Below are 60,948 nucleotides of genomic sequence, written 5' to 3' on the forward strand. Positions count from 1 at the left end.
CATTCAAATATATATACTATGTATTCATCACACATTTTCTCTATACTAAAGGGCTGTGGAATTTTTGCATTCCAAGAACTTACATTCTAACTGGGAGAGAGACACTCTAAATGAAAGAAAATAAGTAAAGTAATTTCAGAATGCAAAATTTAAAAAAAAGTAAAGAAGAAATAAGGGGGAGAGGTATAGAGTGAGGAAGTTTTCATGGCTACTTTAGAGGTAGCGTTCTGAATGGCTTCTCTTAGGGAGTTACAGTTCAAGCTGGGGTGTGACAAATGGACACTCAGCCACAACAGGATATTGGGAGAAGAGAGGGTCAGTCTTAATTTCCAAAGAGGATAGTGGCTTGAGGTTTCCAAAGAATTGAAGAAGAAAAGGAAGGAAGGAAGAGGGAGAGAGAGAGAGAAAGAGAGAAAAAGAGGAGAAAATGTTAGTGGGATTGAAGAAAACAATGACAAGTTTTATGGGGTGGATGTGAAGGAATAATATGGGCTCAATTTGGCCATGAAAAAGTCTTAGGTTTTCTTCTAATTGCAATTGACCTTCAGTGGAGCATTTTCTCTAAGGCAGTGATATTATCTATTAGATAATTTCCAAAAAATTTACACACATATACAAACACACACGCACACACACACACACACACACACACACACACACTACTCCAACATCTTGTGTCTTATGAAAAAGTTGTCTAGACACAGAGATAGGACACCAGGTACTTAAAGAAGTCAGAGAAAGGTGTCCAAAGGAATCAATGTGAGAACTGAATTGTGAAAGCTTTGAGTTCCAGTCCAGATGAACAAGAGGAAAAAAGCACTTTTTATGTATTTAAGTACTGGTGAATCAACTTTACACTAACATTTTTTAAACTCTTGATTTTGTCAAAAACAAATATCAGCAAGATGCAACTGAAATTTTTTGACATCCCTGAAGTTTTAAACAATCTAGACATATTTGCTTAAAGTTTGAGTAAAGGTTGGGAGGTTGACTTCTCAAGTATCTGCATATATTTTAATTACTACAAATATAAAAATTTATTCTATACCAGAAACAGAATAGAAAGTGTTTCCTCAAAAATAAGTTGGTGTATATTTGTAAAATATCTACCATTTATTGGACTATTACACTGTTCTGTACATATTTTAATTTTTCAAGAATTCAGATTTGAGGGGGAGGGTAGAGTTCAGTGGTAGAGTGCATGCCTAGCATGCACGAGGTCCTATGTTCAATCCCGGACTTCCATTAAACAAACAAACCAAAAAAAACAGACCAAATTACCTTGGCCCCTACTCACCTCAAGAAAAGATTGCATTAAAAAAAAGAAATTCAAAATTTACATTGACACTAACAGGGAACTATTATCATGTTCAATTTCCTGTTGAAGAAAATGAGTTTCAGGCAGGCTTCCCCAGCTCATTTTAGATGGCAAATGTCGGGGTAGGACTAGACCTGAGCTCAAGTCCACCAAATTATTCTGCTGTCCCACACAGTTTAAACCATGGCTACTTTCAAAGCATGCTTGAGTATTCAGCAATAGAATGTGGGTTTTCCTTTACTGTGTGGCTTACTCTGAAAACAATAAGAGCACACAAAATTATGAAAAAGAGGAAAGAAAACATATACATTGTTTTTTTGCTATTTTTTTAAACTACTCTATATCATTCTCCTCCTCATTCTCTTTTCTACTGTCCTTTCTTACTTAATGGCTTCAATCTTTCTTATATCCCTTCTTCATGTCCTTTTTCCTACTGTGCTGTATTTCTTTGTGGCATAAGCCTTTATTCTTAGATCTACAGTCTTATAGTATATTTGTAAATATATCTTATCTTTTTAAGAGTAAAATATGTAATATATATATGATCATAGAATAGCAAACATTATAGGGCTCCTAAATCTATAATTTTATATGAATATTTTGGTCATTTTTAAGCTTATAAGCAAAATCTCCATGTGAAGAGTATGTTTGCAAATACACAAACACCAAATATAAAATGATATAATTTAGAATTTTTATATATTAAAACCTACAGAAATAAGCCATAAGCAAAGTGTTTATAATTGTTGGCATGGCAGAGAGAAATTTATGTACTTTACATAGCCTCAGAGCATCTGTTATCTGAATAAGAACCAAAAACACTCTTTAAAAGATCCTGGGCACATTAATGGAAACATGATTTCCCCTAAAAGTGAATAAACATATAGATTAATATTACAGGAAACTGTGTAAATGGATATAGTAAAATATTTATTCAATGTTATTTTACAAAATTACTACTTCTCTTCTACCACCTGAAGACATTCATGTATCAAGAATTTGACTGGAAAGAACAAAGGAAGATAAAGAAATAAATAGGAAAAAGGCTTGCAGTCAATTTCCCTAGAAGCAGTACCTTTTTCCTGGGCTTGGTACTTTATAAAATACAATTGTCTATGCCTGCTCTTCAAATAGAATCATTTATAAACGTTGTGCAAATCCATATTATAAATTTCATAGCTCCTGCCAAAATTAAGGATATTTTCTTACTTTGAAAAACACCTCATTTAATTGTTTTAACTGCAAAATTAATGAAATTCAGAACATCTAAGAAAAATTACAATACAAATGACTAACATATTTTACAGCACCTCCTATTTGAGAGATGGAATCTGCATCTCAATTCTGTGAATCTGGGCTTGTCTATGACTTGCTTTGACCTAGAGAACCTGACAGAAGTAGTGGTTATCTTTTTAAGTTGTTAAGTTTCCTGGTGTTTCTTTTATTCAACACAAAATAACTGATACAACACTGACCAACAGGAATTGGGCAAAATTATTTCGATACATTTTCCTTGACAAGTTAAATATCAAGTGATATCTAGATATTAAGTTCATTATTCATGTCTTCTGCCAGAATGTGGCTTTCTTCACCTGTCTAGAAATTCTAGAGACCCTGAGCTGCGGTTGCTTCTTTCTTAGAGAGGATGGATGAGAGTGGACTAGCCTGCTTTTTGACCTTGTCCTCTGTCAGCCACCTCTGAAGGTAGCTGCTCATCTAAAGGTGGGATTCTGCACTGTTCCTATTTATTATTTTCTCCAGAGCAGAAACTGTGGACCTATGGTTACATGTGATCACAATCCATGGAAGGACACATCACCATGGTCTTTTAAATAGATATAAAATGTCAACAGGCCTGGCTTATTAACACATACAGGTCCTTAATAAAAGCTTAGGTAAAGATTGATCTTTGAGCTTCAAAAAAGAAACAAAGAGCTATTGGAGGTCATCAATGAGAGGATGTGACTTCAGCTGACTCATGAGCTGGACCCACCAATCAGAGGCTCCTCACCCTCTCCTCTGTCCTTGCCATGTACCTTCTGACCACCTCTCCCACAGCTGGAGCTGTTTTCAAGGACACAGCCTTGAGAAAGCAATGTATGATGGAGACCATCAGGAAAGTACATGTGACTGAATCCATTAAAGGCCTCCAAATAAACTTTTAAGGTTCTGGTGGGCAGGTTCAGAAGTCCATTTGTCCCATAGTCACCCAAGACAAACCTCATATGTAACTTCCCATGCTTATTACACCTGCCACATACCAGTCTGGAGTGGTTTGCCTCTTTCTTCAGTCTCTCTTTGGACTCTATGTATGGGGATCAGTTTTTAAGCCAACAAGAGCAGCTTCATTTCTCTAATGTGGCTTCTAGCAGAAACCATAGATTGAATAAAGCACATCTGGTTATTACCTACATCTACCTTAGAGGGTGGAGGAAGAGGGCAAAGGATAAAGGGCTCCTGACTTGAGTCCATGATGTTTGTAGAGAGGAGATTTCTCACTGCTTGGTAGTGAGCTCTTGAGTGCAGTATCTCAGCTTTACTACTTGAGACAAAGGCAGTGATTTTCGTAGGGAATGGGTGACAGCTGCAGCACTGATTCCACCAGGTTTCCAAGGAAGAGAGGCTGAAGGATTATGCTTTTAAGTGGCTATGTGGGTTACTCAGAGTTTGTTTATTTGTTTGTTTTTTTTAAGCAGTAGGTCTCCATCTGGAGTAATTCTCCCCTGGGACATTTGGTAAGATCTGGAAAATTTTTGTCATACTGGGAGTGCAATGCTATTGCGATCTCGTAAAAGATGCTGCTAAATGTCATAAAATGTACAAGTCAGCATCACTCCTCACTCCCCCCACCACAGACACACACACAAGCACAATCCCATCCAAAATGGCAATAATGCCAAAGTCCAGAGACCCTGGTCTAGAGGAGCCAGGCCTTCCATACCAGATCAGGAACATGCAGGTGGTTTTTGTTCTCAGTCTTTCAAATTGTGTAATTAAATCCCAATGACACTTCTATAATTGAAACAGAATGGTTGTGCTTAAATTTACACTATTCTATTATAACAAAATAATGTTATCCTTTTTAAAATTTACAGGGAACTGATTTCAAATGATTTAGGGAAGAATCTGTTATTCAAAAGGAAACAATAGGCCCAGGTCCCCAGTGTGGGATTCCATGAAAAAATTTACATTATACATTTACCATTTACTATAATAAACCCTCCCTTATTATACAATTTTAGTTTTATAAAGAAGCTTTCATGTACCTTGTTATTAACAATAGCCCCAAATCACTGCTTAAAAAACTCGTGTGTTACCCAAGTTGTAAATGAATCATTTCCTTGTGATGTCAGGAATCTTGGGGGCCCATAAAAGAAAATTTTTTAGTGTCTATCAGAGTACACTGCAAAACAAATATCATTAAGCATATGGAAAGCAATATAATGTTCCTGCTTTTTGAGAAGACTTAGAAAAAAACACTTATTTAATAAGATCCTCACACTGAACTTTATACTAAGGTATGTGCAGCTTAATTGGATTAAATTTAAGCCTTTTTTAAGTTGTAATTTAAATTATGCTTTTATGTTAACTTTTTAAAAAATCTATTTATGTATATTTCTGAAATTTATTTGGATGGGCATTTAATTATATCATATGTACATCTCTCATTCTTTCTAAAATAGAATCTAAAATAGATTGAGGGTTGTTTATCATCGGAAAGTTAAAACTCAAACTATAGATGATTTTTAGCTCCTTATGCTGTTCATTTTTTCCTCCATTGTGAACTGGGCAAATGCTGTAGTTTTTTAGAAATCTTTTCCATTGTCTCCTGGAAAGAGCGAAAAGAAGCAGAAATGGGATAGGAGAAATTAGCCTAAAGCATAGACTTTAAGAAGAAATAAATGTGAAAGCTGTTATTGCAGTTTTGCAGTTGGATAATTATTATATGAAGTGACAGAAAACCAATTTTTATAGAAGTTTTATACCATTAAATGTATACTTAATTTTTTTCTTGAAATTCTTGTTTTTGCTTTTATTACTTACAGATCAAAATTTAAAATGAGTGCTTTTTTTAATTTTTTCTTCTCCATGAAAGTCAATTTGATAATTAGTCCGTTTATTACTGTGTTCCTTGATTTTAAGTTATTTCTGCTTCTTCATTATCTTGATTACATTATCTTATACAGTGACACAATAAAACTGCTGTTACCCCTTTTATTCACTGATTGATAAGGCAGTGAATATAGTTAGCAGAAATTTTGTAAGAACTGAAGTGTCTCAAGTATGTGGAAGAATTTAATTTTATTTTTCTTGAATCTATATCCTGACATTGATGCTATCATTCAAAACTGCTTTAAGCATTGCTTTCTAAATTCTTACATTTATTCAACAAATATTGAATACATATAACACATCAGAATATCCTTAGACAAAGGGATATAATGTTTAAAACAAAATATGCTTCCCTCCATGAAGCTTGTATTATAGCATCCTCTATCCTTCTGATTATGGTCTTCTCTTGATTCTTCTCAATCTATGCATTCATCTTTTTAACAAATATTTATGGTGTTCTTATGTGCTTGGCTTTGTTCTACATGTTTGGTACATAATGGTGAGATGATTACTATCTTCGTGTTTTTTAAATTCGATTGGGGAAATGAATATTATATAATAAAGGCAGACATGAATACAAAATAATGAGATTTTGAGCACTAAGAAAGAGAAAAATTCTCTGTAAGAAAACAATCTGGGTAGCAGATTCTTGTATAGAATATGTAGCCCAGTATTGTCCTTAAAAGAAGTAAATCAACCTGAGAGCTGAGTGAAGAGAAGGAAATAGCCATGCCAAGAATTCAAATTCATGTTTTTCTGATAGAGTATCATCACATTTAAGTACTGAGATGGGTAAAGTCACAGTCTTCAGTACACCAGAGTCCAGTGCAACTGAAATTCAGTGAATAAAAGGAGAGAAAGATATTAGAAGATGCTGGGTTGTGGCCATGATGTTGAAGATCAAGAAGGTGTTTTTTGGAAATATAATTATCAGGAATTGTTGATATTTTTTATGTGAGGACTAAGGAATACAGAAGTATCAAGGATGACCCCTAAATCTGAGCTTAAGCAGCAAAACAGGGGACATAGTTTATGGAACGAATGAGATGAGTTTGCAAAATGTGTTAGAGACACCTTTTCTGGTACTAAAGCAGAGATGTCAGGTGGAAAGCTGAGTATAGGTCAAACTTCAGAGGAGGTGATCAGATTGAAGTTAGAGGTATAATGAGAGATGTCTTGGGCTGATATTATAAGTCATAATACCAGGTTCCCCAAAGAGTGTCTAGAGAAGATACTTCCAGTATAGATTCAATAATAAGGTTTGAGTAGAGGAATAAAATCTGGGAGCACGCACTAGGAAATGGAGATACAGAAAAAATAGAATAAAGCTTTGACTTCTAGGGGATTAAGGTCAAGCTGAAGAGATAAACAAGTATCTGAATAGTTATATGATAAAGATATGTACTAGCTACTAATGGAGCACAGTGGAAGAAACATTTAATTCTACTGGGGGTAGTTCAGAGGAGAGTTACTGTAGGATAATATGGAGCAATTCTGAAAAATTTTCAAAATAAATAACAATCTAATAGGACACAGGGAAGAACATTCTGAGCAAAGATTTGAGATTAAAAAAATTCAAAGCATTTGAACAATTGTAAATAGTTCAGCTTAATTACATGATTATAGCTTGTTTCACAATTCAAGATTTAGGTTAACCTTCACTGATGTACCTTTTCACCTTTATTTTAAATTCCTGTAGTAATTAAAAAATCATATTGCTTTTGCCCTCTCATTGTCTGTATTAATATTTTCTCTCCTGACTTGTCTGTAATCTGCACACTAAAAAGAGGAGCATAATTCTTTCTTATAAGCAAATGCTCATGCAGTTCTATGGAAACATCAGATGGTCTACAAATGTATCATTTTCTAAACAACTGTATTCTTGTCCCTTTGTCCTTGGTGGAGATGGAGGTAAAACTTTTAATTAGTGTGAAAGCCAAAATAACTGTATCCAAAATATTACAACGTATCATTCTAGTCTATCTGTGATGCCCTTATGTAAGTAAAACAATTCAGTGATCTGAAATTAACCTGTAATTAAAGTGTTGAGAATTAATCAGTACAATTTAGGTTTCATTAAATTCAAACACACTCAAAATTGAATCAATTTATTAAGCTTATTTATTTCCCAGTCCCCAACAGACACAATGATACCAACATATAACAAGTTCAGATATATAAACAGCTTCACTATTCCACTTACAGAAGTGAGACTACAACTTCCCAACTAGAATAAGGTACACTCTAAATGCAAATTAAAAGCAAGACAAGACACTCTAAATTGGAGATCTGCTTGCTGTTGGTGAGAATGCCTTGAAATATTGTTCTTGATCTATATGCAAATGTATAGGGACACACTTGTCAAAAGAGAATACAAAGTTCAATCTAACCAATCCATCTTGTGCAGATTTTCCCTTCATTCAGTGAAAGTTTAAAATGTATAAATTATTTTGATCAGAATTCATCAATAAAATCTTAACTCAAAAACAAAAACAACAGAACTGTCTTGTTCACACAATGCCTGTGTGTCTTTGAAAAAAGAAAACTACCTGGAAGCAATCCTCTCTGTACCTCTCTGCCAATTTTGATTAACAGATTCCCTCATCTTGACTTGGAGCAACTCTCTTAGAACCATAAATTGTGAAAATGAATTGCACATTAAAGGTTCTGGCTCCCGAGGACCTTGAGTTTTCCAAATAATGTTTTTCAAGACATTTAACTAAATGCAACTATTGTGTAAGGAGATGGCAGTTGTCAATATGAACACTTCAATAGAGTAGAAGTAGTCATGTTGAATATTTTGTATTCAATTATTCATTCTATGTTATATGATAACACATAATCTATTAATTATTTGTTAACTATCACAATTAAATTTGTCAGAATTTTTGGTAAAGCCACTACCAAAAACAGCAATGACTAAACATGCTTTTATAAGGATCAAGCAACCAATGCAGTTTAACACATGATCCATTAGAACCTCTCTTTTCAAATCCTGGAGGTTTGGTGGAAAAAGATGGAAAAAATGTAAATACTGTATACATTACAGAAGAGATCTTACAAAATTCTATCAATAAATATCCACAAAACTATTGCATGTCACTGTTAAAATTCAATTTCACTATTCTGTTGAAAAAATTCCATTGGTTACATATCTCATTTAAGTGTTGGAAAGAATACTCAGTGACTACTAAGAAATGATAGACAATCTGAATTACATAGCCAATTAACTTAAAATCAAAACTATAAGTTACATATTTGATAAAAGTAATCTATATGTGTGCTTATCACATTAATATAATGTAGGATAAGATGGCTATAATTGTGGATGACTGGATCTACAGAGGTAGTAAAATGGTCCTGCTAGCTAGTAAATATGATTATTAAATTCAGGAAGGAATAAGAAGAAAGTAGGGAAGAGTGGGAGAGAGGAAGATGAGAGGGAGTGAAAGAGAAAAAGGAGGGAAGGAAGGAACGATTTGTAGTCAAAATGTTACATGTCAGGCCCTAAAATAAATTCTTTTCTTAATTTTCCAACACTGGTTCTATTGTCCCCAGAATTTATTTTAGCTTTTTTTTCCCAAGGTGAAAACATCAAGGTATAAGAAGATTAAATAAATTTTCTGTGAACACATAAATAATGAAGGAAGAAACAGGACTTTAAACTATTGACTTTTTATTATATCTGGACAGCAAAAGTTACTTAAACATAGACTGATTAAATAAATATTTACTACTATTTATTTTTATCATTTACCCACTTTCCTGTAACTATGATAATCACCAGCAAAAACTCAGGATGTAATGTCTCTTTATTTCACCATTGTAACAGGAGAAATAGAAAAAATATTTCCTATACAAAACATTTGATTTTAAGATATTTTTTACTCAGCATGCTGAAGATAAATTCAATTAGTGGTAGTTAAAATTAATCAGCAAGAAATTGAATGGGACAAAGGGCCTAAGTGTTCCTTAAAATGTTTATTTCACAGTCTGTTCTAGATGTCATTTTTTATGACGTCTTGATGGGATATCTCTTAATAATAAAAAGTTACTTTTTTAAGATACACTTTTGAAAGGTTGTGATAATATAATACAAATAGAATTATTGCTGTTTTACTAAACTTGCATAAATGCAAATTCTGAAACACAAGCATAAGGTCAGCTTTGTTTCTCAGTACAAAATTAAACTATACTAAATTAAACTATGCTAAAGGGAAGTGTTTGGCTAAGGGAGTCTGGACATCTCAATAAATGACCATCATTTATGCAGTTTGCTCATTCCCCTGCAATGCTTTCGCATGTTAAATAAAAATTGATATGAGTGAAAGGATATGAAATCTCTACCAACAAATTAGAAAGAAAAAATAACACACTAACTTAAAATATACTTCAGCTACCTGTCATGAGCAAATTTTAAAAAGCCTTAATGGAAAGAAGTGCAGTACTTGGCAATATCAGTACTTGCTTCTATAGATGATTCAGCTTATTTGAGTCTTAAAAAGGACTTAGACATATTTGTATCTTCATATCTGAATGTTATGCGGTTTTCCTGTGGGATAAGGTGAATTATTTCCATTTAATAAATTTAGAAACAAAAGATAGGATATTTCCATATTAAATTTTAGATGTTGGTATTTAAAATAGCACCTTTGGCCATAGCTTGACCTCATATTTTGTTTCTCTTTATTTTATATTAATCTTAAATCATCATTTGCAAAATTTTGTGCATGGTACTTCTTGTGAATAATTAAAATGGGTCAAATCAAGGAATTGTATTTGACTTCTTTAGGGCAGAATACTGGGAGAAAAAGTTAAGAAATTCTACCGTTTTACCAGAGATTGTTCTGCAAGGCTGACTGCAGGGGACTTTCAACTGCTTACCCATGCAAGGGTTTATCAGTAAACTGACAATTTCAACTGTTTGTATTTACAAGTTCCTGCTGTTCAACGTCAATAAACTCACTGACTGAATTCATGCAATTCAGCCACACAGCCAAGCACTGACTGCAACTGCAAGGAATGCCTTTGAAAATTTGAGATCAAAGATTGAAAACTTGCACTTTTAAGTGTAGATCCATTCAAATTCTTTATGACTCTTCAGGGAAGCACAGCAGTGGACAGTCATATAACTGCTATGCACTTACATTTGGTGTTATTTGTTAAGAAAATGTATGGCAATTAGAAGCCAGAAAAGGGATTGACAAGATGACAGAGTAGAAGGACACATGGCCCACCCTGTCTCATGAACACACCAAAAATTATATACAAATACAGAACAATTCACACAGAATAACTCCTGAAATTTGACATAATTTCTCTTACTTTGGAAATACAAGGAAAGCCCCACAAAAGCAGGTAGAGGAAAAAAAAGAAAGAAAAAGGAAATTGGTGCATGATATGCTTCACAGAAAGAGAGCAGCATAGAAAGAAAAGTGCCCTCACCCTGGGAAGCTCCCTCTCCAGCAAGGAGATCCACAGGGACAGAACAGGAGCTTCAGAGGTTCAGAGGAGGCAGCAACAGCAGCTTAGCAGAAAGAACTAAGAGAAACCAGCAGTGAGAGTCACTTTGAATCCTAGCCTAAGATGCATGCCAGTGGGGACAGGCTGGGCTGGGCTGCTGGAACTCAGGCTTCCACGGATGAGCCTGGGGAGAGGACTGGGGTTGACTGCACACAGGCAGCCTCAGGAGCCTGGAGTGTGGTGCGGGCTGTGGCTAGAAGAGAGTGCAAATCAATCTGGATCCCTCCATAGAAAGCACTATTGCATGTGGGATGAGGGGTGCATTGCAACCTTCATAGATGCCATCTCTACTAGTGCACAGGGTGTTGCTGTGCACCAATGTTGATGAGCATTCTTGTGAGAAGAGAGGCGGGGTTCAGTCACAGCCATCTTCTCAGCTTGCTCTGGAGTGGTACAACTGCTGGTGCTCGTCTTCTGGGCAGAGGAGGGGCTGAAACATGAACTGTTACTCAGGGGCCATCCAACATCACAGGCAAGACTGTCATTCTAGTCCCAGGAAGAGGTGGTGGATTTGCTCTCCTGGTGCCTTTGTAGACCTGTGCCTCTAAGACAAATGAGTGGAGATTTGGTGCACATTTGGGATGGGTTTGGCATCAACCGTATGTCTGTGTACCCTGTTTTGATTTGTGGTTACCCTGTTTTTAATTATGTTAGCCCATTATTATATCTATTTGCTTTAGAGTGGTAGTCATAAAGGCTCTAACACATCCTATGTAGAATGCAAAGAAAATTTACATTTGGTTTCACTGGGGAATTCTACCAAACATACAAAGAAGAACTCATATTGATCCTTCTCAAACTCTTCCAAAAGATTGAAGAGGAGGGAATACTACCAAACTCATTCTACAAAGACACCATCACCCTAATATCAAAACCACGTAAATATACTACCAAAAACAGAAAATTATAGGCCAATATCATTGATGAACATAGATGCAAAAATCCCTCACAAAATATTAGCAAACAGACTCCAATGACACATAAAAAGATCACACACAATGATCAAGTTGGATTCATCACAGGGATGGTTCAATATACACAAATTAAACAATGTGATACACCACATCAACAAAAGAAAGGACAAAAATCACATGATCATCTCAATAGATGCAGAAAAAGCATTTGATAAAATTCAAAAATCATTTAAGATAAAAATTCTTACCTAAGTGGGCATAGAAGGAACATATCTCAACATAATGAAAGCTATTTATAACAAACCCACAGCCAGCATAATACTCAACAGTGAAAAGGTGAAAACCTTCCCTCTAAAATCTGGAACAAGACAAAGATGCCCATTCTCATCACTTCTATTCAACAGAGTAGTGGAAGTACTGGCCACAGCAATTAGACAAGAAAAAGAAATAAAAGGAATCTAAATTCAAAGAGAAGAAGTAAAATTGTCACTAAATGTGGATTACATGATACAGTATATAGAAAACCTTAAAGGCTCTACACTAAAACTAATAAAGCTGATAAAAAATTTGGCAAGGTAGCAGGATACAAGATTAACATAGACAAGTCATTTGCATTTCTTCACACTAACAATGAAATATCAGAAAAGGAAAATAAAGAAACAATCTCTTTTAAAATCTCATCCAATTAAAAAAAATTCTTAGGAATAAATCTGACTAAGGAGGGGAAAGATTTGTATCAGGAGAACTACAAAACATTAATTAAGGGAATTAAAGATAACTCAAAGAAATAGAAAGATATCCCATGGTCTTGGATTGGAGAAATTAATATTGTTAAAATGGTCACACTACCAAAAGCAATCATTAAAAAGTCCATGAATGATAAACGCAAGAGAGAGTGTGGAGAAAAGGGAGCCCTCACACACTGCTGGTGAGAATGTATTTTGGTACAGCTATTATGGAAAACAGTATGGAGATTCCTTAACAAAAAATAAAAATAAAGTTACAATATGATCCAGCAATCCCACTCCTGGGCATATATCTGGAGATAACTCTAATTCAAAAAGATACATGCACCCCAGTGTTCATAGCAGCACTATATACAGGTAGCCAAGACATGGAAGCAGCCTAAGTGTCCATTGACTGATGGCTGGATAAAGAAACTGTGGAATATTTATACAGTGGAAAACTACTCAGCCATAAAAAGAATAAAAGAATGTCATTTGCAGCAATATTGATGGACCTGGAGGTTATCATTCTAAGTGAAGTAAGCCAGAAAGAAAAAAAATTATATGTGATATCACTCATATGTGGAATCTAAAACAAATTAAAAATAAAGACACAAATGAACTTCTTTAGAAAGCAGAAATAGACTCACAGGCATAGAAAGTAAACTTATGGTTACTAGGGTGAAAGCAGGTGGGAATGAATAAATTAGGAGTTTGTAGATATATGTACTATTATATATATAATAGATAAGCAACAAGCTTCTTCTCTATAGCACAGGGAAGTACATTCAGTATTTTGTAGTAACCTAAAATGAAAAATAATATGAAAACAAATATATGTATGAATACATATATGATAGAAACATTATGCTGTGCACCAGAAATTGACACAACTTTGTAAACTGACTTTACTTCAATTGAAAGAAAGAAAGAAAGAAAGAAAGAAAGAAAGAAAGAAAGAAAGAAAGAAAGAAAGAAAGAAAGAAAGAAAGAAAGAAAGAAAAGAAAGAAAGAAAGAAAGAAAGAAAGAAAGAAAGAAAGGAAGAAAGGAAGAAAGAAAGAAAGAAAGAAAGAAAGAAAGAAAGAAAGAAAGAAAGAAAGAAAGAAAGAAAGAAAGGAAGAAAGGAAGAAAGAAAGAAAGAAAGAAAGAAAGAAAGGAAGAAAGGAAGAAAGAAAGAAAGAAAGAAAGAAAGAAAGAAAGAAAGAAAGAAAGAAAGAAAGAAAGAAAGAAAGGAAGAAAGAAAGATAGAAACTAAAAAATTTAAAAAGGAAAAAGAAGGCCAACAAAAATAATAAACAAAAAAGAGAAAAATTGGATTGGATTGTTTCAAAGTACCCATTCATCTTATTATTTATAATTTAGTCAGTCCTCTATTCAACCATATATCAGTTGGTTATTGCCCCTGACCGTCACGGACATACTTTCTCTCTCTATCGTCCTAATTATTCCAAACATTTCATATAAATGTAATCCAATATGTGGCTTTTTTGTGTATGACTCCTTTCACTTAGCATAATCAGAACTTCATTCTTTTTATGGCCAAATAATATTGTATTGTATGGATATACCATATTTTATTTACCCAATTACTTATTGATAGACTTTTGCTTGTTTTCATTTTGGGGCTATCATGCATATTGATGCTGTGAATATTTGTGTACAAATTTTTGAACGTATTTTTAAAATTTTCTTGGACATAACAGTGGAGTTGCTGGATCATATGATAATTCTTTCTTTAACTTTTTGAAGAATCAGCTCCCTTACAAATTGGCTTCACTATTTTACATCCCCCCGACTCTAAGCAATGTATGATGTTTCCAATGTCTTCACATTCTTTCCTGTTATTGCTTGTCTTTTTTTTTTAATGATAGCCATCCTGGTAGGTGTGAAGTGGTACCTAAAATTGTATTAACATTCTTAGCATTTACAAACTAAGTGATATATGGGTAGATATGAAACTACATTCATAGGGACATAATTAGATACATGATAGAAGAAGGTATACAGGAATATCTCAAAGATATTGCATGTTCAATTCCAGACAATTACAATAAAGCACATATCACAGTAAAATGAGCCACATAATTTTTTTGGTTTCCAAGTGCATATAAAATGTATGTTATACTACACTGTAGTCTATTTAGCTTGCAATAGTATTATATCTAAAAAGCAATATACATATCTTAATTAAAAATACTTTAAAATCTGTTAGCCATCATCTGAGACTTCAGTGAGTCATAATTTTTTTACTGGTGCAGGGTCTTGCCTCGATGCTGACAGATCAGGCTAGCAGTTGCTGAAAGTTGAGATGTCTGGCAATTTCTTAAAATAACAATAAATAATAATTGATAGTGAAATATTGATTGATTCCTCTTTCACTTGAACACTTAGAGGCCACTGTAGGTTTATCAACTCATCTAATTTAAATATTGTGTCTCAGGGAATAGTGAGGCCCAAGAAAAGAAAGAGAGGGGGGAACAGTCAAGTCAATGGAGCACTCAGAACACACACAGCATCTGTGAATCTGGTTTTCATCTCATGTGGGTGGGATTCATGGCACCCTGAAACAATTACAATAGTAACATCAAAGATCACAGGTCACCATAACAAATATAATAATAATGAAATAGTTTGAAATACTGGTAAAATTACCAAAGTGTGACAGAGAGATACAATGTGGAAAAATGACAGTGATAGACTTGCCAGAGACCAGGTTGTCACAAACTTCCAACTTGTAAGGAAAAAACTCAATATCTGCAAAGTACAGTTAAGTGAAACACAATAAAATAAGATGTACCTGCATATAGAAATTTCCAAACAAACTACGCAAATTCATGTTTTTTTCTGAGAAAAAGCATAGTCACAAGGTCAGATACTCTTTTGTGAGAGGAAGGACCCTTTTGAAGTCACCGGCATTGACTGCTTTTTGAAGGATGAACACTATTCACAGAGAGTGAGAAGAGAGAGAGAACTCTTCAAATAGAATATTTAAAGTAACATTTTGGGAAGGCAAAGTGTACAGGGTATCATTGCTTGAGCAGATAGTTTTACAATTGAAGAAAATAAACCTGGTATAACATATAACCATTACAACTAAAATAAGGCAACATAAATAATTAATTACATACATTCAATATTTTGAAACAATGCAAGATGATGATATGTTCAAGTGGCATCATGAGTGAAACATCATAATTAACATGACTGTGCACTGAAATTTTCATAAGAGTTTCAGATAGGGATAGCATTTGGATGGACATAGACGCATCCCAAGTTGGTCCAATAGCAGAAGGAAGTATTGAGAATTAGATAAGAGATGAACAAAGCTGTGCCTGCTATTCATTTCTCCCACAAGCCTTGTGATGTACCATGATATCCCACTGAATCTGTGCTTTCTGAGGACCCTAGAGCTAAGGTTGCTTCTGATCTCCATGTATTTCTATTCTTTTGAACCCAATTTGTCTACTAGTTACATTATGTTTATATAAACAAAGTGTTTTATGTGAGGGTATTAATTAGCTATGTCAGCACTGGACTGCATCCTGCAGGTCTACAATCCCTGTACTTGCCCAGCTTCAAGACCCGAGAAAAAGCCCAGAGTCAGCAACAGAGATAATCAATAGTTTAATGATTAGGGTGATCTTGCACATCTGAAGAAAAGTCCTGGAGCAACATCCTGCCATGTGTGGGAGCTGGAGGGCAGGACATGATAGCAGTGTTTGCTCCTGGTGGGGAAGAAGAGGTTACCAGTTATAGGGGAGTTGATGTCAGGTTGGCTCATTGGTTACCAGGGTAATCAGCAGAGGGTCATGCCTCTTACCACCCCTATGATAAGCATAGTGGTGAGTTCTGATCTAAATCTAGAACAGTCATTAGCTCGGGCCTGGGGCAAATATGAAGGAAGATCAGTCATGTGAGTTGTGTGTAGGTGAAGCAGGCACCAGTCACGCAGGAGATGTATAGAGAGCAGCCATGTTGAGTTGCCTGACCATACAGCCATCATCAGAGGTACATGTTATTTATTGACTGAAAATAAAAAATCACGGAGTAGTGACATCAGAATTCCCATACTCTCTTAAGGTTATAATTGCTTGTTCTCACTGTATGGTCAGAACCCTTGCCCCCAAGATTCTGTTGAAACTCATGTTTCAGGGAAGTGTCTTCCAGAATAATGTTCCTTGTATACAGGAAATGGAACTGGAAATTAGGAGAATGGTTAGGATATTAGAAAACTAGACAAAATGATGACAAAGGGATGGCTATCCATTCAGAGGAGAACATGAGAAAAGAGAGGGGAAAATGGCAATCTGTTAGTGGACACTTAAAATAACCAACGTCAGAAAACAACCTTTGGGAGGACATTTTACTTTTCAATAGTAGGAGATCACCAATAAGGAAATCATAAAATTGGCTTGGAATGTGTGCCATCATCCTAAATAGTCTTAAGACATGTGATGTGATATGTCGAGTTCTCTGGTGAGTGGAGTGAATAAGCTGTAATGACAGCTCCACAGGGCACAATGTCAGGAACCAGTCCTGTTGTTTTTCTGTTGAGGAGGGCAGTAGGGTGGAGGTGGGATTCCATTTTCAAGTTCTTTCAATATGCTGGTCCTCAAGCCAGCGCATATGTATCCGGGGCAGCTGAAAAGAAGAAGGATGAAGAAGGGCATTGAAACCCTTTAAAATTGTACTCAAAGAACAAGTAATACTTACTTTTATATGTGGCTGACTACAATATAGTCACTAAATCTAGCTACAAGTCATGCTGGGAAATGTTCCCAGATAAGAACTATCATTTCTACCCAGGAAAGGAGCAGCGGACATTGAATGATAGATAACTGGCAGTCTGGCCCACGTCTCCTTTAACAAAGAATCAGTGTAAATCCTCTTATAAACCTGTAGTTTTATGACTCTCAACCCTTGTCTCACAGAAAAGAAAAGTGAGTTTCAGAATCAAGAGTAAGCATTTGTGTCCTGCCTTCCTCTGCTCTAACGTCACTTGCTCTCAGTAAGTCAGCTGCTCATTCAGAGGAGAAACTATCAGATGCCAAAAGCAAAATTGATCTATTGTGAAAGAGATGAAGTGTGTTCTAAAGAAACTTTAGACACTTCTCAGTCCTTGACACAGAAGGCCTTCAGGATGTTATGTGATTGTTATAATTATTTTTGATTCCTTTAAGTCTGTGCTTAGAGCATGGGACAGGTAGTTGTATTTTATTTTAAATATATTTGGATGATGCTATTCATTGAGTAAATTTTGATCGGACTTAATGCGTATGAAGATCTGTGTTAGTCCTGATAATTACTTTAGGAGGGAACGAAATATACATAAAATTGTGATGTGTTACAGACCCCCAGACACCCATAGTACAATGGGAAGATGACAAGTATTTCAACAATCAGCATGAACAGCTTTACCACACATACACATGCCACATATAGAATATGTTATGTTATACATGCTATAACATATATGCTACATATTATATTATACTATAGTGTATTATACTACACACTTTACTGTAGAGGTGAGTAATACATTCTTCCCATTTTCCAGGAGATAAATCCTTACTAATTTGCATTCAAAGGGAAAGTAGAAGAAGAAATGCTTCCACTTGTTTCGGGAAAGAGACAACATGTAAATATACTCAATCAATAAGACAAATGAGTTGAGGGTACTTCTTTTTTTATGTGTTCCTCAATACATGTACTTTCTTGTAGAAGTGTACTTGAGAATTTTGATCACTAACATGTACACATCATGAAGATGCTGGGTGAAGATGAGTGTTTCAATAGGAAACTCCATAGCATACTCAACTGGAGAATTCTGCCACTGGCTAGAATGACAGATTCAGTGTAAATGTCTAAGTACAGCACTAAGAAGATTTAAGTTTCCCTTTTGTATGTGAAACACTGAGGTCATGCTCCTTACATGCAGCTTGCTTGCGGGGTAATTGGAGTAGGTGATCAGGGCAATCACACTACCTGTGGATGGCTGGAGGGGATGGTGGGCACAGAATGCTCTGGAATATGACACGATAGATTTCTACTCCTCTTACAATGTGCACCCCCCAAAAAATAAGCTACTTTTTAGTATTTTTATATACATATACATATATATATATAATACTATTATATATAGATATATATATAATATTTCTCCTTAGATATTTAGTTTAATTCAATTAAACTTTTGGATAAATTATGCAGTCTTATAGTCTGTCAGACAACCTGATGTTACAGGTAAATAGAATATAAATTTAACACATTTTAATTCACTGTATAGAAAAGAGCACTTTAAGATGAGAAAATTCACAATTTCAAAATTTTCATATCAATCTTTAAAGGGCACTATCTGCTTTTAGTTTGGGGAAGCACAAACCGAGGGCTTTTGTGATTGAAACAACATTGTGGTTTCCCATTTTCTCTATGGCATCATTGTCATTACTCACATCAAATTTAATCAATCCATCTTATTAGTGTTTTATGATTTTAAAAAGTATATAAAATTACATTTTATTGAATCATAAATGTGAGTATAATAGCTATTAATATTTCCTGTGGGTTGATGTCCATGCACCAGAATGCAATTGTACTATTTTTTTAAATTCAAAAATGTTTCTGTTTTGCTGCCCATTCAGTTTGCACATTCTGTGTCTTGAGTGATGTTCACAAAGTTTTCTTAAGATTTGTTTCTGCCATTGCCACAATACAACACATTTTTATAGTAATACATTCCTTTAGTATTTTAAGACAAAAATTTGTACTATATTGGAAAGATAGTTATGTTTCTAACAATCCTTCCTATGCTCTGGCAATCAGAGGAAGTCAAATTCTGCATTTTCTAAATGTTTATAAAAGCTTTATAGCTAGACAGAATAAAATGATACTGACAATATAAAAAATAATATACACATATAATATTTTGATAAAAAGTGCATTTAGACAACATTATAATATTTAATTTTCATAACATTCTGGTACAGGAATGCTATTATCTACAATTGAAGAGAAGTGAGTCCGAGAGAGGTCAGTAAACATGTTCAAATTTGCACAGTTTAGATTTCAGATCCAGAACCACACAGTGAATCTTGTGACTCCAAATCTCTTACTCATTCTGCTAGACAATGCTACTTCCAGAAATAGATCCAGGCAGCACAGGTATATCTCCACAGGATACTTTCTCAAAAGAAATTTCATGGTAGGCTAAATTAAATAAAAAAATGAACATCTATCTTTTTCTCATATTTAATTCAAGATTAATCTCCCTCTTCTAACTGTGTCTTTATATTTGACCTTCACTTCAAATCCAAGTGCCTTTTTAAATGAGTTTAAATTTATTGTATCTAGTTTATCTTTTAAACTATGTAAATGAATTTCAACATCAGCCTCTACCACCAATTGAAACTGGTTAGTAAAAATGACTTTCCTTGTGACCATATTTTTTAAATTTTGTTTTGATAGAGGAGGAATTTATTTATTTGTTTATCTATCTATTTATGATTTGTTTGTTTGTTTGTTTCTTTAAATGAAGATACTGGGGATTGAACCCAGGATCCTGTGTATACTAAACATGTACTCTACCACTGAGCTAGAATTTTGTTATAGAATGAACTGTGTCCCTGTATAATTTGTATGCTGAAGTCTAAAACTTGGCTGCCTCAGAATGTGACCTTATATGGAATAGAGCTGTTGAAGGTGTGATTAGTGAAGATGAAATCATGCTGGACTAGTGTGGGCCTCTGACATAATATGACAGGAGTCCCTGTGAAAAGGGAATATTAGAGCATGGATACACATGGACACAGGGACAATGCCATGTGAAAATGAAGGTAGAGATTGGGGCAATGCTTCTTCACACCAAGGAATGCTAAGGACTGCCAGAAAACCACCAGAAACTAGGGGAGAAGCCCAAGAAGGAATCAGCCCCACTAAAACCTAGATCTCAGACTTTTAGCATCCTAATCAATAAATTGCTGCTTAAGCTACTTAGTTTGTGGTATTTTGCAGGCCTCATCGGTATATATATAGCCTTTTCTTTTCTTTATCAAATCCACTATTCTTTCCAGGCTCTTTCATCTTTATTATGATTCTTTAAGAGTCTCTAAAAAATTTGGATTTAACACCCCCTATAATGCCTAAAATGCTGGTCTTCTTGAGGATCGTCCTTTATATACAGTTTTAGAATAATATCAAAATCTGTGGTTTAAACTAATACTCATTTATATGCCGAAATTGCATATGTCTTCTAAAATCAGGCACAGATTACCCAACATATCTAAAACTGAATTCAATACACTTGGTGCATTTCCCTATCTTCTTATCTCTTCCCCACTCTCTCTATTGCTGTAAGTCACTCCTTTGACTCAGTTACTCCAGCAAGAATCTTGAATGAAAGTCAATCTATACTTGTCAACTTCATGTCCTACTTTTAAATAGTACATAAGCCCATCAATTCTATCTCCTTAATAATTCTTGATAAATCCAGCTTTTTATAACCCTTTATATTCTCTCCTGGTCAACTACAGTACTTTCCTACCTAGCTTTCTGACTTCTGCCTTGTGTACTTCCCCAAATTCATTGCTTGAATGTTGTTCTGTTTAAAGACCCATTCTGTTCTGAAAGATATAACACAGTGTATTGTGACTTTTTAATTTTATTTTTCATTTAACTCAGGAATAATTGACAAATAAATTGAAATTGTGATTCTTAATACACATTACTGAGAGTAACAGTTTTTAGATGCAGTTCATTTATGCCAAACATCTATCTATTTTTAGCATCTAGGTTTCTTTAATCTTAATGCATTTTGATTTCTATTCTTTGTAATGATGAATCATTGCAGGTTTAAATAAATTTACATCAGTGTTTATATTATCTCTTAAGTTTAAAACACCATAAACAAAGCCTCTTTTTTCCCTATCTACTTCACCTTCAAACCTCCTGCCCTTCCCCAAACACATGCATACACACACACACACACACACACACACACACACACAAAGTCATCACTCTCTCTTTTTTTCTCATTTGTGTCAGCAACATGCCATGGATATAGCAAACATATTTCTTGGTTGGTCTTTTTGTGAGTCTAAATGAGGTTCTTGTGCATCTGTAGGTGATTAAAAGGAAATTTTTGATTTCATAGAAAAAGTGGTAAAATGCTTTGGAAAGTCTTTTAAAATAGCATTTCTAAACTTGAAGTGGAAATTTAACATTTTGGCATTTAGCATTTAAAGTTTTATCCATTTATTAAGCAATTTAATGTGTTTTTGTCACCTGGCCTTTTCTGTGTTACTCATATATTTCCAGATGGTACAAATTTCCCCAAAGAAAGTTCATAATGGCAAGAATGTTAGTTATATTCTTGATTTTGCATTCTGTAAGGTTTTATTGAACCATACAATTCTGATAGCATCTTTTTTTCTGTTTTGGTGGAAATGGGAGAATAAAAAATCATTTGTATCATTCTAAGTCAAATACTACTTTCTTTCAATAATTAAATATTTTAAGTAAACTTATCTATTAACAGTTTCACTTTTTAATTTTTTCTTGTTCATTTGCCCCCATGAAAATCCCTAATTTTTAGCACAGTAAGCAAAATTTCCTTGGATGACTAGTTCTTAGAAATTGGAAAATGCATTTGCTCAGGCAATAAGCGCTTTACTATATCAACATAATTCTGCCATGCTTATAAAATCATTAAGCTTGCACCTTTGGGAAGATTTTAATTAATTACAAAATGTCAATTAATCGATGCAGTAAAATGAGCAAAGGTAACATGGAACAGATTTAGCAATATACAAAAGAGTTGGATATCTTCAGTCTATGCTTGATAGAAAGTTCTAATTTCCCTATCTTGAGAACAAAGGACACTGGACTTAGACATCTGTTTCCATTTTTGCTCTTAAGAAGATTTGGGCCCAGGAAGGTCACTTAACTGATGGACATCTCTTTTCTCATAAATGAAAGGACAGGACCAGTGTACGTAATTACTAAAATTCTTTTCAACTCTAATATTTTATTTTTTTGTCAAAATCTATCAGCCTCAGTGATACATGTTGTCAAAGACTAGAGAATGATTATGATGATAATGATGATTTTGATAATATCTAATATTACTGAGTGCTATATGCCTCCATTTGATTCCCTAATTGTTCTAATAGTGGAATATTGCTGCCTTCCATTTTATTAATGAGAAAATTAAGGAACAGATAATTTAACTAATATGCCCAATATCATAAAGCCCTATGCCAAAGTCAATTATTTCAAATATTAAGCTTTATGGAAAAAATATTATCATTGTTCATTTGTATCCTTTCTTTGCACCAGCAAGACTATATTATTTATCCACTTGAAGATAAATAAGGTCATGTAATTAGCTTTGTCCAATGGCCATGAGTCAAATTTACATGTATAAATTTTGGCACAAAGCACGGAAAAACCAGCAATGGCTCTGCAGGTGCCACTTTTTCTGAGATGCCCATCAGGAGGCAGTAGGCTCCATATGATGTTGCTTCAAGACGGTGGTACTTTCCTTGTTCTGAATCACTGAGTTGCTGGTTGTGGAACAGTTCACCTTGCTTCTTATCTGGATACAGACTTTGCTAGAGTAAATTCTAAATCTTTGTTGTTTAATCCACTGAAATTTGGGGATATATATATATGTGTGTATGTGTGTGTATGTATATGTATACACACACATACACACACACACACACACATACACATATGAGGATATCTAGCCTATATACAAAATCAGGACATTTTTATCTTCAATGAAAGTTAAGGGCATGAAGCTTTGAAAATTTTCCATGTTATGAATTATACCAGTATTTTCTGATATAACCAGCCACCTGGTAGTTAGCATTGGCTACCATGAAAACATTCTTAAGCATGAATTTTTCTCTCCTGCTAGATTATCTCCTTTTTTCTCACTTCTGTCTCTCTTGAAACCTCTTATTCCTTGCTCCCAAATTCTTTTTTAGTAAATACATAACCTAACATCTCCCCCCTTTTTTTTTTTGGAAATATTCTTTCTTTCAAGATTGAGAAATAGTAAGAAATATTTGATTTTCAATACTGACATTTAATAGCAGTGTGATCTCATCAAAGTTATGTCTCAGTCAGATTCAATCTGAAAATATAAACAAATCTGAGTATTATGTAATAAAGAGTTAGATATGTGATAGCACTTCCCCAAATTGTGTGTATTGCTGGGGTCATAAATTTCTAAAAGGGAGAATTGGAGGATCAGAGAAAAGACAATTACCAACCCTTTGAAATAAAGCAGTTTGGGCTGCCCAAGTGGGTCTGCAAAGGGGACCTGGTGGAAAAGATTATGGAAAGCTGCTGTCTCCACTTATCTGTTGGGTCTCAGTGGCTCTTGGTCAGCAAGATTTTCATTTGGGAAGATGATGTGGGTGTGGAACCAAAGACAGCAAGAACTAGCTAGAATCCACATGTATCTCTTTTTTTTGTTACTCGTACCTCTAAAATAACAGATTTCAGATGAGCTACTTTATTTTCCCCTTCCAAAATTTGTAAAAAGAATTTCTTATTGGGCCAGTTAACAAAGTATCCTACAGGATAGGGATTCTTGTAAACTATTCTAGCTTAGCCAAGATGACAGTGCAAAAAATTGCTGCAAGTCAATTAATTTTCCTGTACTTAAATTTCTTTATTTTTAAAATGTTTGATTTTGCTTCAGCAACTCAGTGTCATAGTTGTTGGAATCACATGTGAATATACACTGAAAATTAGGATAATGATAAAAATTATTGTTGTTTCCAAAATAATTGTGACAACAGATTTTAAAATGATTTGCCTAAACACATCAATCTGTGAAAATAAATATTTAATACATTTTAAAAATAGAAGCCTCATGAAACAGTGTGGGCTTAACTTGTCTTGTGTATATCTGCTTATTGTATAGTCTATGATTGTAGATTTCAAATTTTTACAATGCAGTACACAAAATTTACATAAAAAATTCCATAATCATCTGTTAACTAAGTCCTTACTTGTGACTTCTAAGATAATATATTAATAATTTAATGTTCATGACACATACAAAGAGGTGGATAGCTTACAAATTCTATTACATGGAATTCTGTAGTTCATGTACTACCAAGAAAATTATAAATATAGATTTGAATCTTATGTAACTGCTGCTCTGATAAAATTAGTTGGAAGAAAATTCAGTGCTTTGAGTTTTTAATAGTTATTATTTTTAATACTTATTTACTTCAATTTTAGCTAATGAACAGTGGAAACCAACACACATTTAAGTCAGTAATTTCTACCTCTAGCCAGAAACACATAGGAACTGTGTATAAATAAATTCAAATGCCATTAATATATAGATTTTTAAAGTTCTACTATATTTTTCTTGGAAATGAAGAGAAACTTCAAAATTATCTTTCTTAATCCTATCGTTTGATAGCTAAAAATAGAAAATTACCCAGATAAAGTAAGAAAAATTATATAGATCATAAATAAAAATTTTGTATAATTTACTGAACTTTTCATGTGCCTGTTTTATGTTATTATTGTTTTTTGTAATACAACTGACTACTTACACCAACCACTGTGGTATATATTTTACCAATTGTGCACATATTCTATGATTCAGTCATACAAATGTTGATTATGGTGTGTTCCAAATTCATTTGGGTTTGCAAACCTAATCATAACTAAAACAACTGAGGAATTAGAAATTCATTTTAAACAAAAATCAAAGGACACTTTGCAAGAGACTATCCCAATCAAACCTATGGCCCTATTGCAGAAAACAGATTTTAAACAAATCTGGGCTAGGCCTTGATATGTACACAGTATATAGACTGAGGTTCAAACCACAGTGCCTGATGTTGGGAGTACGTGGTCTTATTAAGATAGTGAAAGACATGTAGTCAGTAGTTACAGAGCAGTGCAAGTATTTGACAGTGACTGTTTCATAGGAGAGGCAGTGAAGTATTCATTTCTGTGTTTTCATCAGAGACATAGAGTTCAAAACAATGACTTTGGTCCTAAACTTAGGAGATTTTATACTACAATAAATAGTAGTAAGGAGGACTTGTGGATATATTGTGTTATGCGTGTGGGAGCACACACACACATGCCTGTTTTGGGCAAAGGTAATGTGTTATTGGCAGGGTTAGCTAATATAGCCGATACTAAAAAAAATTGGGGGACGTAGATCGCAAGTGACTTTGTGATTTTTACTACTAATAATTATAAAGAAAAACACTGACAAAATAAGTAAAAATTACAGAATTTTTCTAGTTTTTTTATTTTTTATTTTTTTTATTTTTTAACATTTTTTATTGATTTATAATCATTTTACAATGTTGTGTCAAATTTCAATGTTCAGCACAATTTTTCAGTCATTCATGGACATATACACACTCGTCACATTTTTTTCTCTGTGAGTTATCATAACATTTTCTGTATATTTCCCTGTGCTATACAGTGTAATCTTGTTTATCTATTCTACAATTTTAAAATCCCAGTCTATCCCTTCCCACCCTCCACCCCCCTGTTATCCACAAGTCTGTATTCTCTGTCTGTGAGTCTATTTCTGTCCTGTTTGGTGCAGCCACTATGGAAAACAGTGTGGAGATTCCTCAAAAGACTAGGAATAGACTTACCATATGACCCAGGAATTCCACTCCTGGGCTTGTATCCAGAAGGAAATCTACTTCAGGATGACACCTGCACCCCAATGTTCATAGCAGCACTATTTACAATAGCCAAAACATGGAAACAGCCTAAATGTCCATCAACAGGTGACTGGATAAAGAAGATGTGGTATATTTATACAGTGGAATTCTATTCAGCCATAAAAACCGACAACATAATGCCATTTGCAGCAACATGGATGCTCCTGGAGAATGTCATTCTAAGTGAAGTAAGCCAGAAAGAGAAAGAAAAATACCATATGAGATCACTCATATGTGGAATCTAAATCACAAAAACAAAAACAAACAAAAACAAAGAATTTTTCTAGTTTTTAAATCCGAAGTCTGTTTATTTTTTCAAGCAACTGTTATACTCACTGAAGGGGAATAACAGTTCCTGTCTTTCACAGTGAAGGAATAAAGAGTATTCATCATGTGACTTTTCATTAAAATATGAAGTTTCCCAACCTAAGGTCCTAGAAAATGAGTTATTCTACCCTGATCAAAAATGATCCTCTGGGCATTGACTCATATGGAGTAATTTAATGGAATTTCACATTCTGTAATTGAGCCTATATGTTCATGTAATGATGCCAAGCATATTTTAAAAACCCCTCAATGCTGAAGTTTCAGTCTTCTGCCATGATTGTTCATACCTCTCAGTTGATTAGTGATTCTAAATGACAATGCAAATCAAAGTGAATTTTCATATTGTGTTTACACCATTAGTGAAAATCTAATTAAATATCTAATAATTAATGCAACTTCTTCCAGGAGAGTTAATACATCAGAAAATGTCAATGGGGAATATCCAGTGGGAATATTAACTTCATTGTTGTGTTTCATATTGTGAATTGAGTGAATTATAGTGTATATTATATTTTATATGCATGTTTTTAAAAAACTGCGTGGGGAAGACAATCCAGTTCTTGGTACAATAATGTAACTTTGTTTTAGTTGGACATTATTATATTGATAACATGTCTATGTGTCTGACACCAGGTCACCCAGCCAGCTAGCCAGTAAACATTTAGAAAGTGCCTAATACGTGACCAGCACTGTGTCAAATGTCAGTGATATAGAAAGCGTTAATATAGAGACCTTTTTCTAAAAAAGATCTTTTTTAAAATTACTAACCATTATAATTAAGCTTCTAATTTTCAGTGGGGAACTTTTGAGTGGAGGTCAGAGAAGGTTATGGTGCATATTAGAATATCCTTTGGCATTATATTTCCACATGAGGAGTATTTATCTTCTCCTACATTTGGGTTTGAATTTCTAACTTGCTTTGGCCCGTAGGCTATCAGCAGATATGATGTGATGCAAGCCAAGGCTTGAAATGTGCTTATGCACTGGGCTTTCTCTCTTGTACTCAATCTCTACCATGAAGACATGCTGAGTAGGCTGATTGGTCTCAAACAAATCAAAGGCACTTAAGATTAGACCTGAACTGAACCCATGTCTTAGAACTAAACAAAAGTGAGGGCATCAGAGGTCTCAGCAGAGCTGGCCCAGTGGGTCAGCAGTTTGAGGTAGAACCCCAGCTGAACAATTAGTCAGTGCACAAGAATATTTATCTTTATAAGCCTCTAAGTTTTGGGATGTTTTGTTGCAGACCCATAGCTGACAGACACAAATGAATCTGTGTTTTATAGTGATTGCAATAACAGATATGTTTTTCTTTTTAGATCTTGTATTTAAAAATATTTACAGGAGTATAAATATGTGTTCTCTGTTTTAAGGAAAAAGAGACTTCATCATTATTTAACTATAACTTAAGAACCAAGCAACAAAGTCAGAAACAGTGAAAACATCAATGGTATAAAGGTAATAATATGAATGATTGTATTCTACCAAATGTATCCATGACAATTTCTTAAGTGATCATCAAAGTATAGGCAAATTATTCTCCTCAGAAGGCCCTGTAAGCTCCCTGTGTAGTTAACCAGTTTACAAAAACATGGAAGACAGTGATGGAGTTGCTTCTTGATTTAAAAAAAAAAGATGTGTCAGTGCCTTTAGGTAATTTTTTAGAGTTGTGTTTGTGTTTCATCTGAGTTGGCTCAAAAAATGACAAATAGGCAACGCAAATATAAAAATTCAAGGCCACTAAGAGAAAGAAATATATGCTAGACTTAAAGCCATTAATATGAAATTGTTAACTCCTTAAAATAAAGCACACTCTTATTTTATATTATACACCTCTAGTCCTTAGAGCTCTGTCTTTCATGATGTTGGTATATCATGTGTGAGCAATAAATAGTATTACATGATTAAAAAATGATCACACGTAAATATATTACTAATGAAATGTTAAATGTTTAGGGAGCTTTGTATTGTTAGTCATTGTATAATGTACTAAATTTACTAAAACAACCTTTTCATGTACATATGTACATTAATAATAGAAATTCATTTGGCATAAATTAACTGTGCATTTTCAGTGATTATAGTCACACCTCAAATCTCTGGAAGCAGTTATTTGGTACACTTTGACATGGACCCTTTTAAAATTAGATTAAATTATTAGTAACTATAAAATCTCTGACAAGAATATGCTCCTTCCAGCACATTATATATAAATATAAAATTAAAAGAAGGATGTACCCTCCTGTGAGAAAAGCAAATATAAATATCCAGTTATGTGGATTAGGTGAAGCAAGGACCTAGCTTTCACTTTACATAGTTTTATATTGGGCGTTTTTTCACCATGACTCTTTCATCACAGGGTGACTAAATGTGACTTGTTCATAACTCACAATTTAAATAGTTTGTGCTCATGTACCCCTTATGAAAAAAGTGAGATTCAGCATTGCATATTTAATTCTTAAAGAGTAAACTGTCTCATATTTACTATCACACAAAATAACAGAACAAAAATAGGTAAATACAGTAGAAAAATATGAATCTGTAGGCAAAATTGACCTGTAAAAATAAATGGGATTATTCCAACAATGCAAATTAGTTTGCCTGTATACAATAAATTAATGTAGTATGGCACATTAATAGATTACAAAACTACAAGTAGAAAAGCAATTGATCATTTCAGAAGATGCAGAGAAAGTATGTGATTGAAGTCCAATATTAGTCCTGATAAAAAGCTCTTAGAAAACAAGAAATGAAAAACTTCTTTATTCTGACAAAGAATATCTGAAAAAAAAAAACCCAAAGTAAACTATTGTGATTAATACAAAAGAGGTAAAAACATTAACTTCAATGTTAGAAACAAGGTAACAATATCCTCTATGACCTCTTCCATTCATCATTGTAAGGGAGGTACTTAAGAACTTAGTAAGAAACAGAATCAAATGTATTATTTACTAGAATCTGTAAGAAATAATCTAAACTGTTTATGTTAAAAAAAGGTATAAAAAGAGTAGTTTTCAGAGACTAAATATCAGGTGTATTTCTATGCCTAGAAACAAAATGTTAGAAATGCAATAAACAGATACAATTTTAACCATAGAAAATATGAAGAAAAGAAATTCACCAAATAAAAGTCTTGTGAGCCATCAGAAAAAAAAATATGACTGTGTGGAAATGCATTGAAGATACAAAAGTAAATTGAGAAATATAGCTTCTTCATGAATATGGAAAGCCTATATTTTAACCATATAAAATCTTACCAAAGTGATTCACAGATTTAATCTCTATGATCAAATGCTGGCAGAGGTTTGAATGGTACTCAACAAACTTACTCTAAAATTTATATGGAAAAAGACACAGCCAATTATAGTCAAGTTATTCTTGAAGAAATTTAGGTGACTGTAAATTCCAGCCATAAATATTAGACAGTAACACTTAGCAGAAAAGTTAGAAAAACACTTACACAAACGTGAAACTTTAAGTTTAAACTTTAAACTTTAAGTACAAGAGATGTGGTGTTGGGGCAAGGAATAGTGACTTTATTTGGAAAGCTGGCAGACCGAGAGGATGGCCGACTAATGTCTTGGAGAACCATCCAGGTCCAGTCACAATACAGGCTTCTTTTATACAAAACAAAAACAAAAACAAACAACAACAACAAACAAACAAAAAACAAGGGAGGGTATATGGTTGGTTGTTGCAAACATCTTGCTGTAGAAATTCTTTGTTCTTGCAGCTGTCCATGTGGGTCAGTTCATGGTGTCCCTGTAAACCTCCAACAAACAAATGTTATTTTCTATTCTACAGCTTGTTATCTTTATGTGAGTGCAAAGTTTGCAAGACTAGGCCTAGGAAACATGACACAGTGGTCAAAGCTAAAGGAACAGATCTAATATAGAGGCAGATATGTTCTCCTCTTTTACATTAACTTCAGAAAATTATAATATCCTTGGAAATTAAAGGTGTCAACACTCGAACTCAAGCAATTTCTTTCCTAAGTTACCTTCAACCTTCTGCCTGTGTTCAGTGTGCACCAAGATAAATATACAAGTATGTCCATAACATCATTGCTTATAGTAATCAAACATTGTAAATAACTCAAATATCCACTTTTTGGAAAATGGATAAATGGAGTAATTTTTAAGTTGCATTATAAAAATTTCAGTTTTATAAAAATTAATAATTCTAAATATAAAAATTGTAGTAAAGAGAATGTTTCAGGGGAAATTGAACAAAAATATAACATTTAAAAATATAAATGGCAACTTAAACTAAATGATATCATTTTATTGATATATATGTGTGTTCAAGAAATAATAAAGAAAAGCAGGAGAATGCATTTTAAAATCTCAGGATGCTCAGTAGTGAAGAAAGAGAGGTAAATAGGATAAAAATAAAAGCACATTAAGGGCTTTAATAATAAACTACATGTTTTAGTTAATTTCAAAAAGAAGGTTCATAAATTTCAGTTTCCCAGACAATTAGCCATTTTTGTTTTTTAAATTTTATCTTACTTATTTTTATGAAAATAGTACAACTTTAACATCATGAAATTTGTGGACACTTCCTTTCTGACTTACTATATAGTTATTTTTTGTCATTTTTATATGTACGTTTAAAAATATATATTCTGTGAGGTGTACAAATTGTTAGACAAAAGTGGAAACTCTATAAGAAAATCCTCTCTGTACTTTTTTTGTCTAATTAATCTAGATATCTTCAAGGGATTAGTTGGTTTTTATTATTGTAAATCTTCTCACTTTAATTTTGAGTTTCTCAATATCCAAACATTCTTTTTTTATCAGTCTACCCTATATCTACATATATGAGAGGACCAAGACCCTGATGCAACAATCATTCTTCCCAGAGAAAGCCCATGTCCTGGGATCTATAGGACCCAGCAGCATATATAAATATATACTTATCTACACTGGCACATTATAATCACTCAAAATTACCTTTGGACTCACTCTTGGTGTTGAATACTCTGTGTGTCTGGACAAGTGTACAGTGGTATTTATCCACTATTACAGTACCATACACAATTGTTTCACTGCCCTAAAAATCCTCTGTGCTTTACCTAATCAATCTTCCCTTTCTCATAACACTTAGCAACTTTTCATCTTTTTATTCTCTCCATAGTATTGTTTTTTCCAGAATATCATGAGGTTGGAATCATATAATACATAGCCTTTGTAGATTGGATTCTTTCACTTATCATTATACATTTAAGGATCTATATTATCTTTTTATGGCTTAATAGCTCATTTCTTTTCAGCACTGAATAATAATCCATTGTCTGATTGTACTATGGTTTATCCGTTCTCCTACTGAAGGATATTTTTGTTGCTTCCATGTTTTGATAATTACAAACAAACCTGATGTAAATATCCTTGTGTAGGTTCTCATGTGGACATAGTTTTCAGCTCCTTTAGGTCAACTGCAAAGTGTAGACTTGAAGGATTTTATGGTAAGAGCACATTTAGTTTTGTAAGAAACTGCCAAACTACCTTCCAAACTGTTTTAATCATTTTGTATTTCCATCAGCAATAAGTAAGAATTCCTGTTGCTCTACATCTTGGCAGGATGTTTGGTGTTGTCAGTGTTCTAGATTTGGTTAGTCTAATAGGTATGTAGTAGTATCTTCTTGTTTTAATTTGTAGTTTCCTAATGGCATATAATGCTGAACATATTTTTGTATGTTTGCTTGCTATCTGTTATCTTCTTTGGTGAGGTATCTGCTCAGGTAATTTGCTCATTTTTTAAATCAGGTTGTTTAATGTTCTATTGTTGAGCTTTTTAGAATTCTTTGTATATTTTGGCTAATAGCCTTTTATCAGATATATCTTTTGCAAATACATCTTCCCAATCTGTGGCGTCTTATCATTCTTTTGACAGTGTCTTTTGCAAAGAAAACAAATTGTAATATTTTTAAAAGTTCAGCTTAGAAATTATTCCTTTCGTTGATCATGCCTTTGGTGCTATATCAAAAAGTAAAGTGAACAAAGTCAAAATATGGACTAGATAATACTTTAAATAGCAGAACCTAATTTCCAAAGATGGAGCAAAATACCATAATGTACTTATAATACAAAAAACAGTTAACATGACTATTTTCTTGATATAAAGTAGAAAATATTTAAAAAATATATAATTAGAAAAAATTTAACTATCCTTGTGTAGGATAGAATAATAACTATCAGAAAAAAACAATAAACAGGTTGTTTTTTATATAATATTGGCAAAACTGGATTAAAGACAGCTTCTTGAAATTTATGTTTTGTAGAAAAGTCATCCTGAATTTTAAAATCTAGAAATAGCCAAAATATTATACAAGTATGAAATAAATGAAATTATCTTCAGTGGTATAAAGAATGAGGTGTTTAATGCCTGAAAAACACATCTGAAGGAAAACAAAAGAAAGTCACTCAAAAAAATGAAAATTAATGAACAATGTTATATGTGGAAAACAAAATAAAGTCATAAATAAATTAGTCAATAATACATATGGATAAGCCTAAATTGAGTCAATTTTCCTGTTAAAAGACATTAAAATGCATAAATTCTCAGATATTTGGGGGAATCTCTAGGATATTTCAAGAGGAACACTTAAACATGCTGCAAAAATTATTGAAAATAAAAATATAGAAAAAGAAACACCAGAAAGAAATACCTATTACTATAAAAAGAAGTTATATCAGTTTTAGTTTTAAGCAACATAAAAGAGCAAGGGTAATTATATTGGAAATGTCTTGTTTTATTTCTCATTTTGGGTGGTAGAGTAATGGATATATATTTTATAATCATAACCTGTATGTATCAAATGTTTCATAATTTAGAAATGCAAATAAAAACTATAATCAAATCTTACTGAAATGTAACAAGTAAATAATTAAACATTCTTTTTTGTATGTAATTCCTGGGTATTAGTTATGTGTGTGTATATTATATATATGTATGTTTTTGTCCTAGAATCAAATTATGCACACAATTTTGCTCTATGAACATTAGATATTCTATATTGAGAATTCCTTATGGTTTTAAAAGATTGTAAATATAACTATTAATAACAAAGTAACTTTTTGTGAAAACCATAAGAAATATAATTACTCAGCTTTATTGATGTTGTTACATTGTTTTTAATGCTTCACACTGGCATTTTTCTATTAAAATAACCATTCTAATATCTATTTATACATTTGAAATGATTTTAACTTTGTAATTAAATTCTTAAAAATCTTTAGTGAATAATATAGGTTATGAAATTTAGAAACAGAAAAAATATTACTCACAAGCCCATAATTAACTAAATTTAATCTTTGATATAGAGACTTCCAGAATGGTATCATTAAAAATATACTCATTATTATAATCATAAATTTTGCACAGAAATTTTAAAATGTTTTACATATCCAAGAAGTCATGAACTCTGTTTTCCTTTTCTTCTTTTTCCCCACTACTTATACCTGATAGGGATCAGTCTTGAAGGGATCATCAAGAGGACATGACTACTGGAATGTGTTTCACTTGCCTTCCCTGCAGAAGCCCCACCAAGTACTCAGCCTTGTGACAGTAATGTGCTTGTTGCCGAGACCATCCGGACAATATTTTAAGGCTTCTATATAAACTTTTAAGATTCTGGTGGGGTTGCAGGGAGACTCTTGTGGCTGCTCAAGACAAGTCTCATAAGTAAGTTATCTTGCTGATAAAACCTGCCGCCCACTAAGCTGCAGGGCTCTGCTTCTTTTTATGGTCTCTCCCTTCCCTCTGTGTTGGACCAGTTCGTGGATCATCAAGCAGACTGGGCTGAAGTACATCCTCCAGAAATTCTCTCTGTGAAGATGTCTGGGTGTAAATTTTTTTCATCCTTTTTATTTCTAGAAGTATATTTGGTTATTACTCTCACAACTGCTAATTTGTCCAGATGTATAGTTTTAAGCTTAGAGTGATTTATCTTCCCTTCATCATGCTGAAAATGTCTCTCCTTACAGATTCATTATCATGGTGGCCCAGTTTTTATTTTTTATTTCTGTTTGAAATTATATAGGCAGAGGTATCTTTTCACCAATTGTGACATCAATGTTTTGAACTATTTTAATATACATGCTGTTTACTGAAATAAAATTTTATAACATGAGAGTTGTGGATTAAGTTTTATTTGGGGCTAAATGAGGACTATAATCTAGAAGAGAGCATCTCAGATGGCTCTGAGGACCTTTTCTGAAGAGGCAGGGGGAAACTCAATATTATATATGTAATTTTAGTGACGGGGAGTACGTGCCGTCAAACACACATTGAGTTCTTTTGCCAGTTATGAGGAGCAGACATCACCATTAATGAATTTAGTGCTCTTCTAGATATAAGGAGATGCAAGAATTGGGGCTTATAAAATCTTCTCCTGAAAACATCTATCTGAAGCTCTATTTTGTCAGTTTTCCCACAGCACAAAGTGCCCCATTCCTGATCTCCACTGTGAAATTTCAGGGACTGTTGGAGGTCAGCGTCTACAGTGGCTTGTGATTGGTTATAGTACCAAGCAGAGGTAGATGGCAAATGTTATAAAAGATTATTCCCCTTAACATTTTTATTTGAATCATTTTTTCTTACTTTTTTCTCCATTATAATTTTATATTTTACTGAAAATATAAAGGCTTATGATTGATAAAAATTCACTGTTAAATCTTTTATTTGTAAATATTAGAAAAGAAAGTTATTTTTGCTATCTCAACTTTTTTATAATTTTCTTTTAATTGTATCTGTGTTATTAACCATATAATAATCAATAATGCAAATTGATATAAAGTAACATGCACTTACAAAATCAAACAAGTTAGACGGAAGTATCATTTTAAGAATTATTTTTATTTATTGGCATTTATTTTGAAATATTTTCAAAATAGACGTGATCCTTATTTTGTCTACCTTTTGATTCAATACCCTTTAACAGCATTTATATAATCATATCTTACTTCTTAAATTTTAGAAAATGTACCCTTTTCTTAGTATTTATTATTATTTTTTAGGATAAATATATAGTTACCATTCCTTCTGATTCTTTGAATGTCTTGGTATTACTTTGGCTTAACTACAAACATAACAACCTTAGTGGTAACACAATTATAGTATTATAATATTTTTTCTCAAAGCTTTATAGCTATTTCCATAATATTTTGTGGCTAGTCAGTCTTTAATAGAAGAAGACAAGGCTATTCTTTGTTTTCTCTATAGAAGTAATTTTGTTTATTTTTTTTTTTCTGGTCCACTTTTAAGTTTAACATTTTGAAATAGATATAGATATATATGTATTTTGTATTATAATTAAGCTTTAAACATGGTATATTCTTTTACTTATCTTGATATGCCTATTTCCCTGTCCTGGGAACAAATCTGGGTATCCAACAGTTTGGCACATTTTCTTGGTTGTTCTCTGATTGCTTAGAGTCAGGTCATACCCATGCTTTAGCTACTGCACTGGATGACTGAATTTCTAATGCTATTTCCGTCTTTTGAGCTGCAGTTTCATTAAATTTATGTATTATTTATTGTAGAAGCAAATAAAATTTTATATTTGTAGGTAAATGGCATAAGTTTTAGTGGAATGTGGAGGTCACAATACAAATGTTTAGTTGATATAGATCTTTACTTTAAATAATGATGAAATTTTTTGATGTTAAGTTGCCTTCCTGCTTTCCTTCCCTCTTCTTTTCTTTCTTTTTGATTGGTATTTTTGGCTCTAAAATTTATTTTTTTGGCAAAATCTAATTTGAATTGATACAGAGATGAAGGATACACACACACACACACATAAATGTCTATATAAACTCTGCTAAATAAATAATCATAAATCTCTGTTTCTCCAATCAATTCAAAATATTTTAAGAATGCTGCTTTCCTTGAATTAAACTTAATTCTTCTCACTCATTTATTAAGCAGCATTCCTTTGTCATGTGGTGAGTATAGCCTTGTTCTTCCTATAAGTAATTGTGTTTTATAAATTTGTAAGCAACCAGAGTGATTTCAGAATTTGTTAAAGATTTACAAAAAATTGACATGATCTTAACCACATGCTGCTATTGCCAATATGCCCTTTAGAGTGATGATTTTACTAAAAGCATTGTCTAACTCCTTCACATTCCTACAATAATGGCCTTATTATTATACTACAAAAGATGACATCTTCAAATAAAAATGTCTAACTCTATAACAATATTCCATGAATTCACTTATTACACAATATTAACTAACTACTTAAAGAATGAATCAAAACCATATAAGATATTATTTCTCATGTATTGGAAAAAATAATACGATGAAGTAAATTAAATCTAATAGTGTTAAAATATTCAAAGCCTTTCTAATGATAAAAACTTTAAATATAAAATATTCTACTTCAAAAATGCTTTCAGAGATGTTATAAATGGTGAGAGGATTACATATCATATATAGTTTTCTGTTTATGAATTTGATTATAGCAATGGAACAGTGTAATATTAAATTTAAAAAAATGCATATCAATTGAAGATATAAATTAACCTCAAATTTGGGTTGTAAATAATTTTATATTTAGCTTTCAGTTTTCTTTATGTGTTTTTATATACTTTCAGGAAAATAATTATCATATGCAAATGTACAGATTTGAGTATCTAATATGTCTCAATCTCAAGAGATCTAAAACCCCTCCATTTCCTTCTTTCCTTCCTTCCTTCTTTCCTTTCTTGGTATAAAAGTTAATTGTTGGCAATATTTTATCAGAACTTGTATTGTGAATGAAGGATGAAAGATATATACATATATACACACACACATATAGTGATGATCCAACTTGGAATAAATATTCTCATATTTCTATGAAAAATTATGAATGAATTTAACTATAGTATGTAATTCCTTAACATTTTTCATAATATAAAGTATATGTACTTACAACTTTATATTGTGAACTTAATTGTTTAATATCTACCTTAATGCATGGAAGAGTTTTTATGTTATTATAAAGTATACTTTAATAAGTGTGATAAAGGAGCATTACATGGTGTTAAGGAATTATGTTAATGTAATGGGCTTTATGAATTCACAAATTAGCTGAGCACTCAGAGTGATTGGAATTAGACAGGCAAATCTCTTGAGGGGAGTAGGGGATTGATGTGTAAACGATTAGTTCTAAGAGTGAGAATAGCATGTGTATGCCCCTGTAGCATGAGGGAACATAGTTAAGTACGAGGATTGTAAGAAGTATATCTATGGTAATGATCCTGAAGGTGAACAAGAAGTGATTTGAGGCTACTAACAAGGGTAAGGCCAAATATGTAACAGTCAGCATATTATAGCAGGCTGTCCTGCGAGCAGGCCCTCCGCCCGCGCCGCGGGGCGGGCAAGCGCCCCGCGGGGGTCTCGGGCTCCCAGCCCACTGCCCGGCCTCCCTGCCACATGCTATGCGTCATCTGGGGATGCCCCTCGCAGAGAGACCCTCAATCACAAGTCACCCGCCCTCCCCACCCTCCTCGCCATGCCTTGCAACCCCGCCCCCGAACCGCCCTCCCGATCTCCGTGCAGTAACCCCCGCCCCTCGCCGGGAAGAACGCAGTGACTCCAAGAGCCGTGGCGGCTCTTTGAGCCCAAGGGGAGAGCGATGCAGCCATTGGCGGAGGCCGCTGCCTCCGGCTGTCAATCCCGTGACCCGGCCCCGCCCCACCGGCGGAGCGTGGCAGGACGCAGGGCCGCGGGGACTGTCCAGACGGCTCGAAGATGGTCGCGCGCTTGGGGTCCGCACCGGATGGCGGCCCCGAGCTCCGTTCACTGCCACCGCTGCTGACCGGAGCCGCTGGTCGGGCCGGCGACTCCGGGGGCTGTACACGCGGGGCGGGAGGCCGCCATGGCGACCCTGGAAAACCTGGCTAAAGCCTTCGAGTCCCACAAGTCTTTCCAGCAGCCGCTGGCGACGCCTCAGCCCCCTCAGCCGGCACCGCAGCCGCCGCCGCTTCAGCCCCTTCGGCCGGTACCGCCGCCGATGCCGCCCCAGCCCCCTTAACCGCCACCGCCGCCCGCCCAGCCCCCTCAGCCGGCACCGCAGCCGCCGCCGCCTCGGCCCCCTCAGCCCCCTCAGCCCCCTCAGCCGGTACCGCAGCAGCCGCCGCCTCAGCCCCTTCACCCGGCACCGCAGCCGCCGCCTCGGGCCCCTCAGCCGGAACAGCCGCCTCAGCCGGCACCGCAGCCTCAACCGCCATCGCCGCCCGCCCAGCCCCCTCAGCCGGTACCGCAGCCGCCGCCGCCTCAGCCCCTTCAGCCGGCACCGCAGCCGCCGCCGCCTCGGCCCCCTCAGCCCCCTCAGCCGGTACCGCAGCCGCCGCCGCTTCAGCCGGTACCGCCGCCGATGCCGCCTCAGCCCCTTCAGCCGGCACCGCAGCCGCCGCCGCTTCAGTCCCCTCAGCCCCCTCAGCCCCCTCAGCCGGAACCTCAGCCGCCGCCTCCTGGGCCCCTTCAGCCGGCACCGCAGCCGCCGCCGCTTCAGTCCCTTCAGCCGGCACCGCAGCCTCCGCCGCTTCGGTCCCCTCAGCCGGCACCGCAGCCGCCGCCGCTTCAGCCGGTACCGCCGCCGATGCCGCCTCAGCCCCTTCAGCCGGCACCGCAGCCGCCGCCGCCTCGGCCCCCTCAGCCCCCTCAGCCGGTACCGCAGCCGCCGCCGCTTCAGCCGGTACCGCCGCCGATGCCGCCTCAGCCCCTTCAGCCGGCACCGCAGCCTCCGCCGCTTCGGTCCCCTCAGCCGGCACCGCAGCCGCCGCCGCTTCAGCCGGTACCGCTGCCGATGCCGCCTCAGCCCCTTCAGCCGGCACCGCAGCCGCCGCCGCTTCGACCCCCTCAGCCGGAACAGCCGCCTCAGCCGGCACCGCAGCCGCCGCCGCTTCAGCCGGTACCGCCGCCGATGCCGCCTCAGCCCCTTCAGCCGGCACCGCAGCCGCCGCCGCTTCAGTCCCTTCAGCCGGCACCGCAGCCTCTACCGCCACCGCCGCCCGCCCAGCCCCCTCAGCCGGCACCGCAGCCGCTGCCGCCTCGGCCCCCTCAGCCCCCTCAGCCCCCTCAGCCGGAACCTCAGCCGCCGCTTCAGCCCCTTCGCCCGTACCGCCGCCGATGCCGCCTCGGCCCCTTCAGCCGGCATTGCAGCCGCCGCCGCTTCAGCCCCCTCAGCCGGCACCTCAGCAGCCGCCGCTTCAGCCCCCTCAGCCGGCACCACCGCCGCCTCAGCCCCCTCAGCCGGTACCGCCACTGCTGCCGCCTCAGCCCCCTCAGCCGGCACCGCAGCCGCCGACCCCCAGCCCCCTCAGCCGGCACCCGCAGCCGCCGCCGCCTCGGCCGCCTCAGCCGCCACCGCCGCCTCAACCGCCACCGCCGCCCGCCCAGCTGTGGGTCAGGAGCCGCTGCACAGACGGTGAGTCCCTGCGGACCCCTCCCCAACCCTGCGCGGGTCTCCGTCCCTCCCTCGGCCTCCCACGAAGGCCCCGATGCTGTCCAGGCCCCAGGCCTCTTCTTTCCCGGCTGCGAAACTCGGGAAGGAACGGGGCTGTGTTGTGATCCGAGGCCGCGCGTCCCGTTCGGCTTCCTCTGGGCCACTCCGCACCCCTCTCCTCCTCCGGGCCAGGTGTAACGTTTTGTCTTCCCTTTTCAACTGACGGCTTAAAACAGTGTTTCAGATAACTGTCAAAACACTGTGCATGCAAAATACTAGGTCAACTTAAGGGAAGGAGTAGGAGAGAAGGGGGAAAGGAGCGAAGTTCACCGGTCACTTCTGTGGGGGTGGGTTAGGTGGTCACAGTGGTGGACGCGTAACTGCTACATGGCCCCGTGCGCTTACCATCATAGTCGTTACTGTTACTAATCCCGGACAGCCCTGTTATTAAGGAGGCATGACCACAGAACATCTGCTCATTGAGCTTAATTTTACACAAACAGTAAGATTTCCACGGAATCAAGACAGGCAGTAAACGCCAGCTGCAGAGGACAGCTTGTGCAGGGCTGGGAAACAGCATGGCATGATCAGAACTTTAGTTTGACTGGCTTGAAATGTAGAGGGAAAGGGAAACTTCACACTGATGAATCAGAGAGGAGATAGCTGTTTTTTATTAAACTAAAATGGTTGAATGAGCCTTGTTGGTTAATGATTTGCCTTAGCAATGTGAATTTGGATTCTGCAAGTATTTTATAAGTTCTGTAAGAAGCTTGTTTTAAAATTTCAGAACTCTTAAGGTATTAGAAGTTGTTTTATTTTATAAGAATTTTTTAAAAAGTGTTTATTTAACTCAATTAGAACAGAGTTCCTTTAACATAGGAGACTTTATTATCTCATGTATTAATACCCTCTAGAGGTACACAATGAAAAATGTGATTTATAAACAGATACATACAGACACAAGGAAAACAGAGCATGTAACTTCAGTAACAGTTTAAGAGAAAAGTCAGAAACAGAAATTTTCCCTGGTCAAACTATCAAAAAAAGCACCTGGGGCTTATATCCCTTAATTGATTTGAGCTCTAAATGGACAAATACACATTTTTTTTAAATTGCTAAGAACAAGAATGTTTTTCACGTTGAGTAATAACTTTGAAGTTTAAATAAATACCAACAATGGAGCTATGAGGGAGGCAAAATATAAAATACTGATTTTTTTTTTATTTCACCGTAAGGTGCATTCTTAAATACATAGGAGAGAACTGTCATGATTTGCGCAACTCGCTTGCAAATAGTTCAACAGTATTAACAATGATTGAATTTAGGTGGTGGGCATATGGGAATTTATCATCCTATTAAACAGTTTTCTGTACTTCTGAGACTTATAATAAAACATTGGAGGGAACCTGTTAGACATAATGCTCTATGTGAAGTAATTTGTTCCCTTTGTGAAATTCTAGGAAGGTTAAAATGCATGTTCATAACATCAAGAAAATCACAAGCATTTACGATGTAATCAGAACTACCTGAGGATCTGTGAAACTTGGTGAGTTGGTGAATTTTTTAAAATGTCTTAAAACATTTTGTTTTTACAAAGATTACAGGAGTAAGAGAAGATACATCTTAATCAACTCTTAATATTTTTTTCCTGGTTGATGTGATATAATTAAATGTGGGGAAAAAAAGGTAAATTCTAAAAGGAGACACTACCTTGATGGTTTTCTATGGAGGAAACTCAAGCAGGAGGAAGTTTAATTTAAAAACATAAATTACTGCTCTTTATAATACATTCTAAGTTGTCATTCTTTTGAATGCCTTCCTTTCCAGACAGATGTGTTATTCTGGGAGATCATCAGGACTTCTGGGTATTTGGAGGTATTGACCTAACCAGTGGAACTGCTGATTTGTAAGAAGTTGTCCAGAATTTTGGAAAACTGATTAGTAGAGGTAAATAATGTTTCCTTGGCAAGTGATGACAGAAAGTGACTCCAGTGAATTTTCCTTTGTTTTTAGGCAGATGTACCTAACCATGTATGTTAACAATGATTTCAAGCTGGAGACCGAGAAGAACTGCCATTTTTGCCAGCTGGGATGCAGAAAAATTTGGACTTCTGGGTTTCACAAATGGACTGAGGTAACTAAGACAGTAAACATATCTTCTTGGTCAACATGTATCTCAGGGTAATCACAGATGTGTTCCATTACCTGATACTGTTTTAATTTGGATAAAAACAAGAAAATTTAAGAAATAGAGTTTGGTTTTGCTTTTACATCAGTTTGACAAAACAGAACAACCTCTTAATTACTAAGCACAAACCAATTTTTTCATTAATTTTAAAATATTTTAGTTTCTATTTATATTTGTTTTGTGATAAGTAAGTAAAATCTGTAAGCTCAGAAAATAGTCAAACCTAGGAAGCTGCTTCTGACAAGTGAATTAGCTTATTGAAAATCTGATTTAGATCCTTGGCATTAATTTTCAATTTTTTACAGTTTCCTTGGATTTCTTCTATCCAGGAAAACAACATGCTCTTTTAAGATGACTATACTCTGATTATAGTCTCTCCTTTATGGATTCCACACTAAATTGTAACCATAGGTATATTTTACCATTTACAAAAGTGCCTGGTTGGGAAGTATAGTACAATGATTTTGTAAATTGAATTACTCTAAAATTTCAAGGATTTATTTTTAATTCAATTATGATTAATTTTCATGTGTCACTGGCTCTTAATGCTTTATTTTAAAGTGTCTCTCATAGACCCCCTTCTTTCATCTTCTTCCCTTAGGCTCTCTGTCCGGTAACTCTAAGTTCTTACATGTTCAAGGTAGGCTTGTGTATTTTTTTAAAGGCAGGTGCACCAAAAAGCACTTTCCTGTGACTATCCTCTGTTTTGTTCATCATTTATGAGTCCAAATTTTATAGAATTGATTTAAAGAATGTCATATGTTTCCTATTATTGTGTCTGGTTTTTAAAATGCTTTCTTTCTGACTCATTTCTGCATACTTTAAAAGAATAATATGAATCAAATAAGTATGGGAATAAAATCACAGTTACTTGTATAACATTTGATTCCATTTATATGGCAAAGTCTTATTATTATGTTGGTGTTATGAACATGCATTTCATAATACACTTATTTAGATGAATCAGATCTTATTCATTAAGGTCATCTACTTTTAGAAATGTGTAATTTCTTGTGAATACATGTATATAGAAATACATGTGTCTTTCTATAATTTAAGCAGCTTAAAATACAGATAAAATAAATCCAAGATACAAGATAATATGCCTTGCATTAATTTAAATTCATGTGAGTTAAAAGACAATTTGAATATTGTTTCCCATTTTCTACTATCTTGATCATATTCAGCAGCACCTTTACCTTTACATATAGTTAAGGAATCTTTTTTATTTCTACTGTAGCTCTGTCATAATTGAAACTCTGCAGCAGAATCAGCTGTCATCTATCCCATGTGGCCAAGTGCAGAGGTGAGAATTCTCATTTGTGGGATGACCACTCACAGCTTTAAATGTTTTTACTGTAACTGCTTTTATAAGGTAGCAAGCTAGAGAGAGAGAGAGAAACAGAGAGAAGAAAAGCGTTCTCTCTGCATATTCCCATGTGTGTGATGGCATTAGTCTTCTTCTGCTGTATTTCTCTAGAATGTGTGTGCGTGTGTGCATGTATGTGTGAGAAATGTCTTGTCTTTGTCCTAATAGCCACTCTTCTCTCCCTCTAGTTTTTTCTCTATCCTCCCCTCCTATATTTTTCTTTTTCATCAATATCTTCTCTTTCAAAAAATTCTTGATAAATCTAATTTCCAACTTCCTCACTTTTAATATGGTAAAGTTACTTGGATCCCCAACATCAAGGGATCTCATACTTTAATGTCTGTAAGGATTGCCAGGGACAACTTTTAAAAATACAGATTTCCAGGCCTTACTTTGAGCAGTCCTCTTCCAGTAGATCCAGGGTGATGCTGAGCATCTCGAGCCTTCCCCCTTCATATTATGGTGCAGGGGATCAGGGGCAGTTTTCCTCTGGGTCTCCCTGCTGCTGCTATGAACAGTGGCTACAGCATCACTACTATTTTTCTTTCTTGTTTTAATTGCATTAATATTATCAACCAGTTAATAGTATTTTCTTAAAATTATGGTCAAAAGCATAGGTGTTTGATTTATAATGGCACCTGCAAACCACTCTTTTACTGAATTAATTTGTTTTGCTTGTATTTCCACTATTGTAAACGCTGTGAGTTAAGTGACTGCTTTGCTTCAACTACAGGAGAATGTGAAAACACTCCAGGAGAGAGAGGTTGCATATATCAATGCAGACTCATACACAGAAGGTAAATTTTATTTCAGATTGTCATTAAATAGTATACCAGTATTTAAGTCTATCAACTCCAACTCATAAACTAGGATTATCCTCTTTCTATGAGATGCCTCAATAATACCTCCATTTCTCCATTTTACCAGAGAGAACATTATTATGATTCAAATGAATCAATATGATTCATAACTAAGCTATTGATCCTAATTTCTTTAGTATATTTACCATTTGCCTATCTTGGATTACTACTTAAAACTTTAGTACTTTTGACATTCTTCCTGTGGAGCTATTTTTAAAAGTTGGGCTAAAATATTTCATACAGAAATAGTTCCTGTATGTATTGGAACAACTCTGGAATAAGCACCCACTACAGACTTCCTTTTGACCCTGATATGTGGCATGTGCATCTGTAGGCTTTCATCGTATTATGGTTATTTCTAGGTAAGTGTCAGAGGACACATGTTAGTTACTGACATGCTCTAGCCTAAAGTCTTGATATTGAATTGAATGAATGAATAAAAACATGAACATTATGGCCTTACCACTTCCTTTGCCAAAGACCCCTAGGTACTGCTGCCGTAATGAGCAATGACCCTTACTGTTACTGCAGGAGCTGCCGCCTTAGCAGCAGAGTCCACCTCTGCAGTCTCCTATCCTGAGTGTGTGCTGCAGCCTCTCTGGCTCCTGAAGGGTTATTTCCACCTTGTGTTTTAGTTTTAGCCAGACTGCCTGTCTGTCTATTTATCTCCCTACCTGTCTATCTATTCTAAAATTTTATTTATTTCTTTTTACTGAAGTACATCTGATTTGTAATATTAGTTTCAGGTGTACAGCAAAGTTACTCAGTTATATACATATACATATACATATACATATACATATACATATACATATACATTGTTTTTAGATTCTTTTACATTATAGGTTATTATAAGATACTGAATATAATTCCCTGTGCTATACAGTAGGTCCTTGTTGGTTATCTGTTTCATATATAATAGTGTATATCTGTTAATCCTGAACTCCTAACATATCTCTTCCCTTCCCCCTTTCCCCTTGGGTAACCATAGTTTCTTTTCTATGTCATGAGTCTATTTCTGGTTTGTAAACAAGTTCATTTGTATCTTTTTTTGTTTGTTTACATTCCACATATAAGTGATAGAATTTGATATTTGCCTTTCTCTGTCTGACATACTTCACTGAATATGATAATCTGTAGGGTCCACCCTATTTTTAATTCTCCAGGAATGATGCCTTCAATTTGAAATCTGTTATATATTGTTTATAATTAGAAAATAAAGTTAGAATTAAATACAGGTTTGTAGTCCATTTGGAGGTATTAAAATTCTCTCTTATTTTTTTGCAGGCAATTATACTCTCAGAGTTGACTGTACACCCCTTCTTTTCCAGTTGGTATATAAACTGACAAAAGAGGTATGTAAATAGATCTGTTGTAATGATTTCTGATGAGTAGATAAATCAATAACTTTTGTTTTCTAAATTACTAATATTTAAACTGGTGACAGACATAGCTGATTTGTATAAACAAGAAATCAGAACGAGCTTTAATACACTACTTATGTCACATAACTATGAGAACAGTAGTGCTAGTCTCTGTTCTAATAATAGTTCCTAATAATTGTATACATTTGTTTAAATGTGCAGGGTCTATTGTTTCATGGGGCAGAGTCTCTTTGATATAACAGAAAGATTACTGAGCTGGGTTGGGGAAGCCTTGGCTGTGAAGATTGCCTTGGCTAGTCATTCATTCATTCATTCATTCAGGAAGTATTTATTGTGTGGTTACTATGTATCAGGTCCTATGAAAGGAACTCTTGCAGCAACAGTGATAAAAGGACAAGGTTACTGAATCCAAATACTTTGTAATCTAGAGAGGCCACAGACCTGTAAATGAGGACTCATACTTCACTTGAATATTGGATACCAAATACAGTGGAGGACAGTTGCAGAAGAGAGAAGTTAAAATCCTGGGGTAACTGGTGAGTTTGGAAAGCATTAGAAGGTGTTTAGAGAAGGGTTAGTGGTTAAGATGTAAAATGGAAGAATGTGAAAGTGGGGAGAATGTTTCTCCTCAGAGGACACAGGACCTAATAAAGATGTGGATGTGTGAAAGAACATTTCCTGACCTCTGGGTAATGCAATATAACCTCAATGTAAGGTGTTGGTGAAAAAGCTGGTAAGAAACGGGGCCTGACACATAGGCCTAAATGTTCATAAATCTGGTGATGGTGAAATTAAAGAATCTTTAACAAGGTTGTACATTATCATTTTTATTTGTTAGAAAAATTACTCTGTATCAGTGCAATGAATACGTTAAGCTGTAGTAAGTCTAAAAGCAAAATGGAAATAATTCCACATACTTATTTAGCACACGGGAATTTATAAATACTAGTTATTGATGTAAAAAGTACTCTGAAAATGCTACTGCACTCTGAATCTCTAAAAATTATGTGATCTACTCATTGAGTATATGTGTGCTTCATTTAAATAACCCCCATTATAGAATTTAACTGTCGAAATGTTTCTTTCAAGTAGGTATCACTTAGATGACAATGGGAAGTAAATGTCACATCTCTGTGGTCCTGTTTCCAAATCGCCCTTCATCTTGCCCTGTCCTTTTCACTGTTAGTGTCTTTAACATCTCATCCTCCCAAGTGAGCATCCTCCCATGCCCATCACAACTCCCACCATACTGGGAAGCTTAGGTCCTTGATCCTTTTATTGAAATGTCCCATAAAAACATCTAAAAGCACGCTGAAAAGACAGCCCTTGTTGGGGAATCCTTCTCAGGAGATACATTTACTCTCTGTCCTACAGAGGAGGCTCCTGCCTTTATAGAAGGTGTAGTAAGAATTTTAGGGCCAAGAAGGAGAAGCTTAGGTCTATCCCCTTTGTACATTTATTTAATAAGTATTAAATGTGTAAGTGGTTACCATAGTGACAGGATAAATCAAACATAGTTTCTGCTATTAGTGTGTTACCTGTGTAGCCAGGAGAGACTATGATCAAGAATTTTCAAATCCAAGATAGTGATTAAAATCACCAAAGCGAATACAAATAAAAGTGTGGGAAGCAAAAAATAAGTATCTTAGTTTATTATTTTACATGTTGGAATTAAACAGCCTGCTTAATGGGAAATTGCAAATTTTTTTCCCATTTTAAAGCCTCTTTTATGTTAATTTGAATTTAATTTTCATGCCACTTAAGATACAATGTATTTGTCTTTCAGAGTTTTTGTTTTAGATAGATTTTAACAGTTTAACTGGGAAATTAAAATGTATATTTAGAAGTTACATTTTCAGGGAACTAATTGATTGTCCAGAAGAGAAGAGTGAGATTTTATAATCTTGTTTGATTTGATTGTCAGTGGAAGAATCAGACATCATTAATCTGGAGAAATGCTATTGGTTGCTGAGGGCTCAATCCCAAACTGGATGATTTGATTTAGAGACATTTGGCCCATTGGCTTCACCACCAATTCGTCCATCTCTGAGTGAAGGTGGGAATCCTTCTATTTCCTACAAATGTTCTTTGCTAAACACGTGTGCCTTGTTCCAACTTTGGAGCCTTGTGTAAGTCGGTTTACCTTTCTGCACTTGAATATTCTCATATATAAAATCAGTTTGACCAAGACAATCATGAAAGTGTGCTTCAGTGCAGTGCCTCAGCATCTGGTGCAGGGTCAGGGTGGTGGACACTGAATAGGCAAAGCTCTAGCTTCCACACCTGACCCCACCTCTTCCTCAGCTGAGAAGTGTCTATTGTATTTCTTTTATATAGAAGAAGGTTCCACTGCTGTATCCTTCCCCCACCCTTAAAAAATTAAGAAACCACTAGACCATCTCTAAGGTCCCCACTTAGCTCTAAACTTTTCACTACTATATATATATATATATATATATATATATTTATTTATTTATTTTAAATGAGGTTTACAAGGAGCAGTTGTGGGTGATAATCACAAAAACTGTATTTGAAATCTGAAAGCTTGGGTTTTTCTTCTGATTCAGACCTTTTTAAAAAAATTTCTTAGTTTTAGCAAGTCATTTAACTACTTCTTAGCTCCAATTTTCTGCTCTTTGAGGGCACAGAATTAGATTCTTGAAATAGACAGTCTGTATTCTTCAGGTTTCTAGTGTGTTTTAGAAATATTTATTTGTTAGGGGAGCTAGAACAGACAGGGTTTCCACTTCAGCAGTGCAGTTATGTTTTTACCTTTTTATAATTAGAGATTGAGAAATCATTTCATTTGAAAATAAAATGATTCCATTTATTTTTTATGAAAAGTTTAAAAACCACAGGATTAGATTATAAATTGCCCTTTATTTCTGAAATTTAATATATTTAGTTATACAGATTAAGTGGTACAATGAAGACTGCAGTACAGAATTTCTGTCTCTTATAGTGTGTTAGTTTTCTTTGCTTCATGAAGGAGCCGTATGAAGCTCATTAATAACAACACAGTATATCTTTGATAGAGTTCAACTTTTCTTCTTCCTTTTTCCTTTTTCTTCTTAGTCTTTCCAAATTAGGATAATTGTGGTCTCTGACTTTTTTCCAGTTAAATTTTTAAAATACATTTTTATTTTTTACATTCTACAATCACTTTTGACTTTTGGAATTAATATAAGATAGAGATAGGTATGCAGACAAAACCAAACACTAAATGATAGTATTTTCTTCTAGGAAGTTAAATTTTGGTTATAATTATGCCAGGGGGAAAAAAATAAACTTCCTAAGACAGTGGAAACTACTGATAACTTTTAAAAACTAAATCAGTTTATGCGAGTCATGCCTCCTTTCATAAGCATGTCATTATTAACAGGAAGTTTGTTGGCTGTGATTTATTCTGTCTGTGTTCCTATTTTACAGGTTTATTTAATGCTTTTGGTGGAAATCATGACAGCCACATAGATTTTAAGGAGATATCCTGTGGGCTATCAGCTTGTTGCAGAGGACCTCTGGCTGAAAGACAGAAATGTAAGTGTGTTAAACATCACAAAATTTGGAAGCTATACAGAGAAAAACATAGCATCCATTCATGTAAAAAATCATCTGATTAAGGCTTGAATTTTCATCCCTTTGGCAAATAGCAGTCTCTTACTGAGGTTTTACTGAGATCAGTGTAAAGGTTCAATCATCTATTCTTTTTTACTGTGGAGTAATTTAAGATCTTTGTTATTAATAATGGTTGATTTTCCAGATAAATGTACAATTCATGATAAATGAACTACATCAATCATGATGTGTTTAAAAATGTTAAGCATATAGAAAATATTTTCTGGTAGTCTATATAGAAAATTTGTCTTGCTTAACTTGAATTCCAACTTATTTTCTATCACTGTGTATATTGATATTTTATTAGCAAAATTAAATTTATGATAAAACAATTTTATTAAATACTAAATTTATCTTTTAAACCTATCTAAAATATTATGGCATAATTTATAAGCATATTACATTCCTAAATCTTAACCATATTTGTTTAGGAAAATGCAGCAGTTTACATTTAATTGGAACATAATTCTTACATATTCACTAGGGTAATTATCTCTGCATCTTTCTAAAATACAGCTTTACAAATACTGCATATTTTGGGTATGATACTTAATAGTTCAATATTCTTTAGTAATGTTGTACTGTGATGCACTTAGTTAATTTAATAGCATAAATATTACATGGGTGTGTGAAGTAGATAATTATTTAATCTTAAAAATTTAGATTTCTTTTATCTTCCCTGATAGTATACCATTACTCTAACCTGGCTTTGTGATAGATTATTTGTTCACATTAAAGTTCTGGTATTAAAGAGGGTGAAGTCTTTGTTTCTCAATTGAGGTTAATTGTTGTCTTAAATTTTTTTTAAATTTATTTTTTTGCCAGTGGACTAGTGGAAGTTAACCAACTAGACTAACTAGCAATTTTGCTGATATTGATGTTAATTAGCAAAGTGCTGATATTTTGGATTTTTAGCTTGTTGTATATAAACTTCATTGAAGATTTGAAATTGTTCTTAGGCAAAAATATTGGGTGCACATTAATTACATTGGAGAGGCAAAATCGTTATACAGTCATCTCTCATTATCTGCTGAGGATTGGTTCTGAGACCCCCTCAGATACCAAATCCATGGATGCTCATGTCCTTATGTAAAATGGCATAGTATTTGCATATAATCTATGCACATCCTCTTGTATACTTTAAATCATCTCTAGGTTACTTGTAATACCTAATACAATGTAATTATTTGTAAGTACAATGTAAATGATATGTGAATAGTTGTCAGTGCATAGCAAGTTCAAGTTTTGCTTTTGAGAACTTTCTGGGAAAATTTATATATATATATATATTTTGATCTATTGTTTATACCTGTGAATGCAGAACCAATGGATACGGGGAGCTGACTGTAGCAGCTTTTTGTTGATTCTTAATGTAGATGGAATATTTTCAGCATTGTAAGAATCAACTCTGAAGAGATCAGTTATAAATATTAGAAATTAATTTAAAAGCTTGAATTACCTTCTCAAAATCTGTGAGATATTCTATAGTAACTTGGCCCTTCTTTTTCAGTTTGCAAGAAATTTAACTTTAGGTTTAGGTGAAGGATAGAGTTCTCACAGCTGGCTAATGATATAAGGAGAGAGACTTGTGAAGTGTACAGGAATTCCTACAAGTTCAAAGGACTTTAATGACACAATCTCCTCCAAATAAGAACTTAATCCAGAATGTAGTTGTTTGAGGAACTAAGTAATTTCACTAGGGCAGGTTGTAATAAAATGTATTATACTTCAGAATATAAAAGTAATTTTCCTCCATAAGAGTTTCTTTTCTTTAGTTTGCTTCAAGGTATTTGATGTTGACGGTGATGGAGTTCTTTCTAGGGTTGAACTGAGAGACACGTGGTTGCACAGAGGTCTGGAAGGACAACTGCACCGATGATACCCTGGTAAAGTCTGATTGTATACATCTTCTTGCATGTAAACTTCCAACAGGAACATAGAGTGAAGAATTTTTTTAAAAGAGGTTGAAAAAAAGATTTCTTACTACTTCTAGGTTCTATATTATGCTACTCAAAATATTCATAGCCAAAGATGCAAAATTGGGAAGAGAATTTGCCTAAGAAAATTTAATAAACAATGTATTATGTAAAAAAAAAATGAAACCACTGGAAAATTGTCATAAATTTTTAAGGCAAACAAGCAATCTATTTCTGGAATTAAAAAAAAAAAAACTTGACCGAAAAACTATTTTATACTTCAGCTACTGGCTAATAAAAATGATACCTTCTCTTTCCTAACTACTGATTTGGGTTTCTGGTTTTAAAGGAATTACTTGTGGATCTATCCAACATTGTAGAAGACACATAGAATGCACATGACACCACAAAGGTGAGTCTAGCAGAGACTAATTTATTCTTTTCTAAAAATACATTATATTCTGAATTGGTATACATACCTTACATATACATACTTGAATCTCTTCTACATCATCCCTGCTAAATGCTTATTTGGACCTGTGGTTACAATAACTCTAAGTTGTCCCTAAGGAAAGCCCATTCGACCTTTAAACAACTCCATTAAGTGTTATTTACATAAAAACATTATATTTTATAAGCTAGGCATTTTGTAAAAATTAAGTAGAGACAACCCTTGCCATCTGTAGTTTATAATCTTTACTTCTCCCAGTTTAATACATTATGGTAAGACAAAACTTATATTGAGCAAAAGAAGCCACAGAATAAAAGAACACATTGTACAATTTAATTTATATGAAGTTCTAGAACAGAGACAGAACTAATGTTAATAAGTGTTACAATAGTGATTTTGGAGATGGGTGACTTAACTGAGAAGGACCATAGGATATCTGGGATGATGGAAATTATTTTTTATCTCAATCTGGGTGGTGTATATAGTTTTTAAAATTTTTTTTCAATAATATTGGTGAGGGTCTGTCCTAAGTTCTTTAATAGCAGCCAGAATAAGTGTATAATAGCAGAAACAAGCATGTACTTTACAAAGAATAAAGCTTTGAATTTTTTTAGTTTCACAACATTTATTAAAGATATTATAATAGGTTTGCCTTAATGTCTATGTATCCCTGTGAAACTGAAGATAATCCATATATGTGAGACACATATGAGTTAATTTGACCCTTTCTATTCAAATGTTGACGTGTACCAAGTTGCAGATGGTAGGACGTAGACCATAGTGGCCTTACACAGGCTTAGAAAAATAAGTAACATTTTTTTCAATCACAAATCCAGAAGAAATCATCATAGTCTTATTAACTGACACTCAATAGAAATAAATAATAGAAATGAATTTTTCAGGGCTTGATCTTTGTTTGGCAATTCAGATAACCGTCTTCATTTACTTTTCTGCCCAAAACTAAGGTAGCCATTTCTATTTGGTATATATGAAAACAGAAACACAGGAAAGTTTCTACTAGGAAATACCTTATGTAGAGATACAATTTCCATCGCCTTTCTTCTGGGTGTTTGATAAGTATGAAGGTTATCATTGCTGTCTATTTTTATATAAGACCGAGTTTCTTCTTATGGCTGTACTTTTGAACATTAAAAAAAAGATCATTTAGCTACTCCATCTCCATGTAACCATAATAATGAAATGGTAAAAATTTAGAATAGAATTTGGACCTTTCAACCAAACCTATTACCCATATTCACTGGTGACTAGACGGTGACAATATTACCCATTATTTTGTACCATTACATTGGTGTTAATATACTTCAATGGAAGTTGCATCATGAAAGCCAATAATTACCATCACAGTGCTTTAAAATCTTTCCTTATAATAAATGGTAATATATATTGAATGAATACATGAATATCATTAATAATAAATATTATTATATATCATTAAATAATAAATCATTAGATAATAAAATATAATTAAGTAATAAAAGCTAAGAACATTATTATTCATCTAGGATTGTTAAGGTGATTGTTCAAAACATGAAGTAAGAAGCATTTGGTTATATTTTTGCCTGCCAAGAAATATTGTCTGCTGTATATAAATGTAATTTTTGGTACACTTTGACACCAAAAAAAAAAAAAATACTGCTTTACTCAACTTGTGAATGTAATGTTAAATTTTATTTTGAGGAAATGTTAATATAGATACTCATTTATTATATATATTTAGTTTTTTTAAATCTCTTAAGAAGTCTAATAATATTGCCAGATGTTTTAAAGATCTTAGAAAATTGTTAGGGTCAAAGGGCATAATCCAAAGAGTTTGGAAAAATGCTTTCAAAGTTAGTAAATAGTCCTTTTTCTCTACCCAGAACCTTTTGTGGGTTCTGTTAGTAAACTTCACCTTGAGCCAGAAGATACTGTGAGTTATTTCCCAGGTCTTACTGGAGGAAGATTTTTGGTGATAAATTGCCCACGTTATGACTGACTACTTCAGAGTTTGGTTACTTTTGAACTTACTCTTGCTGGCCTACTTTCAGATGAATACATAGCATCTACATTAAATCATTAGTTTTCTTTCAGACAAATGACCATTGCAAGTTTAATAAAACAAATTTAATTCAAATAATATAAGAAAATGAAGATTTAATATATTCTTAAATATTGTTTCTCTTTCAGAATGGCCATCTTAACTCTAGAAGAATATCAGATCTGGAGTGTGAAAAATGTTCTTGCCAATGAGTTTTTGAATCTACTTTTCCAGGTATGTTTAAGGTAAATGACAGAGACCGAGGGCCGTGGTACCAGTAGTTCTACATCTTTTCCATTATGTAGTAGTTAGACAACTAGACTACAAAACCATATATTGTCAAAAGAACTGCATTAACCTGTACACCACCTGCAGATGGTAAGTTAGAGCGTGCCTGCTTCTCAGAGTCACAATGTGCATGATAGGAAAGTAGAGTATAGCTGATAATGTCTATCTTAATTACTCTTGATAGAGCAGATTGTAGACACATAAAAAAGAATTTAAAATGAAAAAGCCATTATAATTTGCTATTTTTCTTTACTTTTTTTTTAAGACCCTCCCTAACAAGTAAGGCAGTGTGGACAGAGACATAGATCATAAGATGGCAGCTGTAAATTTTTCACAAAGTATACCATCTTTCCAGTTAGGAGGTTATTTTAGATGCAGAGCTGTTTCTTAATTTTCTTTCTTTCTTTCTTTTTTTCTTTTTTGTAATTTAATTCTTTAGAAGGTCCAATAAAGATTGAAGGAGAAAGGAGGAAAGAAAAGCTGTCAGGGGTGAACATGAAATCATAAAACTTGCCAGATTTTAACTATTTTCCCAGTTAAAGTAGTTCTCTTTGCTCCAATTTAAAGAAACAACTTATAGTTTCCCATTTTTCATAATTCTTCAAAAATATATGTTGATTTAATAGTATTTTACAGGGGGGAGGGGTGTGAGTAGGGACAGACTGGAAGTTCAAGATTTGTAAATACTGACAGGTATATATAGAATAGATAAACAAGCTTATACTGCATAGCACAGGGAAATATATTCAAGAATTTGTAGTAGCTCATGGTGAAAAAATATGAAAACAAATATACGTATATTCATAAAGGACTGAAAAATTGTGCTGTACACCAGAAATTGACACAACATTGTAAGTGGACTATAACTCAGTTAAAAAATAAAAGATAAAACTGTTAGAACACTATAAAAAAAGTAGTATTTTACATTTTTCTTATTTTATTCTCCTTTTCTTATAAAAGCACCCCTATGAAGATCAATAAGGCTTGATGTCTTCATATCTATCATGATCCTCCATTGTGAATACAGAGTAACCTGCCTGTGGCACAGCTATGTTAGAATAAATGAAAATTGAACTCTTCCTGACAGCTAATAACTAATGTATATTTAAAGCATATGAAATCTGATAAGCCTGTGATGCCCATTTAAATCAATCAGTTGCTCCACTGTCAGTTATCTGCCAGGATCTAAGTTGATGTCTTTATAAAATATAAATACATGTAAAAATAATATAAACCTACTATAAACAGAAATGACTTGCTTAGTAATATGAAAATTGAGCAGCTATTTTTATCTCATTTAAAATGATGCCCTCAATTACTTTGTTATCATTAATTATATAGATATTTTGACCACTTAAGTTTGTGTCTGAGTCATCTGGCAGCTCTTACATAGCAAAGCATTTTGAACTTTTATATTGCCTTTCCTATTTTCTCATGCTTATCAGGGACTTGCATAGGCACTATTTTTTCTATGACTCTATAAACAGATTTATGCCTGAAATTTTCTTTTGTGTCTCAGGGTTTCTAGCATTATATTACTGACAGATTTCTTGTTGGTTACCAATCTAATTTTTTTCTTGGTATATATAGTCCTTTCAGTCCTTTCAAATATATATATATATATGTAGTCAGTTTACAATGTTGTGTCAATTTCTGGTGTGCAGCACAATGCTTCAGTCATACATGAACATACATATATTCATTTTCATACTCTTTTTCACCATAAGTTACTACAAAACAGTATTGGATATAGTTCCCTGTGCTATACAGTATGAACTTGTTTATGACTAGGGAGTTTGAGATTTGCAGGTAGTAAATATTAACATTACATTTTATGATGCTCACTTTATCCCATATTCAGACATGCTTTTAAAACTTTATGTTCACTTAATATATAAGTAAGCAGACTTACTCTAAATTGTTTTATTTTCTGTCTGTTTCTAAAATAGAATTAGCTAATAAATTCAGTGATAAAAGCTTGAATTATACTTTTATTTTATTTGCCAAGATCCCACTCCTGGCTGACCATTTTGGGTATTTAAGTATAAAGTAAGTAAATGTCAGTAGAATTAGGAAACCATTCCTGTGGTAATATTATTTTCAGTCCTTTCAAATAAACTCAGTGCCCAATATTTTGCAGAGGAAGCATTCTAAACATGATCAGGATCTTCTATCTTGTACGTTTGTCAGAAAGCGTGAAATGTTAAACAGTTTGATAAACAGAATAGTGCACCACACTGACCCCTACCTATATCCATGTTCTAATCCTGAAATCTGTGAATATGTTATTTTACATGGCAAAGGGGATTTTGCAGATGTATCAGGTTAAGGACTCTGAGACAGGGAGATTAGCCTGGATTATCTACATGGGCCTAGTCTAACAACAGGAGTCCTTAAAAATTGAAAATCTTTCCCAGATGTGGTCAGAAAGATATGACTTTGGAAGAAGGATTAGAAAGCTGTAAAGCTGTTAGCTTTGAAGATAGAGGAAGGGCCATGGGTAAAGAAATGTGGGTGAACACTAGAAGCCAGAAAAGACAAGGAAATATATTCTTCCTTTGACTTACAGAAGGGCATACAGCCCTACTGACATCTTGATTTTTAGCCAAGAGATACCTGTTCCTCACTTGACCTACAGAACCATAAAATAATACGTTTGTGTTGCTTTAAGCTGCAAAATTTGTGATGATTTGTTACAGCAGTGATAAAAATAAATATAGGGGAGGTAATCCAAATTTATGGATTGGAGGGCTCAACATTTTAAAGATGTCAGGTCCCCTTCAACTGATTCAAAGATTTATATGTGCACATCAAAATCCCCAAAACTTAATTGTTGTTACTGTTTATTTGTAGAAATTGACAAGCTGATTCTAAATACATAGAGAAGCTTGAAGAGCCAACAATAGCCAAGATGATATTAAAGAACAATGTTAAAGAACTTATTATAAAACAATATTAAGTCTATGTGATAACTACCTAAAGTTAGACATATAGACCAATGGAACAGTATTGAATTAAACCCTGTACCATACATGAACAGTAATTTTAGATAGATTATAAATCTAATAAATTTGAAACAAAAAGCAAAGCATCTGGGGGAGGGTAAAGCTCAGGTGGAATGTGTGCTTAGCATGCATAAGGTCTTGGGTTCAACTCCCAGTACCTCCATTAAAATAAATAACCTAATCCCCCACCAAAATAAAGCATCTAGGAAATAGTGTAGGAGATATCTTAATGACTTTGAAGTGGCAAAGAGTTCTTAAACAGGACACAGCACTAAACATAAAAGAAGAGTTTTAAGTTAGACTTCAGTAAAATTAAGAATTATTTTTATCAAGAGATACCATTAAGAAAGTGAAAAGCCACACGGTGGGAAAATATATTTGCTATACCTATATCCAACAAAAGACTTGTATCTAGGGCATATAGAGAACAAAAACCAGTGGAGAAAAAGGCAAAACCTCAATATTAAAATGTGCAAAAAAATTGAACAAGTGCTTCACACACAAAAAGAAAAAAAATCCAAATAAGCTATGAAAAGTGGCTGACCTCTTTAGTAATAATAAAAATACGTACTAAAACCACACTTGGAACACCATTAGACATCCACTAGAATAGTTAGTTGTTAAGTGATATGAAGCATTGGTGAGGGTAACATGCAATGGGGACTCTTACACATGGCCAGTGGGAATATAAATTCTTTCAAATACTTTGAAAGTAGGCTTTTTGAATGAAAGTTATATATGTATATGTGTGTGTGTATATATGTACACACACACACACATACATACATACACACACACACACTCCCTGTGTACCCTTCAGAAGCTTCTACATCTGAGCACAAAAGGACATCCAGAAAATTCTCATAATCACTATTTGTTATAGCCCCAAATAGAAAATGACCCAAACACCTGTCAACAATAAATACATAACCATAAGTGGTGGCACATGCATACAAATTGTATACTTTAAAGCAATAAAAATAAATATACCAGTTTACAGAAAACACTAGTGGATGAATCTTACGTAATGTTGAGTGGAATGTACGGGACTAAAACTTTCAAAAGCAAAAAAAAAATCCATGGTGGCTGAGTTTAGGATGGTGAATCCATCAAAGGGGTGCCATAGTATCTGGGAAGAAACCCAAAGTGGAACAGCAATGTTCTGTTTCTTGACTGGATGAAGGTTACATAGATGTGTTTACTTTGTGAAAAATCACTGAGCTGTATACTTAAGATATGCTCACATTTAAGCATGTATATTATATTTGCATTTTTTAAAAAAATGTTTGCTGCAAAAAAAGATATCCAAAACCTAAGTATTTATCAGTAGGAGAATGGATAAAACAAATGATATTATATTCAAACAATGGAATACAATTCAACAATAAAAAAGAATCAACTACTGATACAAGGATGAACCTCAAAAGCCTAATTTATACATTTCATTGTCAGGTAAATTTTAACTCAGAAGGTAAACAAAACTATAAACAGGCATGTGCCCTGGGGGGAGGGGTGCTGAAGCCTTTGTCTCCTCAGACCTGTGCCATTACTGGCACATCTCGCAAGAAGAGAGGCAGGGCTCAGCCACAGCTACCATCTCCTCCTGTGCATAGTGCCCGGGTTGGGGCAGGGCTGAGACCTGAATCTGCACATGGGGGCTCCACAACCTTTTAGGCAGGACTGAGACTTGTTTATAGCTTGAGGCAGAGAGGATTTTTCTACCCTGACACCTCAGAGAACTTGTGCTGCCAAGGGAAACAAGGAGCTCAGATTTGGCACAGAGCGTAGGCGGAGCTGTTCCGTGGTCTTCCCTGAGCCCACCTACAGACCGCCTACCCGAGGCAGAGCAGGCTGCTGCACAGAGCAGCAGAGTGACCAGCACCAGGAGAGGGCAGGTGGGCAGCCACCCACCTTCCTGGCAGGAACACAGCACCTGACCACGGTGCTGGGGTGGGGTGTGATCTGCCCACCTGCTTTCCCCCAAGCACAGCATCTGACTGTGGCATCAGGAGGGGGAGTGACCTGCCCACCCACTGGATAAGAGCTCAGTTCCTGACCTAGTGTTAGGAGGGGGCACAATCTGCTGGCCAACAGCCACTGAGAGCAGCACAGATGAGGGTGCCAACAGAAGGCTTATGAAACAGCAAGCTGAGTTCGTGAAGCAGGGCAAAGACACAAAGACCTCTCGATAAAATCATTAAGGGCACACCATCTCCAGGATAAGGAGGTAACTGCTACTCCTTAAGCCACGGTGCCAGAGAGATATGAGCAATGTGAAGAAGAAGAGAAACCACTCCCAATGAAAAATTCAAGAGAAATCCCCTGAAAGCATGATCAAGCAAATAGACATTGATGGCCTATTAGATCAAGATTTTAAAAAAGAGTGATCAAAGTACTGAAGGAACTAAAAGAAATAGTGTTTAGGTATATAAAATGTATCAAAAATGAAATAGAAACTATAAAGAAGAACTAGGTAGAATTAGTAAACTCATTGGCTGAGATGAGAGCTGACCTAAAGGCTGTGCAAAGCAGACAAGAAAATACAGAAGAATAAATAAGTGACCTAGAAGACAGGACAACAGAAAGCACCCAATCAGAACAGCTGAGAGAAAAACAAATGAAAAACAAAACAATATACGGGACCTATGGGGTAATATAAACTGTGCCAATGTATGCATAATAGGAGTTCCAGAAGGGGAAAAAGAACAAAGCGGGTTGAAAAGGTATGGGAAGGACTCATGACTGAAAACTTCCCAAACCTAAAGAAGGAATCATATCCAAGCACAGGAGGCTCAGAGGGTCCCAAGCAGGAAGAACCGAAACAGACCCACACCAAGGCATATCCTAATCAAGATAGCCAGATTCAAGGATAAAGAAATGATCCTAAAGGTAGCAAGAGAAAAACAAAGAGTGAGTTACAAGGGAACCCCCATAAGGTTTTCAGCTGATTTTTCTACACTATTTACAACAGCTAAGACATGGAAACAGCCTAAAATGTCCATCAACAGATGACTGGATAAAGATGTGGGATATTTATATGATGGGATACTATTCAGCCACAAAAAATGACTACATAACGCCATTTGCAGAGATATGGATGCTCCTGAAGAATGTTATTCTAGGTGGAGCAGAACAGAAAGAGAAAGAGGAATACCATGTGAGATCACTCATGTGTGGAATCTTAAATATATGCAAGATCTTGTGGTAACTCACAGCAAAAAAAAAAAGTGACAATGAATATATGTACGTTCATGTATAACTGAAAAATTGTGCTCTACACTGGAATTTGTCATAACATTGTAAAATGACTATTACTCAATAAAAAATGTTTAAAAATAAGTAAAATAAAATATAACCTTTAAAATACCGTATAATGAGAGGTGTGATGTTCTAGTATCTGTTCTAAGAAGTACGTTAGACACACATAAGAATAGCCAATGGTCAGAAAGATCACATGTTATCAGCTACCACCCCATGCAAATTAATGGCATTTAGCAGATATTCATATATGTGTGTAAATATATAAAATAGGTATTAGTCTATATGTAAATCAAATCAAATATTATAATCTAACGTAAAATCATATCAGCAAAAGCACTTTGCTGACATAAGTGTCTTGGTGTAAACAGATTACAATTTTTTATTGAGTTGTCATAATGGGATAATATTGTGAACCAAGTGGAAATTGTAAAAAAAAAAGTTATCCAAAAAAAAAAAAAATCCTGACTACATGAAAAGATGCACAGTTAC

The 60,948-nt window shown here is 34.9% G+C and overlaps 1 protein-coding gene and 1 long non-coding RNA gene across 2 annotated transcripts; both read left to right on the forward strand.

Moving 5' to 3' along the window:
• The first annotated feature begins 38,387 nt into the window (after positions 1-38,387).
• Positions 38,388-42,030, forward strand: LOC140692879 (uncharacterized). Its single transcript, XM_072957098.1, has 5 exons — positions 38,388-38,490; positions 39,034-39,225; positions 39,825-40,065; positions 41,544-41,629; positions 41,911-42,030. Exons 1-4 carry the CDS (start codon positions 38,388-38,390, stop codon positions 41,611-41,613), a joined length of 606 nt encoding a protein of 201 aa, XP_072813199.1. The 3' UTR covers positions 41,614-41,629; positions 41,911-42,030.
• A 105-nt stretch (positions 42,031-42,135) lies between these two features.
• On the forward strand, positions 42,136-60,565 carry LOC140692884 (uncharacterized). The gene is made up of 11 exons (XR_012068487.1): positions 42,136-42,217; positions 42,873-42,911; positions 43,512-43,577; positions 44,374-44,437; positions 45,788-45,855; positions 47,810-47,941; positions 49,315-49,422; positions 51,276-51,386; positions 51,766-51,828; positions 54,055-54,139; positions 60,288-60,565. It is a non-coding gene; the product is annotated as an uncharacterized lncRNA (long non-coding RNA).
• Positions 60,566-60,948: the final 383 nt, after the last annotated feature.

Source organism: Vicugna pacos, unplaced genomic scaffold (assembly GCF_048564905.1).
Source record: "Vicugna pacos unplaced genomic scaffold, VicPac4 scaffold_18, whole genome shotgun sequence".
NCBI lineage: Eukaryota > Metazoa > Chordata > Mammalia > Artiodactyla > Camelidae > Vicugna > Vicugna pacos.

Excerpts from the sequence above, each read along its gene's own strand:
- LOC140692879 (XM_072957098.1), top strand. The coding sequence starts at position 38,388 with ATGGTCGCGCGCTTGGGGTCCGCACCGGATGGCGGCCCCGAGCTCCGT. Across the intron at positions 38,491-39,033 it reads GGCCGGCGACTCCGGGGGCT|CCGGCACCGCAGCCGCCGCC; the intron begins GTACACGCGGGG and ends CAGCCCCTTCAG. Across the intron at positions 40,066-41,543 it reads CAGGAGCCGCTGCACAGACG|GAAGGTTAAAATGCATGTTC; the intron begins GTGAGTCCCTGC and ends GTGAAATTCTAG.